General features: G+C 34.3%; 3 protein-coding genes across 15 annotated transcripts in view; 2 read left to right on the plus strand and 1 right to left on the minus strand.

Moving 5' to 3' along the window:
* Positions 1–29341: 29341 nt before the first annotated feature.
* LOC108485897 (fasciclin-like arabinogalactan protein 3) lies at positions 29342–30635 on the minus strand. Its single transcript, XM_017789742.2, has one exon. It carries the CDS (start codon positions 30429–30431, stop codon positions 29559–29561), a length of 873 nt encoding a protein of 290 aa, XP_017645231.1. The 5' UTR covers positions 30432–30635; the 3' UTR covers positions 29342–29558.
* Positions 30636–33260: 2625 nt separating this feature from the next.
* LOC108486000 (flowering-promoting factor 1-like protein 2) lies at positions 33261–33977 on the plus strand. The gene has a single exon (XM_017789831.2). It carries the CDS (start codon positions 33325–33327, stop codon positions 33622–33624), a length of 300 nt encoding a protein of 99 aa, XP_017645320.1. The 5' UTR covers positions 33261–33324; the 3' UTR covers positions 33625–33977.
* A 33910-nt stretch (positions 33978–67887) lies between these two features.
* The window catches only part of LOC108486543 (uncharacterized), a 5818-nt gene continuing 1616 nt past the window's right edge, over positions 67888–72089 (plus strand). The window contains exons 1-7 of one of the 13 annotated variants that reach the window (XM_017790656.2): positions 67890–67986; positions 68349–68383; positions 68701–68802; positions 69022–69177; positions 70270–70790; positions 70899–71009; positions 71091–71575. In XM_017790656.2, coding sequence (XP_017646145.2) covers positions 67919–67986; positions 68349–68383; positions 68701–68802; positions 69022–69177; positions 70270–70790; positions 70899–71009; positions 71091–71575 — 1478 coding nt within the window. In that variant the 5' untranslated portion in view covers positions 67890–67918. Of the gene's footprint in view, positions 67987–68348; positions 68550–68700; positions 68803–68945; positions 69178–70269; positions 70791–70898; positions 71010–71090; positions 71576–72089 lie in introns of those variants that run through there. The other 12 variants (XM_053029557.1, XM_053029558.1, XM_053029563.1 and 9 more) reach the window with 12 other exon arrangements.

Below are 72089 nucleotides of genomic sequence, written 5' to 3' on the forward strand. Positions count from 1 at the left end.
AATACATTATGTTTAAATTTGTGAAAGTTCGGAATTATGTTTTTGTACTGTAATGCCTCGTAACCCTAGTCCGGCGACGGATACGGGTTAGAGGTGTTACAATTGTGATCTCATCTAAGTTAGCTTAGAATTTTGTGAGAAAGGGGTGTGAAGTTTATCTTGCTTATGTACTTGATACGAAAGTGACAGAATCAAAGATTGAACTTGTACCAGTTGTGTGCGAGTATCTAGATGTATTTCTCAAAGAGTTATTGGGTTTACCACTTATCAGATAAGTTGAGTTTGGTATTGAATTAGTACCAGTAACAACGCCGATATCGATAACTCCGTACAGAATGGCTCTGGCAGAGTTAAAAGAATTGAAAGTTCAGTTTGCAAGAGTTGACAGATAGAGGTTTTACTAGACCGAGTTTCTCTCCCTGGGGTGCACGAGTGTCATTTGTGAAAAAAGAAAGATGGCACGATGAGAATGTGTATAGACTATCGACAGCTCAACAAAGTGACAATCAAGAATAAATACCCTTTGCCACTTATAGATGATTTGTTTTGTGACAGCCCTAAATTGACCCTAGTCGGAAAGTGGTTTCGGGACCACTAAACCGAGTCATAAAAATAATTAACCGTCATAGTTGATGCTTATTATATGTATATATGCATGTGTGAAAATTTCATGTTTGAATTTTGTTAATTGTAAGTGAATTTTATTAAATAGGACTTATGTGAGAAAATTTAGAAATGTGCTAGGCAAATGTAAAGTGGCCTATTAATGCATGTTATGAAAATGATGGGTTTGCATGTCAAATTACCCAAAATTTGAGCTAGTGGCCGGCCATGCTATGGGGTGAAACATGTTGTGTTAGTGTGTTATGTTAGAAAGAATAAAATAAAGGGGTTAGTAATTAAGTAATGAAAAGGGAGGGGTGATGAAACCAAAGTTGTCTCCCCCTTACCCCCCCCCATTGCTGTGACTTGGAGAAAAAAAAAGGAGAAAGAGTTCTCATGTTGTTCTTCTTGGCCGAAATGAAAAGAGGAAGAAGGGAATGAAGCATTCGGTTATCCTAGGTCAATATTAAGGTAAGAAAGTTTATACTAGTTCTTGAAATTTTAGTTGATATGGAGTGAGATATCAAGTTATTTTTGTAACCCATGTTGAAACTTTGAGTGTGGAATGAGTAAGGTTTTCGGCTATGGAGATTAATAAGGGTGATGGTTGTTGTTTCATGCTAAATCTAGATGAACAATGGTAGTTGCTTACATCTTGATATTTATTAGTTCCTTTCTTGGTTCTACCTTAGACCCACGATGTATATTTTTATTTAGTGTTGTTTGAGATTGATGATAGAAGATAATGAGTGAGGGTTGGATAGATATTATAAGGTTAAAATTCATGGGATTGTAAGCTTGCAAGTTGGATGATGAAATTCATGCTTTGTGAGGGTAAGTGGGTTAAAAGGAGCATTCGGCCATGATGTAAAAGCATGATGAAGTGATGTTAAATGCTTTGAATATTGAGTATATGTTGTTATAAGTTGAATTTAAGGTTTGTTAAATTGTCTTTGTCATTGCCGAATGTGTGTAGTTAAAGAAAAATTGTTAAAGTGCTTAGTTAATTGATATTAGGTTAATGTATGTGTTTTGAGTTGATGGAATGGAGAGAATGTTTTAATTGTGTTATGAACAATTATATGTTAAATTAAGGTTTGCTAAGCTAGCTATTAAGGTGAAGTACAAATGTTAGTATTTGATTGCTAGTGTATATATGGGTATTAGCCGAGTTTTGAACTTGAAACAAAATGGTATTTAGTCAATACAAGTAACCATATTTGTAGAATGTATTAAGTATAGAATTGGCCTCAACATAGACATGCATATTCGGCCACATGAGGTAGATTGGTGTTGCATGTATCCGGTTAGAGGCAAGCATATTGATGCTTTTATCTTGGCTTAGATAATCGGCTAAAAGAGAGTGTGGGCTAATATGATGAGTTGATTCATGATTTCATATATATGTGACTCTAATGTCTAATGTATATATGGGTTAAGTACCTTGAGTTTCTCTTTTTGATGTTCAAATGATTAAATCAATTTATTTGTTAAATTAAGCTCAAGAGCAAAGGGGAACTAAATCCGATAAAGGGAAGGAAAAAGTGATCGAATAGCCGTCAAAATCGTTCAACAACATCCGAGGTAAGTTTTCGAGTAATGAAACTTAGTTTACGATTTGATTAAGTCATGACGTATAATCATAACAAATATACGGTGATATAATGATTCTACTTGTATTATATGTTGAGTTAAGTAGTCTATACGTATGATGGGTAGCCGTATGTGCATAGAGATCATGTCATAAAGCAAACCAAATCATGCTGTTTGTGTGTGGCTATTGAGCCGAAATTAGTAAGTGTGTTAAGTGTCTTGTGTTTGAGCTTTGGGTAATGAAAATGAAATATGGTTGTGTCATGATTTATTGATATATGTGCATGGTTATTCGAATGATATCCGGGCTAAGTCCCGAAGGCTTTTATGCTAGTGACTATATCCTGACTAAGATCCGAAGGCATTTGTGCGAGTTGCTATATCCGGGCTAAGACCCGAAGGCATTTGCGCTAGCGACTATATCCGGGCTAAGTCCCGAAGGCATTTATGCTAGTGACCATATCCGGGCTAAGACCCGAAGGCCTTGTGCGAGTGGTTATATCCGGCTAAATCCCGAAGATACTTGGGTTTGGGAATGAGCGATCTTGCTGTAATAATTTCAATTAATACGCTCGTAAAATCCCAACGATGAGGTATGTTTCGTATGTGCATTGAGATAATTGATTCCTTCTAAATAGTATTTGCTAAATCGATTAACAAGCTTCCGGCTTTTAGTCAGGTTGATTCCTTATGTATGAATATAAGGGTTGGAAATGTGAAGTAGGTATGATTGTGAGAATATGTGTATATGAAATTATTCGTTTAGTTGTATGAATGCTATACTTCAGTTGTGCATGATTTCATTGCTCAAAACTTACTAAGCATTAAATGCTTACTCCGTTTCTTTGATTCTCTGTTTTATAGATTTTGGTTAAATCACTATCGGACTCGGGATTGTTGAATTGAAGTCGTCCACACTATCAAAGCCCTTTGGTACTCTTTTAGTTGAACTCGCTAATGGCATGTATAGGATCGCCCTTTTGTTATTAGTAAAGTACTTGGTGTTGTATATATTTGGATAGCCATGCGAAAATGGCTTATATATTTTGAACATAGTGATATAATCATTTTGTATGTATATGGTTATTGAGAGGTGTGGATATGCTTGGCAATGATTGGCCATTGGAATGGTTAATCATGATCATATTTTGTGCTATATATGCTAAAGGGCTAGTTGAATCATGGAAACTATGAAATAGGTAAAGTCTACCTTAAAGGCAGATGCTGACAGCAGCAGTGTCGTAAATTTGAAAAATCACTAAAAATAGTAGGAATGGAACTAAATAGTGAAAAAATTATGTAATTGAACCTTGATGAATCTACTTTCATATGGAAGAAACGAAACAAACATGTGAGTCGTATTTTAAGAGATATTTAAGTTATCTTGGAATAGGGCCAGAGCGATTTCTGGATCTCCTGATCTGACTTTTAAAATTCACTATAAATTAACTAGAGATAATTAAAAGTCATGCCATATATGTATAGATTCATTTTTGAGTCTAGTTTCACTAGAAACAAACGGCATAAGTATTGAAGCCCTGTACAGGGAGATTTATAAGTCGTAATGCATGAAGGTCAGAGTAGTCGAACCCTGTAACAGGGGAGACTTTAACTAATAAACTGTACTAATTGGCTAGACCAAAAATTCTAGAAAAAAATTTGTAGATGGACATATGAGTCTAGTTTCAGGAAAAATTTACAGAACTGGTTTTCGAGTTTTGGAACTCGAGATATGATTTTTAAGGTAACAGTAACGCAGTTAGCCAGCTTGTCTGGAAATTTTAAATGAACTGTGTTTTACAATGAAATAAGTCCGTAAATACCTCGCGTTCGACTCCGGCAACGGTCTCGGGTACGGGTGTTACATGTTTGATCAGTTAAAAGGGGCAACAATGTTTTCAAAAATTGATTTGAGATCGGGCTATTACCAATTGCGAGTTAAAGACTCAGATGTGCTGAAGATTGCATTTACAATAATGTACGAACACTACGACTTTCTTGTTATGCCTTTTGGACTAACAAATGCACCTATTGTTTTTATGGACTTGATAAATCAGATTTTCAGGCCGTATTTAGACCGATTCATAGTTGTGTTTATTGATGACATTTTAATTTACTCTCGAGATGAATCTGAGCATGCTAAGCATTTGAGAATCGTGTTACAAACTTTGAAAGATAAACAGTTGTTTGCAAAGTTTAGCAAATGTGAGTTTTGGCTAAAAGAGGTTGGTTTTCTAGGACATATAGTTTCAGCCACGGGTATCAAAGTTGACCCGAGCAAAATTTCTGGGATTATAGCTTGGAAGCCTTCGAGAAATGTATCTGAAGTCTGTAGTTTTCTGGGGCTACCCGGCTATTATAGATGATTTGTGAGAGGCTTTTCGATGATTGCGACTCTGATGACACGATTGCTTAAAAAAGATGTTAAATTTGAGTGGTCAGAAAAGTGTCAGCAGAGCTTTGAGCATTTGAAAGCATTATTGACAAAGGCACTAGTGTGAGTTCAGTCTGAGTCAGATAAAGAATTCATGGCTTTTAGTGATGCATAGTTAAATGTCCTGGGTTGTGTTTTGATGCGGGAAGGCAAAGTTGTAGCTTATGCCTCAAGACAATTAAAGCCAGATGAAAAGAACTATCCGACGCATGATCTAGAGTTAGCCGCGATTGTGTTCGCATTGAAAATTTGGTGTCATTACTTGTTTGGTGAGAAATTCCATATTTATACTAACCACAAAAGTTTGAAATATCTGATGACTCAAAAAGATTTGAATTTGAGATAGCGGAGATGGTTAGAATTGTTAAAAGACTATGAATTAGTGATTGACTATCATCCAGGGAAAGCGAACGTAGTTGCTGATGCTTTGAGTCAAAAGTCCTTATTTGCTTTACGTGCGTTGAACACATGATACGATCCGCCTCGGGTGAGTTGAGTCGTATTAGTGATTGCCCGATCGTCGACAAGAAGTTACGTTAAGTTTAGTTGAATTGAAGGAATGGTCGAAATGGTATGAACGAAATGGTATAAATGAAATGGTATGAACGAAGGGGTATGAATGAATTGGTCGGTTTAGGTACGAATTGGTAAAGAAGAAATGGGTTTGAACTAATAATGGTGCTTACAAGAACCAATACCGAACTGGTATCGACCCATTGTTTTTAAACCTTTTTAGTTCGATTTAAGAATTGGTAAAGGAAACCTCGACCCACTATCTAACAAGATAGGAACCTTAGTATGTTCGAATGCCATACTACGGGTAGTGATAAGTTCGAGTTCGACAAAGAAAACGGTTGACGCAACTAGATCGCTAGGAAAGCCAATCGAATCTTTGAACAAAATGGAGAAAAAGTTGCCTCACAATTTTGGCAGCATAACATTAACAAAGAGTCCAAAAGTTCCTTTTTACATGGAAAAATAACAAGTATTTATAGGCCTAAAGCCTAGATAGCCAAATAGCCTTTCATACTTACAAATTAAGTAAAAGAAATTCTAGAAGATTAATCCTTAATGTGCATGACCAAATTCGACTGATTGGATCTTCAACGGACAGCTTCTTGATGAAGGAAAAATCAATTGAATGAACTTGGATGCAAGAAGCTTAATGGCCTTGTCCAGATTCGGCTATGGCTTGAATGATTCTTCTAACAAGTGTTTCTTGGCCGAATAGTCACTTAGGGAAGCCAAAACAATCAACACAATTCATGTAACTAGTCATACATGCACTCTTCTGTTCGTTGTAACTAGCTGTTCATGCACCGTCCATTAGCCTTCCTTCATGTACTTGACTTGAGAATTAATTCATTAGCTACCCCTTGGCCGAATAAACACTTAGGAACACCAATGGTTCATCCACATACATTCGGCCATGCATGGAACTAGAAGGGGGACTTGAATCTGACCGTACATGAACATTCATTAAATGCTTTCCATTCATGCATGTGTGACGTCCAAAGTGAATGTATCTTCATGGATTCATTGTATCATCCAAGTGGAAATGTATGGCATTAATCCATATACAAGTATCCAAGCCGTCCATGAACATGAACTTAATTCCTCCAAACATTGAACTGAAACATGCATGAATTTCCCAATGCATTGAACTTGTTCGTACATGCACCTAGCTTTTGATGTACCTCCATAATTGGCTGAACCTACAAAGACATGAACAAATTTATTTATATCATTTAATCATAATTAAACAGAAACTAACAACTTAAATAACAACTTAACTAATTAGGACACATTAATTAACAGTCAACTAGCATATTAAATTCGGCTAGCTCAAATAATCAAAAACAACTAATGAACTAATTTGAGCTAGGGATTTCGTTAATGAGCTGTAGCAAACTAATTAGTAAAAAAATAAAACTTATTTTAATTTAGTGAAATGAAAAACAAGCTGAAAGTAAGCTCGGTTGAGCTCAAACGAGCTGAATTGACGGAGCTTGTGGAGCTGGAAACAAGCTAGGATCAGCTTGCCAACAATACAATGCTAGGCTCGGTAAGCATTCGCGGGGCAAGTTCGTATCAACACACAATTAGCTTTATCTGATTACGGTTCAATAGTAGCCGAGTTGAAAGCAAGACCATTATTTCTACAGTAGATTTGTGAGGATCAAAAATTTGATAATGAATTGTAAGCAAAACGAGCTTAGTGTGAGTCGACTTCAGATTTAGAGTTTCAAATAAGGTTTGCTGACTGTTTGATGTTTCGTGATAGAATATGTGTACCAAGAAATTCTGAGCTCATTCGGAAGATTCTAAATGAAGCACACAGTAGTTGTTTATCAGTACATCCGGAAAGCACGAAAATGTATAACGATTTGAAATAACTTTATTGGTGGTACGACATGAAACGATATATCTCAGAATTTGCTTCGAAATGTTTAATTTGTCAGCAAGTTAAAGCTAAGCATCAAGTTCCGTCAGGTTTATTACAGCCTCTTATGATTCCTGAGTGGAAGTGGGATAGAGTAACAATGGATTTCATATTGGGTTTGCCCTTATCTCCAAAAAAAAGATGCGATTTGGGTTGTTGTTGACAGATTGACGAAATCAACTCTTTTCATTCTGGTACGAATAGAATTCTCGCTTGATAAATTATATTAGCTGAGTTATATATTTCCAAAATTGTGAGATTACATGGTGTTCCCCTATCTATTGTTTCGGATAAAGATCCAATATTTACTTTGCAATTTTGGAAGAAATTGCAAGAAGTTTTGGGTTCAAAACTACATTTTAGCACTGCATGTCACCCGCAAACGGATGGTCAATCCGAACGAGTTATTCAGATACTTGAGGATATGTTGCGTTTTTGCATTTTTGAGTTTAAAGGCATCTGGGAGAAATATCTACCGCTGATTGAATTTGCTTACAGTAATAGCTTCCAATCGAGTATAAAAATGGCACCGTATAAAGCTCTATACGATCGTAAATGTCAAACATTGTTGTATTGGAATGAGCTCAACTAAAATAAGATTCATAGGGTTGATCTGATCGGAGAGACTGAAGAAAAAGTGAAAGTAATTCGCAACAGTTTGAAAGCAGCTTCAAATCGATAGAAATCGTACGCAGACTTGAAACGGAAAGATATTGAGTTCCAAATCGAGGATAAAGTGTTTTTAAAAGTGTCACCTTGGAAAAAGATATTGCGGTTTGGTCAGATAGGAAAATTGAGTCCACGATTCATTGAACCGTATGAGATTACTGAACGAGTTGGGCCAGTGGCATATCGACTATCTTTACCATCTGAGTTAAAGAAAATACATAATGTGTTTCATGTGTCGATGCTTCGACGATACCGATCCGACCCTTCACATGTCATTTCCCCGACCGAGGTTGTAATTCAGTCTGATCTGTCATATGTTGAAGAATCGATTCGAATTTTAGCTCGTGAGATTAAAAAGCTGAGAAATAAGAGAATTGCATTAGTAAAAGTATTATGGCATCGACACGGGGTTGAAGAAGCTACATGGGAACCCAAGGATGCTATGAGAAAACAATACCCGAATCTATTCACTGGTAAGATTTTCAGGGACGAAAATCCCTAAGGGGGGAGAGCTGTAATAGCCTGGTTTTAGCTAAATTAGAACAATAGTTTTGGAACCATAAATCCAATGTTGGAAAATTATTTTAATATTATTTTCGATATTTACAGCATGTTATTTGATATGTGTGAAAATTTCGTGAGTTAATTTTATCGATTGGTTGGTTAATTTGATAAAAAGGACTAAATCGCGTAAAATGCAAAAGTTGCATTCTATTTGTTAAACGTGTTTAATAGCTATGTTTTATTAAAGTGAAGGTCTTTATGTTGTAATTAGACCGTTGATAGTATGAGTGGACATATATGGACATTTAATGGATGTTTTAAATGGATTTTCATTAAGGTTAAAATGGTAACTAGCATAATTATTATATGTTAAATGAAACAAAATCAATTTTAAGCTTAATTGTCATCTTCATGGCCGAATATTAAGAGGAATTAAACCATTCTTAGGTTTTAAAGCATTCAGCACACTCTTAGCTTGATTGAGGTACGGTTTTAGCTCGGTTTTTGATGATTTCTATGTTTTTGTAATCGTTGCAGCTCAATCTAGCTAGCCCGTACCTTTAATTTCGAAATTGTTAAAGATTTTGAAGTTGAAATTGTTGAATCTATGTGTTCCTTTATGTTTAATGTTGAAATATGAAAGCTTGATGATGGATTTTCATGTTTTGTAAAGTGATTTTTGATGAAAATGCATAATAAGATTAAATTATGAAATGTGCAAATTGAGTGGTTAAAATATGAAATAAAAGAAAGTTTTGGACTACTAGGGACCTATGAATAATTCGGCCAAGCTTGGGTTTATGAAAATTATGTGAATTTTGTGTATTTGTGAATTAGGGACTAAATTGATTAAATGTGAAAGTTTAGGGGCTAATATGCAAATAGGCCTAAATTTAACTCTTGGACTAAATTGAATGAATGGTTGATTCAATAAGTTAACTTTGAATATATTTAGATCAAGAAAAGAGGAATCCAGAATTAGATCGGGGGACAAGCAAGGTTATCAAGTAGTCTATTCGATCTATCAATTCTGAATACGAGGCAAGTTCGTATGTGGTAATTTTATTATAAAAGTATGTTAAAAGCTTTGATATTGCATAAACTGTGATTATGAGATTATGGATAATGTTTGAATTATGAAAATGACTTTACGAATGCATTCGATGATAGAAACAGAAAGTGTGAAATCCCGGTTGAACTTAAGGAATAGATTTAGATACTAGTGTCATGTTATTAGATGATAAGTTGAGTTGGCTTCTGGCCATAATATTAGCACTTCGGGTGCTAGTTATACTGATTTGGCTTTGGGCCATGCATATCGAATGATTTGGCTTCGGGCCATGATAATTATTCTTTGGATAAGTTACCTTGATTTGGCTACTGTCCATGGTATAGGTACTTATCGTATGAGACTATTAAGTATCCAATTTTTATTCCGAAAGTTTCAACGGGTAAACGAATGATGTGGTTGAGAAAGAGGTTACTACAAGGTGATACAGGTATGTACAGAACCTGTTCGGGTATTAAATAGAGAAAGTTCAATGAGATGGTATTTAATCATGTTTTAAGACATGAGAAAGGTTTGTAGTTAATGTGAAATTGGTTTATTTACATTTATTCGATGAACTAAGTTATTTACATACAAGCTTACTAAGCTATGAAGCTTACTTCGTGTTATTTTTTCTATGTCTTATAGTGAATCAAGGCTAGCTCGGATCTGGAAGTCGTCGGGAACATCATCATCGCACTATCAGACATCTATTTGGTACTTTTGAGTTGTGTATATATGATATATGGCATGTATAGGCTAGATGTGGTATTTTGGTTGTGATTATAGCCATGAGAGTTGGCTTGTAAATGATGTTAATATTGATGTATGTTTGGCTAATAGAAATGGCTTATTTTGGCATGTTTGGTATGAATATGGTTAATTGTTTTGTGGAGTATAAATGCTTGAGAAATGCTTTGATGAAGTATGATTTTGAAGCTGAATTGATAAGTATTTGATTAGGTAAATGGCACTGAATTGAGTATTGAATTTGGTTGAAATGGATATTATATGAATTGTGCTTTTGGTTGATGATTTTGGTTGCCTAATTGAATGATGAAATGGTACCATTTTGATTGTTTAGGTGAGCATAAGTTGGGGTGACAAATTGGCCTTGCAAATGGCCTATTTTTTTCCACACAGGCAGAGACACGGGCGTTACAAGCACCAGCCATAATTACATAAAAAGATGTATTGTGTAGACGGAGACACCCTTGCTTATTTTTGGCCTCATGTCTCACCTATGTCATTACACAGACTTCTGCATGTCGCGACACAAAACCTCGAATGTGAATTCCTTAATCAGCTCAATTATGTTGCGACTTCGAAGGCTTGTGTCATGACTCGGCTTTCATTCGTTATGCTCTTGGGCCTAAAATTAGGTGTCCTTCACATTCAAGTAAATCATTAAAACCACCTAAAGGATGATATTGGCCCAATTAGGTCAATTAACTCGAAATAATGCATAAAAACACTTATTTTGCAATATTTTAATCCTAAATTGAGAAATGTGAAAATGTAATAAAACATATTAAAATTCCTAGAAAATAAGCTCATTAAGTGCAAAAAAATATCAAATCTGCCACTACAATTTTTAGCATATTAGATCGCTACTAAAAACATCATTATCAACATCATTTCTGGATTCACCAGACATTTTTAGCTATAAAACAGAGAAATTTATAATCAGTATACAATCCAAACTCAAACTTGACTCGACAATGGCATATACCTCTAGACTCAATTCTAAGCTTGATTTAGTTTGAGAATCAGCTAAACTTATAGCTCTCATACCACTAAATGTAACACCCTAACACTCATCCCGATTGTCAGATTTGGGTTACAATTTGTCACATTCATTGTCGGAACAACTACGATTAAAACACAAATGATTCATATCAGTTAATCATCAAAATTCAGTTGAAACATACAATCAATATGAAATAAAGTCAATTATGGGTCTTATACAAGCCTACATAAACATTAAAGCTAACCTGAGAAAGAGATAGGACTTAATTGTAAGAATTCAAAATGTCAGACCGATGTCGTGACGTCATTCAATCCATGTCGAGATGACAAAAAATAGTTTTTCTCATCACAATGTCAGGGCAATCAACGTCACAATATCACCCAATGTAATGGCCTTGTTGAGTGGATGGTTCCTCATCACACTATAACCCTACAGGTCATTTTGCGTCGCAATGATGTACAAGCAATGTCACGGCATCACATACTATTTTTGGCCAAAATGTACCAATTGGTACCTAAATCCAAGCTAACCTTTCATACCCAAAATTTACGCCTAAGTTTAGTATCTCCACATGTATTAAACATACCAAAACACACCCAACACATAAACAAATATCCATATTTAATCATAATACCAACTTCTTTACTTAATCATTTATGCAACCAATCAATTCTTTATCAAAACATATGTTAAACACAAATCAATTAATAGTTGATTCCATATCATTTTAAATCTGAAGTACCAATTCATAAACCTAATGCATCTTCTTTACCAAACTCAATATTTCACAAATCATTTAATTCAACATTTCTTAACATGATATCGCATGATAAACCTTAACCAATATCCAAATCATACCATCTTAAATATGCCTCAACATAGCATGCTCTCTTACTTCATTAATTCAAACATCATTAAGCATTCGATATCATATCAACTACATTCAAACCTATTTACCAAAATATTTTCATTTGGCCAAATACATGCATCATTAATATATCATATACAAGCATATACACATAGTTTAAAAAGAAATGACACAACCTATGTACATGCATTTTCAAAACACAAAGTAAAAATGTTACAAACTTTGTTGAGTTTGAGATTGTTGATAGGATGTTCAGTCGACATTCAAGATCATGAATAGAACCTAACCTACACATGAAAAACAAAGTTGTATGCAGAGTGATAAACTTAGTGGTATTTTTATAATCAAATATTATAACACTAAATAAGTTGCTTATATGCATGAATAAAAAACTTAAGGTTCAAATACAAAACAATATATATTGTAACATAATATTTCATCCTCTCAATTCATTACATGTACCATTATACTTTTTATATTTGAATTCCATATTAACCTGAATTGGACTTAAAATGATACACAAATCCAACCAATCACACTAGTTTGGCACCTGGTGCGTCTTCGGACAAATCCAAAGTAAATAAATTGCATCATGCGCTCATTGGTATAACCAAAGTAAAAATGTGCCCAATACTAATCGGCTTATAGTCAAAGTAACCTGTACTCAATCTATCCCATGGCATGTCAATCATATCTGGCCCTGCTTGAACAGTTAATAGGGTAACGATTTCTTAATTCTAAATATAACTCAATTTCACAATTCACATTTTCATATCATTAACGCATCATCAATTTATAATTATATAACAACATAATTCATCACAATTTGAAGCAGATTCTACACTTGCATCAAGATACAATATTTTTAAATCTATTCAATTTAGTCCATATATCAAATAAGCCATCAAATGATATCAATTCAACTCAATTAATCAGTTTCAAATTACCTTAATATCTTACCATTTAAAAAATATATATATGAAACAATTGTAGTGGTTCAAATTATAGAAATACAATTCGAAAGTTTCGAGCTATTCGTAGATGGCTTTATCTTTTCCTTTCCCACTCGAGGAATTAGGGTTGACGTTAGGTATGGATTAACATAAACATACCACATCATTAATATACAACCAAATTTAGAATCAATTGTCAATTTATATAACTTTTACATTTTATTCAATTTAGTCTCCAAAATCAGAACTAACATAACTTTCACTTTAAGAGCTCCAAATTGAAATTTGATTTCACTATAATCCATTAGAGACCTACTTTTCATTTCTACAATTAATTTTACAATTTATTCAGTTTAGCCCCTAATGTACGAAACGGTCAATTTAGTTCACAATTTAGTCTTTTTTCACATATGTACATAAAATCTATCAATTTGATTTATAAAATTTTCAATTCCTCAACTATTGAAACTTTCAAAACTTTAACAATTTAACGGATTGAGACATGGGTTAGCTAGATTAGGCCACCATGATCTCAAAAACATAAAAATTACAAGAAAATGACTAAATTGAACTAACCAATTTATGGTTGAAATTTGAAACCCCTAAAAGCCTAAAGCTTCTTCTTTGAAATTCTTGGTGGTAAAGTTTGAGAAAGGTAATGTTTTCTCTTTCTTTTCACCCAAATGTTTTATTATAAAAATATCTTCCTTTATAATTTTTTATTAAATTAGAATTTTTATAAAATATATATCTATATAGTTACCTCATCCACTATTATTTCTAAAGTGGTATAATTTCCACTTTAGTCCTTAATCCATTTCTAATTAATAAAAATTCATAGTAATTGAACTTTTATCACTTTTACAATTTAGTTTCTAAACCTTAATTAATCACTAATTCCACAAAATTATTATCAAAAACTCAATTCACCTATATAATAACTCCGTAAATATTTAATAATAATATTTATGGGTCTGTGTACAAAAATGGGGTCCTAGCACTGTATTTTTCAACACCATTGATATTCGGGTAGTTACAAGAGTTTTGCCACATTTTTAATTTATGTTAAGTGTTTACCATTTAACCATGTGGGTTTCATAAAAATATGATAATAAAAAAAAAGATGAAAATATTATCTTTCTTCCTCTTTACCAGCTAACCACTTAGGGAAGTAGAAGGCTTTCCACACTTCTCCATTTTTCTTCATTGTTCCATCATTTATACTCATTTCTTTCTCCTTGACCATTTTTCATCATTTCTTTGCAAAATCTACTCACAAAAACCATTATTTAGCTTCTTCATTCATCATCTCCATTGTCCAAAAAGCTAAGGTTTGAGCATTTATGTGAAGAAATGTGTTTGAGTGATGAAAGGATGTAATTAAGGTATGGGTTCTATAGTTTTCACCTCATTCATGCTTAATCTCATGTTTATTGCAATCTTTTGAGTTGTTGAATCATATTTATGGTCATTTAATGAATTATATAGTAATGAGTTTTTATTGTTCATGAAAGAAAATGAAGAAGGAAAAGGGAATGCTATCAAGTGAAAGGAAAAGCTAGTAGATTATGATGGATTTAGGCTTCTTCAATACTTTTGAATATTTTTGTATGGAAAGATATATGAAAAACCTATTAAAAATCTCATATAGAATTTATATTCTTTTAGTTGATTTATTATTTAATTAAATATATTATAGTAGATTAATGTTAAATAATCATAAAAGTGAGGATGATGGCAAGAAGATAACCTTGTGAATTATTTTTATGCTAAGCCTTCTTGTAGGGATACTAATGGAATCTTGAATCTTGACTCTTGATTTGGTGGATTTAATATTATGAATGAAATTATTGTTCGTCTTGTAATGATTAATGACTCGGATGTTGTTTTTGAATTTGTAAAATTAATTGAAGATGTAATGTTGTTATCTTGGAAATACTAAAACAAGGCCATAGTAATGTAGTTAAATAGTTAGGATACAATTGATATGCCAATAGGGGACTCATGTTACTTGCACTTCGGTGCTCTTATTCCTGGCACTACGGTGCGATTCTTTTTGGGTCTTCGGACCCTTGTGCTTCAATGCTCTTGTTATCATAATCCTGGATAATTCATCCCAAATATCATATCTTTATTTTCTAGGCATACTAATGACTGAAGTCAACTAACTTTGATTTTTGAGAATGACTTGATTACGGCATGATATAACTTATACGTAAATTGTTCGATGAAATTACTTATATGTGTTCTTATGGTACTAAACTGCTTATGGTTTTTCTAAATTGACATGTAGATGCCATTCACATTTCTTCTAATGTATTATATAATCTTGTATATGATGAGAATCTCAGTTTTGAATGTAATTATTTAAGGTTTTATCCATATTATCTTACTAAGCTTTTTGCTTAACATACCGTTGTGTTTGCGCATAGGTTTTCCGAATCCAGGCTCAGTGCTTCTCGAGAATGACAAGCATACACCATAGTCACCATTGAAGAGTATGAAACATTTGTATTTGCAATTGTTACCTAATGGCATGTACTAAAGGAGTTATCTAGGAGTGTATATATAATTGTTTTATATTACTCTAAAGTGATATCTATTTTACTTATTTTGCTCGACCTTGAGTCGCATGCTAAATTTATTTTCAATGAATGTATGCATGCTTTGGTTTTCCATGCTTTAATTTGGTTATTGAATGTTTTTATATAAGTTTAATATGCTAGCTTAACATCTTGAATGTTTTGACATGTTTTACCACATTTTGACTATGTTTTATGAATAGCCCCGGCCCTGAGGGTTGTTTGAGAGTGCAACCACTGAGGGCCCAAAATTGGAAGGGGCTTAAAAAAATATTTTTTTAGCTTTTAATGTGGAAAAAAATTTTCAGACCAAAATAAATTAATGAAATTCCTAGGGCTTTTAATTTTTCACCATAAATGCTCCATTTTTTAGGGCCCCAAAAATTTTTCAGCTTTTATTGTATTACATTTTATAATTTTTTTTAAGAGGGTCCCAATTTATTGTTTCATCTAGGGCCCCAAGAATGTCAAGAACAGGCCTATTCATGAATAAGAATGCTAGTCCTTTGATTTTTTTTTAACATGTTTTATGAAAGTCTAGCTTGAAGGTGTTTCGGTTGTTTGCGACCATTAAATATAATTTCTAAGTTACTAAATCTAGGATTTTGATATGGTAAAGTTTGGGGATGGGAAAGGGGTGGTTCAATTTTTGGCTTTAAGGGTCGAAGTATCAATAGAAGGACTCAAAGGTATCGACACAAGTGAGTTAGAATGCCTCAATGGGTTTCTGGAGCCCTTGTATTGATACATCTAGGCATATGTATCATAACATGATATGGCCATGCCTCGGGAATGCCCTTGGTCTAGCTCACCAAGCGACGCTAGCAATCTTTTGCAAGCTGGTCAGCTCGATCCTAGCCTATTAAACTTGATTCAGCACAAATTTTAGCTTAACCATCTTTTTAATTTATGCACTTTAGTTGCTGGAATAAGCTTCAAATAATATTAGTTAATTTAGTTTAAGTTATTTAGTTTAAGTAATTAATGTGTCTTAAGTTAATTAATATGTCTAAGTATTTTCGGCATTAAATATGTCTTAGTTAATTAATTTGTATCAATTAGCACATCCATTTAATTTGCCTGAAAACTATTTAATTTGTTTTAGCACAAAGAGCCATTTAAAGTGTTTTAAACTTAGGAAACTTAATTGAGCTAGTTAATGTGTCCTTACCGAATTTTAATTGATGTGTTTAGGTGATCATTCAGCTGAATTCAGCTGGTGCATGGACGGCATTAATAGGCATATGTGTTTGGAGCTGGAGCATTAAGCTAGTCTAACAACTGTTTCTCTTTTCCAAGGGGCTGTTCGTGAAGAGCAATGGACAAGGAGTTGTTCACACTAGACCATTCAGCTCACAAAACGTTTTCACACCATGGGAGCTATTCATTTTCGTCCATTCACACTTGGAGGCTGTTGGAGATCAATTGTTCACACCAATTTGGCTGTTCATGCATCATATTCCGATTAAAAATGGCTGTTGCATTTTCGGCTTCCCAAGAAAGGAATAAACATATCCACCTTGCTGGAAAATTCCTTTCACCTTAGATGACCATTCGGGTTTGTGCATTCACACTTGACGGGCTGCTCATATTTGGTTTCACACCTAATGTCCATTGGAGCACTCAAGACATCATTTAACACATTCAAAACCATTCAACTGATCAAAGCAGCTCATTAAAAGGCCGTTCACACCATTAGACATTTTTGGGAAGCTTCAAGGAAACGTCAGCTTAATTAAGCTGATTTGAGCTGTCCATTTAGTTTCATTAATGACCATTGGTGTCTCTCATACTAAGAAACTTCAAGGAACCTTTAAGGAAGCTTCAAGGGACGTTCTAGGAAGTTGCCAAGAAGTTTCAGCTTATTTAACTGAATATTTGTTGCCCATTCAGCCCCCTAAGTGCCTATTCGGCTAGCTAGGTGTTTAGCTATAAATACTTAGCCAATTTTATGTTGTTAAGACTTTTTCTCATTGTTGAATGTTTATAACATTTGTGAGTTTTTCAACTCTCTTAATTCGTTTTAGACTCAACTTGACTTATCTAGCTTGCTAGTGGTGTCATTCTATTTCTTTGAACTTATCACTCCTAAACCGAGTGTGGCGTTCACCCCATTGATATCTTTGGTTCCTATCTTCCTAGATAGTGGGTCAAGATCCTATCTTCTATCTGTAACAGTTCGATTTAGACCCTAGTTGAAATAGTAGTTTTGGGACAACAAATCTGAGTCAGAAAATAATTTTAATATTATTTTATGTTCTTAATATATGTGAATTAGTATGTTTGAAAATTTCATACGAAAATTTGATCATTTGTGAGCTTAATTTGATAAAAGGACCTAATTCCGTAAATGTAAAAGTTACATGTTGTTTGTTAAAGTGCTTAATTGATTTGTCTTATTAAAAGAGAGGTCCGTATGATGCAATTAGACCATTGAAAGCATGAGTAGACAATTATGGCCTTAATATAATGGTTTATTAAATGGTTTAATAAAAGGGCAAAATTGGTATTTAGTATTAATGTTCATTAACTAAAATAAACATGATATTTGTTTCATTCTTTTATCACACGGCCGATTATATCAAAGAAAATAGGAGAGAAAACACATGTTAGGGTTTCAGCACTTTGATTGGTGATTAAGGTATGGATTTTGTTCAATTTTTGATAATTTTTACGTTTTTGTAATCGTTACACAGTATCTTATCTAGCCGATGTCTGAATTTTCGAAATTTTGATGATTTTGAGTTGAGCCATTGATGAAATTATGAGTTTTATGAAGTTTGATGATAGTAAATGGAATATATGTGTTAGATTATTAAGTTTTGTCTTTGAAATTTAGATGAATTTGAGTAACTTGGGCTAAATTGTGAAATTTTGAGGGACTAAAATGTGAAATAAATGAAACGTATGGACTTATATAAATACTATGAGAATTCAGCCTAACATGGGTATATGGAAATTTTGTATATTTTGTGATTTTTGTGAATAGGGACTAAAGTGCAAAAATATGAAAATATGAGGGCTAATTTGTAAAATACCCTAAATATGTTTTTGTGGATTGATTTGAATGATTTGGTGAATAAAAGGGTTAAATTTGAATTTATATAGATCAAGAACTAAAGAAAATGAAATTAGATCGAGGAAAGTCAAAAGTCATCGAGTAGCTGATTCCATCTATCCAAATCCGTACGAAGTAAGTCTATATACAAATAAATGTGTTTTTAATTGAATTACTATTGATTATATGCTATTGAAATATGATGAATGAATATATGAGTTGAGAAAAATGAGACATCTAAGAAAGTATCGACAAAGTTCCGACGTCCAAAAGCCCCATACAAACCATTGGAATAGTTAGGATACATATGCATGACATAGGATCTTATATCTTTTATCATGTAAGACCACGTTTTTGGGACGTTGGCATCGACTTATGATTTACGTGTAAGACCACGTCTGAGACGTTGGCATCGTATTTGATTTCGTGTAAGACCCTGTCTGGGACAGTGGCGTCGATATTTAATTACATGTAAGACCACGTCTGGGACGTTGGCATTGTACGAGCTTTCTGAGTTATCCGCATATCCTTATGATTCCAAATGGTTCAATGGGCATTTCGAGAAATGAATGAATATATAAATTGAGTACCCGATTTAGGTACATTTGAAATGTATACTATGTTTGAGAATAAAAGGTAACTATATGTACAAATGATAATATGTGATATAAGTATGAGAAAGTATGCTATATGTGCAAATGAATTGAGTATATGGGAAATGTATATGAATTATGTAGTTTGTAATAGTATTTGACAATGGAGTATATGTAATTTGATGATGCTTTCATGTTTTGAATGTTAAGTTTATTTGTATATGGCTTACTAAGCTTTTGAAAGCTTATTTTGTATGTGTTTGCATTGTTTTATAGATATCATAGCTATCGGCAGCTCAGAGATCATCGAGGATCATCACCACACCATCGAACTTCTTTTTGGTACCTTTTGAAAATGTGAATATTTAAGTATGGCATGTATAGGCTAGAAGTACTTTGATTATGTTTTGTAATGTATATATCTAGCCATGTGATTTGGCTTGATTATGGATGTGTATATGAATGAGTTCTTGGTATGATCAATATGATGTGCTTTGAATGGCTATAGAAATTGGTCATTTTGGTAAGTATTGGTATATATTTATTTGAGAAAGTCGTAAGTTTTGGTCATGAGATTGAATGATGTAAATTTGAAGTATTGAAACATATGCTTTGGTATGATTTTGGTTTCGATTTGGTATGATTTGGTTGGTGAATTGAGAATGGAATTTGTTGATAATGTAATGGCATGAATAGTGTATGATTTGGTTGTGGAGTGGTTGAGAATTTGGTATAAAATGTTATGGTTTTGATGCTTGTAGGGAGGACCCTTAATTGGTGGAAAATTGGTCTTATAAATGGCATTTTTTTTCCACACGGGCAGAGACATGGGCGTGTGTTTTAGCTGTGTTGTTTGAAGGCCATTTCAAAATGAGCGTGTGCTAGGCCGTGTGGCCATACTGCCGCACACATCGGCGTGTGCTAGGCCGTGTGGCCAAGTCAGTTTCGAGCACGGGCTAGACACACGGGCATGTGGCTGGCCGTGTAACCCAAGTCAGTAGCCTCCCTAATTTTCACACGGCCTGGCACACAGGCGTGTCTTGTGGCCATGTGGACAAGTCAGTATGTATGCCCTATTTTGACACGGGCGTGTCTAAAGGCGTGTGAGGCACATGGCTTGTTCACTCGGGCATGTGACCTGTACAACATTGAAAAATGTTTAACTTTTGAAAAACTTTGTATGAGCTCGATTTAGTCCCGACCCCTTTCTAATGCATGTTTAAGGTCTTAATGACCTATATAGGGACATATATAAGGGACACAATTGAGAAGTATGACTATGATTTTTGAATGAAGTTTATGAATTATTCGTAAAATGTTCTGATTTGTCCAGTAACGCCTTTAACCCTAGTCCGGCGATAGACACGGGATAGGGGTATTACACCATCCATCTTAAGCGTCGTATAGGGTTCGAGTCAATACTTTCTATAGTATTGGTTCTTCCTTGGCATTAATCCCATTTTCCATCCATACTATCCTTCTTAAATTTACCTTAATTTCTTTGTTTAGCCAATATACCATTAACTTATCTTAAACACTCTTTGAAACCCTTTGTTTAAACCATCACTTAGCCAAATTTCATATAAACTCAAACTAGAACAGAACTACTCATTTTAACGATCGGACATCCAAATCGGGCATCCAAACGACTCAAATCATTTCACTAAGGCGAGATCGTATCATTCGGTATCAGATGTAACACCCCAAACCCGTGACCGTCACCGGATTTGACCACAAGGTGTTACCGGGCTTACTTCCCTTATTTCTCTCTTGGAAATAATTAATTTCTGTTCCGGGCAGGCTGGCTAACTGCGTCACTGTTACCTTAAAAATCATATCTCGAGTTCCAGAACTCAAAAATCAGTTCCGTAAATTTTTCCTGAAACTAGACTCATAATTCCATCTACAAATTTTTTTATAGAATTTTTGGTCGAGCAAATTAGTACAGTTTATTAGTTAAAGTCTCCCCTGTTTCAGGGTTCGAATACACTGACCTTTGCGCACTACGACTTGGATATCTTCCTGTACAGGGCTCCAAAACTTATGCTGTTTGTTTCTAAAGAAACTAGACTCACAAAGAAATCTGTACATATAGAGTATGACTTCTAATTCTCTCTGGTTAATTTATAGTGAATTTTCAAAGTCTGAACAGGGGATCCAGAAACCGTTCTGGCCCTGTTTCACGAAAACCTGATTATCTCTTAAAATCCGACTCATATGACCGTTTCGTTTCTTCCATATGAAAGTAGATTCATCAGGGTTCAATTTCATAATTTATTCACTATTTAATTCTACTTCTATTATTTTTAGTGATTTTTCAATCTCACATCACTGCTGCTGTCAGCATCTGTTACTAAGGCAAACAATGCCTATTTCATAATTCCTCCATGACCCAACTAATCATCCATCATTCATATCACAAATTATGACCACCTTATCAAAATTGAGATTTTAAGACTCATGAATAAGTGTTTTGGAACCAAATCCATCCAACCATATGGGCCATTTTCGCATGGCTAAAGTTTACAACCCAAATTTCAACAAAACAAAATAGCCTATACATGCCAAATGTTCTCCTAGATCGACTAAGAAGACAATACCAAAGATTGCTTGCGGTGTGATGACTTCATTGACGGTTCCGAGCACACAAAAGAGACGAGTCCACGAGACCTAAAATGGGTGACAAGAAAACACCGAGTGAGTTTATAACACGATGAAGTCATAAGCACTTTACAATTATCCATTAGCTAAATTCATCACAAAGTGAAACAATGAAACAAGGCTAATTGTTCCATCCATATCGAACTATACCATAGTTCCTTAGACCTTCGGTTCAATCTCGTACCAAGTCATACATTCACATTTCATATTCTATTCAATAAGATATTTGAGTCATTTTATACACCAACTCATTTTCACCACAATCATACAATTGTAATCATCACATAGATTTAAAGCTTACCAAGCTCAACCCGAAACATGACCATAGTGCCTATTCGCCATGAGCTCAAGGTACTTACCCGATCCGCTGTCCGAGATTAACTCGATAATGTCGCACACTCAGTGCCAATTGTAACGCAAGAGCATATAGTGAATCCGCACACTTAGTGCTATATATTTTCAGCTCGCACACTTAGTGCTATATAATTTTCAGCTCGCACACTTAGTGCTATATATTTTCAGCTCGCACACTTAGTGCTATATATTTTCAGTTCGCACACTTAGTGCTGTACAATTTTTAAACCCGCACACTTAGTGCCAATCTTGTCACCGTGTCCATTTATACCCGCACACTTAGTGCCGAGACCAATACCTTATGCATGTTGCTGCCTTTATACATTCAACAATGGCATCATTCCATACACATACATTTTCATTTACACATCAACTCATTTAAACACAATTGCGTATATATTATGGTCATTAACATCAACACCAAATATATGCTTAATGACTTACCTTGTGTTGGGCAAATAATCCCAAGTCGGCTACTCGATGACCTTCGATTTCCCTTGTTGGACGCCTCTCCTTTAGGATCTTGAGCTTAAACAATTAAATCAACCCATTCAACCACTTTGTAAAATATTTGTATCACACATTAAAATTTCATTTCATAGGATACACATGACAAATTCTTATCCTTCTACCCCATGCTTTTGAACTATTTGGTTCACAACCTTAGGCTATCACCCTATTGCCAACTATCCTAATCAAGGATAGTATCACAAGTGTGTGCACCCATATGGCCGAATGTGCAAGATTAAATTCAACACCACCTATGTGCTTAATTAGGTGGCGAATATACATAAGCACATTTAGCATTTGATACATTCGCCTTAGCATAGATTTCATTAAAAGTCCCTATTAGCCACTTCACCATCAATTATCTCATCTACTTAATATTTCATACTTATCATGCTAGCGAATATTACTTATTTAAGTTCAACACCCTTATATACCACACTAGCACCAAATATGATATCTAATTCTTCTCTTTCTCTTTTCATCAAGACAACCTATATGAACATTTAACTAATTCAAACTTCACCCTCTTAATGCCCATTATAGCCGAATGTACCAAGCATTTATCATTTTGCAACATGAATTCTATAGCATGGCGAATACTCATGCACATACACACACAACAACAAGAACTCAAGACCTAAAAATCTCCTTTTATTAAACATTTGAACTCACTCCTCTTCATGCTTCATTACAACAACATCAAAACACCAACCAAGAAAGACAACATCCATGGCGAATTTCATCTCCATCAAATAGCAAAAGAAATCTAAACCATGGGCTAGGTAGAACTTAAACTAACAACTAAAGCATGCATGCATCTCATGGAATATCATCAAACATACCTTAGTCTAGCAACCACCATAGCCGATTTTTCTCAAGCTCTTCCCCCTTCTTCCCTTGCTTCTATTCGGCCAAGACTACCAAAGGATGAACAACTATTTTCTTTTCTTTCTTTCTTTGTTTTTGTCACGGCAAAGGGGGCATCTACACATTTTTTTTTTGTTATCATCATTTTCTTTTTCCATTTCTTTAATACTAACTTTCTTATTTTATTGTTTCCTACATGCATCACTAGTCTAACATGTTGGAGACATGTTTCCACCCATAGCATGGCCGGCCATCATGCTCCAATTTGGCTAATTTGACATGCAAGGACAAACACTTTTCCATATGTATTAATAGGCCATTTAAAATTAGCCTATCATATTTCACCACGTCTCGCATTGATCCCTATTTTATAATTTCTCATACAATTGGTAAAATTAGAGAATGAAACTTCCACATGTGCATGTACACCCACAATAAGCATAGAATATAGCAATTAATTATTTTTATGACTCGGTTTTGTGGTCCCGAAACCACTTTCCGACTAGGGTCAATTTGGGGCTGTCACATCAGAGCTAGTTAAAATCGAGGAGTACAGACGTTCGTGAAGTTTTGGAATGATTTTTGAAAAAAATTCAAAAAAAATTCATGTATAAATTTTTTTTACAAGAATAGTGTAATGCAAGTTGTACTGAAATTCGAAAAAAAATCGTGTAAAAAAAAAGAAAGAAAAAAAAAAGGAAAAGATTTGAAATTTAAAAAAAAAGGAAAAAAAAAGAAAGAAGTTGTTTTGAAAGTGTTCAATTTGTTCCCGATCTTCCAAATCCATTTCTGCCCACAATCAACCCTTGCACCACACTTTCAGCGTTTCTTTTTTTTTCTTTTTTTTTCTTTTTTTTTCTTTTTTCAGCCTTCCCAATACCCAAACATCATCTACCTTTGTTAACCCTTTGAAACCGACCCCTAAGCTTGCTTTTAAGTCTAAACAAGTCTTCCACGAACTTCGAGAGGAGAGTTGAGTGGTAAACGGCACGAGAGTTGTAAGCTTATTAGAATGTAGAAAAAGCCAATATATCGAGTGCAAACATGAGTGCAGTGCCATCTTATTTTCCTTTGTAAGTGACTAGTGAGGCTTTGTGGTGAGGTTCAAACAATATGTCTTTAGGTTTCGAAAGAAAAGTTGCTACTGATGGTGGTTGGTCCGATCTATTATACCAAGCATCCAACCAAAGCGGAAGGCGACGCATTCATAGAAACCGAGGCTTTAGAGAGTATGAACATGTTGATGGCGATTTAAAGAGTAACAAGATAGCCATTCCACCATTTCAAGGTCGATCTGACCCGGGGCCATACCTTGAGTAGGAAAAGAAAGTAGAATTGATTTTCGAGTGCCACGACTACTCGGAGGGCAAGAAAGTGAAGCTTGTGGCAAACGAGTTCTTCGATTATGCCATGATTTGGTGGGATCAATTCACCACGACTCAGAGACGAAACGAAGAGCGGACGATATCAACTTGGTCCAAAATGAAAGCCGTGATGTGCAAGCGATTCTTCCCAACTTCCTACCATCGAGAGTGAATTTCTTCAAGCTAAAGGACAAAAATGAGATTGTCAAGGAGTTTAGCATCCAACGATTGTTTACGAAGAGATCCCTATCAAGATTCCTACTCAACAAGAACTTCGAGTAGAAATAACTCAAACTTCAAGTTTGAAGCCTATTACAGTAACGAACGAGAAGGTCCAAGTAATTCTTCATATGCGCAAAGGTATTCCTCCACAGAGATTCAATCTCGAAAAGATGATCGTATTTCATATGTGCATCCTTCATATCTTTCCCAACGAAAGGTTTTTCATTTTCATTCTTTTATGTTATCTCCCTCTTGTAATGAAATCAAAAAAGCATGTAAGAAAGAATTTAAAAAAGAAAAAAAAGAGTGAGAAAAAGCAAAACAAGATTGAAAAAGAAAAATAGTGCAAGCAAGAAAAACAAATTGAAAAAGAGAGTGAGAATGTGAAAGAGACAAGTGACATTGAGTTTTCAAAAATAAAAGAGATTGTGGTAAAAGAAAGAGAGTTTGAAAATGAGTTAGAAAAGGAAACGAATGAAAAATATGAGTGAGCAAGAAAATGTGAGTAATGTTTCTACTAACCAACATGCGAGTTGTTCTCGTATCGTTTTTTCTTTTCGGGCTTCTAAAGGTTCATATGACCGGTTCCAACTTCATTACCTTTCTAACGAGAGACAGTTTTAATTAATCGAGAAAGGTAAGATCGAAGTTGACGTTAATCCACAAATGCTTAAAGATAAGCAAGGTAAAGAATCTTTGGCAATCGAGTCATGACAATCTGATTTAAAAGTTGTTAATAAAATTTTCGATGACTTAATCTTTGAAAGATCTCATTTTGATTTGATTAATTGTCATTTTATAACTAATGTTGATGATTTCGTTCCAACTAGTGCCATGAAAAGTTTTTCTTATGATAAGTCTTACATTGGCAATTCTGTTGGTGACGTTGGATTGATTCAACATATGCAAACTTTGGATGAATGTGATAAAGATTATTCACATAAAAAGTTTGATCTGTTTGATTGTGATGGATACATGAAATCTTTGAATTTGTGTGCTAAATCCTCTTGTATAAACATGCCTTTTCGGATGAAATGTGAAAGGATTAACTGTTTGAATGTATGTATGCTTACATCTTCTTTGTTTAGCATATGTGGTAAAGAGTTTTCGCATAGGACGTCTAAGTTCATGAAAAATCTCTAAACCCTTGTGTGAAATACTCATGCATTTACATGTCAATTCGAAAGAGATTTAAGAGGTTTGATTGTTTGAATTTGTTTTTGCTTACATCTTCTTTATTTGGTATGTGTAACTTCTTGGTGGAAACAAAACTTTTGTTGCGTTATGGAACGGGTGATCAAAATCATGTATTCAAACCCGGAGCATGTTTTCTTGAGTCATTGTAAAGTAAAGGTCAAAATCAAATTTTTGATTCTAGAGGTTGTTCGATGCTATGCCATAAGGGATTTGCACATAATTTGCATGCTTATAACTTTAGTTTGCTTTGTTTTCCTACCATGTTACTAGTCAAGAAATATTTAAGTCAACAAGAAATGGTAAGAGAAAACCTTGTTTTTGATCCCAGTGAATATTATTCCATATCATTGTACAAAGGATTTGAGTCCTACAATGTTGTTTTCCAAGGTTATAATTTTCAAATGACTTGTGATTCTGGTTGGTTGTCATCAATGGATTTCTTGTTTCATTATGATAAGGTGAGACCAACTTCTAATTTTGATCCCAGGATTGGATTATGTGATTAATTGTTGATTCATTGCAGAAGGGTAAAATCAACTTCTGTGTTTGATCTCGACATTGGTTTATTTTCTCAATTTTTGAATAAGACGCTGAAAAGTTCTCTTGAGATTATAATTTCAAGTGTTACTAAACTATTTCATTCTTGTGTAGGTGACACTTCAAAATAGCTTCCTCCTAAAGAGGGAGGGCATGCACCTAACCTTTTTTCTTTTCGAGTTATGTGCAATTTTCAGATTCTTGGGAGCAATTTTATCAAGTTCACAAACCAAGGGGTTCGTGATGAAAAAAGATTTTTCGCGAGCAAGTGGCCCGATTTGAAGACAAATCGCTTTAAAGAGGGAGGGGATGATACGGCCACGCCCCAAGAACGCCCTTGGTCCAGCTCACCAAGCAAGGCTAGCAATCTTTTACAAGCTGATCAGCTCGATCCTAGCCTATTGAGCTTGATTCAGCTCAAATTTTAGCTCAACTTTAGCTTATTGAGCTCATTCTATCATTTTAATTTATGCACTTTAGTTGCTGGAATAAGCTTCAAATAATATTAGTTAATTTAGTTTAAGTTATTTAGTTTAAGTAATTAATGTGTCTTAAGTTAATTAATATGTCTAAGTATTTTTGGCATTAAATATGTCTTAGTTAATTAATTTGTATCAATTTGCACAGCCATTTAATTTGCCTAAAAACTATTTAATTTGTCTTAACTCAAACAACCATTTAAAGTGTCTTAAACTTAGGCAACTTAATTGAGCTAGTTAATGTGTCCTTACCGAATTTTAATTGATGTGTTTAGGTGATCATTCAGCTGAATTCAGCTGGTGCATGGACGGAATTAATAGGCACATGTGTTTGGAGCTGGAGCATTAAGCTAGTCTAGCAGCTGTTTCTCTTCTCCAAGGGGTTGTTCGTGAAGAGCAATGGACAATAAGCTGTTCACACAAGACCATTCAGCTCACAAAACGTTTTCATGCCATGGGAGCTATTCATTTTCATCCATTCACACTTGGAGGCTGTTGGAGATCAAGTGTTCACACCAATTTGGTTGTTCATGCATCACATTCCCATTAAAATTGGCTGCTACATTTCCGGCTTCCCAAGAAAGGAATAAACACATTCACCTTGCTGGAAAATTCCTTTCACCTTAGATGACCATTCGGATTTGTGCATTCACACTTGAAGGGCTGCTCATATTCGGTTTCACACCTAATGTCCATTGGAGCACTCAAGACATCATTTAACACCTTGAAAACCATTCAACTGATCAAAGCAGCTCATTAAAAGGCTTTTCACACCATTGGACGTTTTTGGAAGCTTCAAGGAAACTTCAACTTCATTAAGTTGATTTGATCTGTCCATTTAGTTTCTTTAATGACCATTGGTGTCTCCCATGCTAGGAAACTTCAAAAAACCTTCAAAGAAGCTTCAAGGGACGTTCTAGGAAGTTGCGAAGAAGTTTCAGCTCATTTAAGCTGAATATTTGCTACCCATTCAGCTCTCTAAGTGCTATTCGGCTAGCTAGGTGTTTAGCTATAAATACTTAGCCAATTTTATGTTGTTAAGACTTTTGCTCATTGTTGAATGTTTATAACATTTGTATGTTTTTCAACTCTCTTAATTTGTTTTAGACTCAGCTTGACTTATCTAGCTTGCTAATGGCGTCATTATGTTTCTTTGAACTTATCACTCCTAAACTGAGTGTGGCGTTCACCCTATTGATATCTTTGGTTCCTATCTTCCTAGATAGAGGGTTAAGATCCTATCTTCCATCTTCCATCCATATTAAGCATCGTAATACTTTCTATGGTATTGGTTCTTCCTTGGCATTAACCCCATTTTCCACCCATACTATCCTTCTTAACTTTACCTTAATTTCTTTGTTTAGCCAATATACCATTAACCTTTCTTAAACACTCTTTGAAACCCCTTTGTTTAAACCATCACTTAGCCAAATTTCATATAAACTCCAAATAGAATGGAACTTCTCATTTTAACGATCGGGCATCCAAACAACTAAAATCATTTCACCGAGGCGAGATCGTATCATAACAAGTGCCCTAGACTTAAGAAACCACATTGTTTTGAGTTGTTTTGATTTTCTGGGGTCCACTTTGGGTCTCAAGCACCTCCGACCACCCCTAACATCTTCAAAAGGGTTTTAAATTGTCTCTAAAGTCTTTTAATTAATCAAAACTTGGATCAATGATTTTATGAAAATGTTTTTAAATTTTCAAGTTTTGCAAAACTCTTATTTCTTTTAACCCGAATGACTCCACTTTAAGCCGATAAGCCTTAAACTTTTGGTTTATAAACTAAATGAGTTTTAACATGTTTTTAAAGACCCAAAATGATTTCAAAATTGTATATTACTCTTTCTTGAACATTGAGAATTGTTTTAAATAAATTTTATAAGGTTGTGAAATGATGTAGTTTCCCCAAATTTTTAATATATATATTTATTACATTTTTCTTTTTTCTTTTTTCACCTAAATACCCTATTTGTGGTTATATAGCTGTAGCGTAGAGCTGATAGCAGCAAGTATTGTTGTTACGAGACATGAAGGACGTGATAGTTTATTGATCAAGAAAAGTACTAGGAATTTTATTAAGATATCTGACATTAATATAAAACTAAGTAAATGGGAATCCTTAATTATACCTTGTCTATCAGTTATTGTCATAACGGGGATTAGGCTATTCTCAAGCCCGGCTTTCGTTATACTATATAATTAAGAATATAAAGCTAAAATATGTTATCGCTCTCCACTTCATCAATTTACCGTAACTTCCTCATAATGCTACTAAACTTGCGATCAATCCTATAACCGCTGCAACGCCTACCCTTAACCACACTACTCTAGAAGAAGCTGAAGGCGTAGGCTCTTCAGCGTTATCGTCGTTGTCGGAATCGGGCTCAGGAGGCGATTTCGACCTGGACTTCGCCTTCGCCTTCCCGGCCTTAGGAGATTCAGCCGGCGATTCTGATGGTGAAGGGGACTCCGCTTCATCTTCATCCTCCTCTTCCTCGGATGGACCAGGGGAACTGGGGGACTTCTTGGGAGCAGCGGCCGGGGGCTTGGAAGAACCCGGGGGTGGAGGAGGAGCAAGGATGGCATCGCCGAAGCCAGGAGCTACAATGGGTGTGCTAATGTGAAGCACAGATAAGTTGAAAGGCTGGGCGATGACAGACCCCAAAAGCTTACCAACTAGGGGTGCACCCTTCACGGCGGAGCCAAATACAACCTCACCCCGTGCTATCCTGGTAATGTTGACGAAACCTTGTTGATTTATAGCGGAACCAGTGGTTTGATACAAGGTGGTGAGGAGGGCGCTCTTCTTCCCCAGCTTTTGGATCTTTTGCCTATCGTAATAGTCGAGGATAATGTGATTCATGAGAATCTTCCTCAGTTCATCGCTGGACCTGTCTGTGATGGATTGGATGGAATTATTGTCCAGGGCTAGTATGGTAATGGTCTGGCGACGGTTTATAGCATCGGTCAGCTTGGTCTTACTGAAAAGATCGCTGAGAGTGCTGTAATCAGAGTACGGCGCAAGCGACTTAGTGATGTTTAAAGCTGTACAGGTAGTGGACAAGGCCAGCAAGATTGCAGCGATGAAGAAGACGAGGAAGGCTCCAGTATTGGCATTCGCACTCACACCCATTTCTGTGTGGAAAGCTGATTAAAACAAAGCCTGTTTAATCCTGCCTTACCACTTGGCCATTATGCCTTTACTTATACACGAACCTGGAGGCTGGACCGCTCTGAATCTGCCTACATTTCTGGGTTCCTTCACTCCGACCTGGTCCTTCCAACCATGTCTTAACTTCTGCTTTCCACATGTCAATTCTATATCATACAATTGGAACGTTTCCAATCCATGTTATTACTATTTTGGAGTTCCTCTTTTAATTTCATTTCATCCTAACCTTATTATTATCATTCATTCACAACTGAAAACAGAAAGTGTGTTTAGCTGTTGCGCCTAACATTTATGTCCGTGGTCAGCCCACCCCACTAAAAATATAGCCATTCAACTTTTTCAAATCTTTTATCCTTATCTAAAACACTTAAAAGCCATGTAGTTAGTGTAGGATGGAATAGAAGTTAAGGTCTACTAGTTGGAAATCTTTATCTATAACCAAAACCAAGACGGGGGGGAATGATAAGCCAAAGATATCTTATATATATATATAGTGTGTAGATTGGCCGATAGACGATTTAGCAAAAGATATATATATATATAATGGGTAATGAAGGGTCTGTGTCATTTAGGAATGGTGGCATGCTTAAAGAGGAGCACAAATAAAGAAGAAGAAAAACTAAAGGCAAGGCAGCCCCTTGTGTCTGAATGGTTGATAAAGGCATGCACAATCACTTGCACAAGCCATTATCCCTTCTCCTTGCCAGTTAAGACTTGGGAGGACCACCATTGACTCAAAAACTCGAAAAGGAGGTTCTGGAACATCATTAATTCTAATTGTATATGTGTGACCAAAAATGATTCACTGATTAAAGAAAAATAAATTTAATTCTTAAACAATTTTTGAAAAAGAGCTCATGATTTTCAATAAAAATAGTAAATATTATTATATTAATAAAATTTTTAATTTTATTTTTAAAAATATCAAGATTATAATTTCCAATAGTATATAATAAATTATTACTATAATTTAATTACTTAATATTACAATTTTATTTTAATAATAAATTTTAATATTAATTATACTTTTATTATTAATATTTTATTAATAATAATTTCTATTAATATTTTAATAATAAATATATATATTACAATTTATAAGTATTTAATAATAAATATTTTATGATAATATTTTGATTGTATAAATATTTCTATTTGTTTAAATCCAATTGAGATTCCTATATTCCTCCACTCTCGTACATTTAATTTTAATTAGGCATTTGTTATCATTAACTTTTATAAGATAATATAGTTATTTTTAGATAAATTTTGGTTGTCAAAAGACAATTTTTCAATAATATCTTATAACAAATACAATTTATATTGTATTTATTTTACTTAAAGACTTTCAAAAATAATTTAAGAAAATTTTCCAAAATGTGTGTTAATGTAATTCTATTCATGGCGCTCTGAATTAACAGTCTTGTGTAAAAAATATTTTATAAAAATTGGACTTGGTCTTAATTCTTGAAAAAATCTAAATAAGCATTATTGAATGTAATAATAAGGAACTTTGCATCTTCACCAAAAAAATTTTTAAGAATAACAGTCACATTTTATATATCCTACACAGAATAAAAAAAAATTATCCAAACAACTGTAAATGAGGAAAAATACAAGAAAGGAAAAGAAAAGTAGAGTTCATAATGTAGCATAGGACGGATATCGAAGACAAAGTTCATGGTAATAATAGATTTGACTAGACAGGCATGAAGGACCATCCGGCTAGCTACCCCATGTGATGCCATGTGGGTTATGTTGCATTTTTTACCAACTAAAAACATTGAGGATAAATTTCTAGTCTCTCATATAAAGATGACTAAAACCTAATGTTGTGGTCCTGTTTTCACTTTGCTGCTTTAGGCTCCAATGATTTTCGAATTGACTTTGATTTCTATATCAACATTAGTTTTTAATTAAATAGATTTCCTTTTCCGGTGTTCACACAAGTTTTCATTCATTATACAAGTACGGTAATTAGAGCGGATAGATATCTAGTAGTGTGACGGGCAAGGGTGCTACCCCTCTTAAAAATAGAAAATTGTCTCTTTACAAATTATAAAATTTTCTTAAATTCTAAAATTCACTTATAACTTCTTCAAACTAAAATTAGTAAAAGTTTATGTTAATACAATATCAACTTTTCCATACTATTGCCATTTTTCAGTCATCAAAACTCAAAACCCTATTTGTAGCAATATAATTAGTTGATGTTTAATGAAATATAAGGAAGGGGGGGTGGGTATCTTCTGCCTTTCACCAAAATCAGTCCAAGGACAAAAATTGTGCGGCGTGCGGCTTTCTTTCACGTGGACATCTCGTGATGTTAATAATAAGTGAGCTGGCTTCAACCAGCGATAGAATATGCAGACATACCTTCCACTGCTATACTTTTCAAAACGATTCCAATGAGTCACCCTATTATATAACATAAAACAAGATTCCATGCTCTAAAAGCAATGAAAACTTACATAACATACATATATATTTTTTTATATAAATAAGAAAAATTAGATTCTTTGTCAATCTAAAAACCACACCCCCACGGATGGTATGTGTACCCTAAATTACATCCTAAAGGCATCCATGTACCCTGTTATTTAAACCCATGGTGTCCCACAATATCTGGATTCTCTACCAAAACCAAACATGTCCATCATCAACTCTTCTTTCTTTACCTTTCCATATCATTATTTCATGCTCCTCTTGTTTTAATGTGTCCCCCTCGACACACACATGTATTTATGTATATATATAGACCCCCTCGCCTCCCCTTCTTCCCTCACCACCAACAATCTACAGTAGTTTTCTTTCTTCTTAATTCCCCTTTATAGAAAAGAAAAACAAAACAAAAATGTCAGGAGTGTGGGTGTTTAACAATGGTGTATACCGGTTGGAAAGCAGTCCGAAGAGAAGGGTGTTGGTACACTTACCATCAGGTGAGGCAGTATCATCCTACTCATCTCTTGAGAATATATTGAGAGGATTGGGGTGGGAAAGGTACTACGGGGGTGACCCTGACTTCTATCAATACCACAAGCACTCTTCCATTGACCTCATTTCACTTCCTAAGGACTTTTCCAAGTTCGGCTCCGTTCACATGTATGACATTGTCGTTAAGAATCCCAATGTCTTCCACGTACGGGATATGTAAGCTATGTACCTTAGTATATGCACTGCAGCCTTCAGCTCGATCTCTGTTTTCTCCCCCGTTTCTGAGGCTGCTTTTATTTCATATGTTAGGCCAATATATATATACCATAGTGTGTGTTTGTGTGTGTGTGTGTGTGTGTGTGTGTGTATGTGTGTTTAAAATCGGTTCCACTAGGATTTTAGCAGGTCTCTCTTCTTTACGACCTGCTATAGCTAGTTGGTATAATAAAGTGGACTAGTTTGTGTCTGTGTTGTGTATGTATTTATGGCTTGCTTTGTTTGACGTCCGTATGTACATATTTGCGATCTTTAATAATAAAGAAGTCATGGAGTTGACAGCAGTTTGAGATTGCATCACAACTTTATGCCATGTCAGCCCGCTGCAGTTGTTTTGTCGAGAGACATGACGGCTAAAAAAGTGTGAGCCCCGCAAAATCATTTTATCATTTCTTCTTACCGTTTGCTGCTAAATTGCATCAAACGTATACTCTTTTAATCATCACACAAAACTTTGGTTTCGAAAGGGTTAATTTTAAGAAATATAAATATGGAAAATAAATTCAACCGTAAAAATTAACAAAATATTATCTCTTAGTATATAATCTATTCTATTCAGAAATAATGGCTACATGGGTTTTGATAAACTAACAAATTTAATTGAGAGAAAGAACTATTTTGTTAATCCTTGCATTCTAAAACTAATATTAAATACACTGGAAAATTACACAACTATTTTCTTTTCAAACTAATAACAATTTCTAGTGCATGATCGCATACACAAAGTCTGATAAAATTAAGGAGAAGAGAGTGTGGGGAAGTTGAGAATAAATAGAAAAGGAATTAGCCCAAGGGATTAAACTTGAAAATATTCCTCATTAAATTCATCTTAAAGGGAGAACAATCAGTTGACAAATAGACAAACTAAGAATACTGATTATACATGAGATATTTGGAGAGCTAATTGATGCTCGAAATTTCTTTTAATTGATTCACTTACTCATCTCTATCTAATTAACTCAAATAAATTTGGAACATGCTTTCTCACCCTAAGTATTGGTCACATTTTGCTGTTTGTCCCTATACTATGCATTTATTATTGATGGAGTCTCTCTATTATAACTTGATCATTTTTAATTTGAAATTTCAATCTCAACTTAAACAATACATGTTAATTGATTAGCTAAAAATATCATAGTTTTCCTAAGAGAATTATATGAAAATAGCAAGTTGACATGACATAATACATATAATAATATATTTGACGAACAAAATTTTGAAAATAATATAATTTAATGACAATCATTTAGATAGAATTGAAATTTTAAAATTTTAAAAATCAAATTAAAATACAAAGGTTAAATTCACAACTTTTACATTATACAAGGACTGATATAAGAAATGGACCAAAGTGTTGATGTAATGAGGATAAAATCATAAACTAGAATCAGAGGTGTCCTGATCCAAGATTAGGGTGATCCCACAATGGCAAAGAGGTCCCGAATCGAGCAGATGGGGCATCATGTGAAGTGGATCGCAACAGTTTATTCAAAGCCAAGAAATTGATTTTCATGTGTTTCAAATGACATGTCACTCCACCAAAGGTGATTGCAGGCTAAGATGTGAGTGCATGTGGACAGTGGACCTTCTCTCTTTATTTCAATATATAAAAATTGGAATCCCAAACAAAGTGACCACACTCACATTGCTTGATGTTACACTTCCAATGTGTAGGTTTTTTATACATAAATCATGTTTTAATGGTCAATATTTCTTTTCAACTTTAATTCTAGTTTACACAAATTAATAAATAACATATAAAAATATAATAAAAATATTTTCAAAAATAAATATAATAATTAATAACAAAATTAAATATCAATTAATAATAAAATTAAAGTAATTATATTTTACTAAAATTATATGGAGAAAACATAACTGATGAGGACTTGTTAGAGAAAATATTTTCAACCTTTTATGATACTAATGTGCTCCTACAGCAGCAATACCATGAAAAAGGTTTTAAAAGGTATCCTGAATTGATTTTATGCCTTTTGCTGGCTGAACAAAATAATGAGCTGTTGATGAAAAATCATGGAATTCGTCCGGCTGGTTCTGTACCATTCCTTGAAGTGAATGTAGCAGTACACAATAATTATGAAAATAGAAAATATAGAGGTCACGGCTGTGGTCGTGGACGTGGTGGAGGACGTGGTCGAGGACGTAATAGTAATCGTTATTATGGTGGCATAACAATGATATACTTCTAACCACCAAAAAAAGAATAAGAATGAATGACAAGAAAGAAGTGGCCAAAATAATCCTTCAAAGATTGTTGAAAATAAATGCTACCGATGAGGTATGAAGAGACATTGGTCACATACTTGTCATACATCTGAGCATTTAGTGAAACTTTATCAAGCATCTAATAAAAAGAAGGGAAAGCATATGGAGACAAATTTTATATCCCAAAATGATGAAATGGAGGCAAAAGATGAAGATATTTACTATAATACTAAAACTGACCATGCCTACGAGGGTGATAAATTTAATGATCTTAATAATATAACTCACCTAGATGTGATAGATTTTTTTGAGAATCATTAGAAAAATTGATGTTATTTTGACATTTTTATGTTGTTTTAAGTATGTTTTATTTTCTTGCATAAAGAATAATATATATATTTAATAAATATTTACAATATTTCTCATATTATATTTTGTTTGTTTTTTATGAAGAATATGAATATTCAACAAAACTTAGATGGACCCTGTAACACCCATAACCTTTATCCGTCTCCGAAAAAGGTTACGGAGTATTACCGTACTTTACAGACTAATTATGAATATTTCATTATATTTATTTTACAAATCAAGAATCAATTATGTAACACTCATAAAGTCCTTTTGATGGGCTCTCAAGGCCCAAAATACACCTTAGAAGTGAATCGGGACTAAATCGGACACTCAGAGAATTTTTCCTAAAATTTTAAAATTTTTCTTAGGAGCAAGGGACACACGCTGGTGTGGCCGGCCGTGTGGGCATTCGATGTGAGGCATACGGCCGTGTCCTAGCCCGTGTCCTTACTCGTGTAACTCTCTAACTTGGATCATGCGGCTAATCACACGCTCGTGTGCTAGGTCGTGTGCTAAAACCTGAGCATTCTGTTTCAAAATTTTAAGGTGCAGGGGACACATGACCAGACTACACACCCATGTGCATGGTCGTGTGTCACACACGGCTGAGACACACCCCCGTGTCTTTGCCTGTGCGGATGAAAATAAACTATTTTAAGGTCACTTTCATCATCATTTTTGACATCAACCTACACACAACATTTAAATACACTAATATTTCCTAACGAAGCAATCAAAACCAACCAATACATGTTCTAAACATAGTATAACATTACATATACATCAATTACTTATACTTACCCATTTAACTCATTTCATTGATTTAACAAATTCTACTACTAATTACACACATACAAACATTTAAGATTCACAACCACAATTCAAACTATTTCATTGCCAAACCAGCACTATACATGCCATATAAACCAAAATTTACATTTCAAAAACTACCGAATTAAACTGGATAGTGTGGCTTGATATGTTGATCCAATCTCCCGATTACACGTTAAACTACAATAACATAAAACAATACAATTAAGCTTAATGAAGCATAGTAAGTTCAATAGATTAAACATTGATCTTACCGAACTTAATATAATAAACTAACTTATAAATAAATCATACATTCTCCCTGTCAAATACAACAATAGTCAATGAACACACTTCCTTCAGATTAATATCATTAATAATCAATATATCTTTCAATTTATTCACATAGGTCTTTGACCAATTTTTACTAAATCGAGGAATGACTTACGGATATGAGTACATCATTTTCTTTGTGCCATAGTCCAACTATGGTCTTACACATGCATTGTCATAGCTCAGCCATGGTCTTACATTCGTAATGTTATAACCCAGTTATGGTCTTATCATCAGAGTGTCATAGCCCAACTATGGTCTTACATATAAACACTGCCATAGTCCAACCATGGACTTATATTCATAGTGCCATAACCCAGTTATGGTATTACCTGTCAATTCATCTTTTATATTAATGTCATAGCTCAGCTATGGTCTTACATATAAACATTACCATGGTCCAACCATAATATTATCTGACAATTCATCCTTTACTATAAAACGATTGTACTCTATCCTGCATTCTACTTATTTTTAACATTCATTTCAATTTCATATTTTAACAATAAATTTTAATTTCGATAATAAAAATATGAATAAATACATTATATCATTCATAAATTAATAAATAATCATGAAAGTTTAACCATACGAACTTACCTGGGCTGAATTGTAAGTTTGTAGTACTTAGAGACTATTCTGCTAATTTTCTTTTTTCTCGTTGATCTACAGACTCTTGATATGAAGTAAAATAAATAAAATCAGCTTAAAACCTTCTCCTATGGCGTTTTTGGCTGATAAATTGAAGAAGAATAACCTAGAAAAGTTTAGAATTCAATTTATTTAAGTTAATTTCACAAAATTTACAATTTTGCCCTTTAATCACATGATTTTTGTTTTCTTTTCTACTTATGCATCCTCATGCCTTTATTTTAGGCATAATTGCTCTTTAAGTCCTTCCTCATCTAACATTTAGGCTATTTTATCACTCTGGCAAGATTTGCACCTTTTTCAATTTAGTCATTTTTAATTAATTAACTATCAAAACGTTAAAATTTTCTAACGAAATTTTAATACTAATTTAATGACACTTCGTAAATATTTATAAAAATATTTACAGCTCGGTTTATGAAATTGAGGTCTTGATACCTCGTTTTCAAAATCACTTAACCTAATAATTCCTTTTAAAACACAAATCATTAATTCAAAAGTTTTCCTAAAATCACATTTAACTCATAAATAATAAATAATAAAATTTTCAAACTCATTTATCGGATTTAGTGGTCTCGAACCACTATTTCTGACTCCACTGAAAATTGGACTGTTACATACCCAAAATCACTTGAGACATGTATCTTGTAGATAGTGCTACAACACATATGATAGTCAAAGATAAAAAAATATTTTTCTCATTTGACAATGAGTAATACCCATGTTAATACAATATCGGATAGTTCAAAACTTATTGAAGGCTCTAGAAGAGCTATTATATTATTACTTAAAGGTATAAAATTTGTCATTGATGATGCTTTATATTTCACTAAGTCTCAAAGAAGTTTATTGAGTTTTAAAGATATTCGTCTTAATGGATATCATATTGATACTATGACTGAGAAAAATATTGAATTATATATTACAAATGTTGAATATGGAAAGAAATATGTTTTGGAAAGGCTGCCTACTTTTTCATCAGGTTTATACTATACACATATTAGTGCAATTGAGTCACATGCTACTACAAACCAAAAATTTGTAGAACCACATACTTTTACTATTTGACATGACCGATTAGGCCATCCCAAATCTATTATGATACAAAGAATCATCGAGAATTCAATTGGACACCCATTAAAGAACCAAGAGATTATTGAATTCAAGGATTTATCTTGTATTGCTTGTTCTCAAGGAAAATTGATTATATGTAGGCTCATTCATCCAACATGTGGACCATTCAGATATTTTATGGTATTAATAGATGCATCTAGTAGGTGGTCACGTGTGTGTTTATTATCGACTCGTAACATGGCATTTGCGAGACTACTTGCTCAAATAATTCAATTAAGAGCACAATTTCTAAATTATGCAATCAAAACTATTCGTCTTGATAATGCTGGTGAATTTACATCCCAAGTTTTTAATGATTATTGTATGTCAATTCGGATAAAAGTTGAAAATCTTGTGGCTCATGTTCACACACAAAACGATTTAGCTAAATCGTTTATCAAATGCCTCTAACTAATAGCTCGGCCATTGCTTATGAGAACAAAACTCCCTCTTACAGCTTGGAGATATGCTATTTTGCATATAGCAGCACTTGTGCGCTTAAGGCCAACAAGTTATAATAAGTACTCTCCATTACAATTGGCTTTTGGTCTGGAGCCAATATTTCCCATCTTAGAATTTTTGGATATGCAATATATGTTCCAATTGCTCCACCACAACGCACAAAGATGGGTTCTCAAAGGAGGTTGAAAATATATATTGGTTATCAATCTCCTTCTATAATTAAATATGTTAAACCATTAACTAGATATTTATTTATTGTACGGTTTATTGATTGTCATTTTGATGAAACAATATTCCCAACATTAGGGGAAGAGAAAATACAACTGGTAAAAGAAATTACATGGAATGGATCATTATTATCTCTATTAAATCCACGCACAAGTCGATGTGAACAAGAAGTTCAAAGGATCATACATTTGTAAAACATCGCCAATCAACTACTAGATTCATTTATTGACCTAAAGAGAAATACAAAATCTTACATACCAGCTGAAAATGCTCCAATACGAATCGATATCCCAATAGGGAAAATTGCTAGTGCAAAAGAAAGTACTCCATACCTGAAGTGTGGAAGGCCAATTGGTTCCAAAGATAAAAATCCTCGTAAAAGGAAATAAACAATTATTCAAGATGGTAATATTGTAGAGGCAAGTGCCCAAGAAAAGGCCAAAGATATAACTAATCAAAAAAAAAAACCCCAAAAGAGGTTTAGGTACTTGAAAATGGTGATAATGAAGAAATCTCAATAAGTTATGTTACTTCAGGAAAAAGATTGAACTGAAAAAATATAGTTCTCGACAATAATTTTACCTATAATGTTGTTATTGAAATAGCAAAAGAAAATGAGGATCCTGAGCTTAAATCTATTAAGGAATGTAGAAATAGAAAAGATTGGCCAAAATGGAAAGACGCAATACAAGCAGAATTAAATTCACTTTCTAAACGTGAGGTTTTTGAACCTATAGTCCAAACACCTAAATATGTAAAGCTGGTAGGATATAAATGGATATTTGTGTGAAAACAAAATGAGAAAAATGAAGTCGTAACATATAAAGCACGACTTGTAGCACCCCGATGGTTGTACGATCGTTAAATGTGAATAAAGATCAATTTCATCTTTGCGAGAATGATGAAGAGTTTCTTGGTCCTGAAGTACCATATCTAAGTGCCATAAGGCATTGATATATCTTGCAAACAATACAAGACCTGATATAGCTTTTTTTGTAAACTTGTTAGCAAGATTTAGTTTTTCTCTAAGATGTAAACATTAGAATGGAATTAAACATGTATTTCGATATCTTAGAGGGACCACTGATATGGGGTTATTTTATTAAAATGATCCAAAATCCCTGTTAGTTGGTTATGCTAATGCTGGATATTTATCGGATCCACATAAAGGTCGATCTCAAATGGGATATTTATTTACATGTGGAGGTACTGTCATATCATGGCGTCGACAAAGCAGACATTAGCTGCTACCTCTTCAAATTATACTGAAATAATTGCAATGCATGAGGTAAGCCGAGAGTGTGTTTGAATAAGGTTATTAACCCAACATATCCAGAAGATATGTAATTTGTTTTTACAGGAAAATATGTCAACTATCTTATATGAAGATAATGCAGCATGTATAGCTCAATTAAAGGGTGGTTATATCAAAGGTGATAGAACGAAACATATTTCACCAAAATTATTCTTCACTCATGATCTTGAGAAAAAAGGTGTGACACCCCTAATTTGACCCTAGTCAAAAAGTGGTTTCGGGACCACAAAAAAAAAATCGAGTCATAAAAATAATTAACCGTCATATTTTATGACTATTATATGTGAATACGAATGTGTGAAAGTTTTAAGCTTTGATTTAGTAAATTGCATGTGAATTTAGTCAATAGGACTTATGTGTGACACTTTTGAAATGTGATAGGTCAAAACATAAGGATCTATTAGTGCATGACATAAAAAGGGTGGACTTGCATGTCAATTTCCCCCCTAATTAGTAGTGGCCGGCCATGAGCATGAGAATGGACAAAATGTTATGGGGTGAAACATGTTGGAAACATGTTGTGTTAGTGTGTTATAGGAGAAAGAATAAAATAAAGGGTTAGTAATAAAGAAATGAAAAGGGAGGGGTGATGAGAACAAAGTTGTCTCATCCATGTTCCCCCCCCCCCCAATTGCCGTGACTTGAGAAAGAAAGAAAAGAAGAAATTGGTTCTTCTTGGCCGTGAATTGAAGGAGGAAGAAGAGGGGAAGTTCGGCCAAGGTGGTTCTTAAGATTAAGGTACGTTCAATGTTGCTTTTGGAGGTTTACACATCCTTTGGAGGGTTAGCCTACTTCTATTTATCTCATGGATGAAATTGGAGTTGTTGGAGAGTTAGGATTCGGCTAAGAGGCTTCAAAATTTTAGTTGATGTCTTGATACTACTAGCATGTTAGCTATGTGGATGTGTTAAGTTACTTGAAATGTTAGATAAATTTGAACTCCCTACCAAATTCGTTAGGCAACCCATGTTAGAAATTTCGGTATTGAGATGTCTAGATCTTTTGGCCATTGTGGCTATGGAGGAATTAAGTTTTGTTTCTTGTTAAATTGGATGAATTTTGTTGTATGAGTGCTTGAACAAACTATGATTAAATGGATGTATAGATGCAAAGTGGGAAGAAATGGGCTATTATATTTGATGCTAATGCCGAATATGAAGATGATGAACTTGAATAAATAATATTCAGCTAGCATGATAAGTTATGAAATATTAAGTAGATGATATAAATGAGCTATTTAGATGTTAAAGAATGTTGTCTAAATGGATGAAGACTATGATGTCTAAAAGCGCTATTTAATTGCTTTACAAGTTGAAATTTAAGGGATTGAATGCAAATTAATTGTACATGAAGGTTAAAGTTTTGTATCCGATGCTTCAATCCAAGCTGAGTGATGGTGTTCGAAAGTGCTCTGCGGCTTTAGCTTAAGAGCAAAGAGGATCAAAGTCGGATAAGGGAAAAAGAGAATATAAGCGAATAGCCGTGGATACATAATCGCCGGCCACTTCCGAGGTAAGTTTTAAGTGATCAAACGTTGAGTAAATTCAATCAAAATAGGACATAATGAGTTGATTTAATAAGATATGATGTGGTCATAATATGTTTAAAACTCAAATGGTAAGTTCATAAGTGTTTGGACTTGGAAATTTAAGAGCAAATTGTAATAATTTGCTTAGGATAGCAGCAGTAACGTGATTATAGAAAATCACCATAAATTGTTGGTGTGGAATTATAGGCTGAATAAAATATGTAATCAAAGCTCAATTAGTCTAGTTCCTTATAAAAGAGGCCGTGTGAGCAAAGAAATTTCCTATAAAGAGATATTTAAAGTTGTGTGAGACGGTGTCAGAATGACTCCGAAATCCCCTGTTCTGTTTTTAGAAAATCGTTATAATTTGCACAAAAATGGTTGTAAGGTAAAATGTATATGCTTAGACTCCTTAATGAGTCTAGTTTCAAAACAAATTGAATATAACACATTTTAAATTCTGTACAATGAGAAATTTGATTCGTAGTGAGGAGTGGTCAGATTAGTCGAACAGTGAAACAGGGGAAAAATTTAAGAAAAATCTGGTATTGATTGGCCACACCTAAAATTCTGAAAATTTTATGGATGAAAGATACATGAGTCTACATTCGGGGAAAATTAACGGCAATTGATTTTGAGTTTTGTAGCTCCAGTTATAAACAATTTAGTGACTGTTGTTCAGGAAAACTGCTTGTAGTGAATATGTGATTTTGTTGTAAACTTTGATGAAACTATTTGAGTTGCTTATAAGCTATTGCTGAAATTGATGTACAAGAAAAATATGAAATATGTATGATATACATATATGTGTGATAAGGCCGAATGGCCAATGTGATGAATGTGAAAGTGTATATATGTGATAAGGCCTAATGGCCGATGTGATGAATGTGAAAGTGCATATGTGTGATAAGGCCGAATGGCCAATGTGATGAATGTGAAAGTGTATATATGTGATAAGGCCTAATGGCCGATGTGATGAATGTGAAAGTGCATATGTGTGATAAAGCCGAGTGGCCAATGTGATGAATGTGAAAGTGTATATATGTGATAAGGCCTAATGGCCGATGTGATGAATGTGAAAGTGCATATGTGTGATAAGGCCGAGTGGCCAATGTGATGAATGTGAAAGTGTATATATGTGATAAGGCCTAATGGCCGATGTGATGAATGTGAAAGTGCATATGTGTTATAAGGCCGAGTGGCCAATGTGATGAATGTGAAAGTGTATATATGTGATAAGGCCGAGTGGCCAATGTGATGGATGTGAAAGTGTATAAATGTGATAAGTTCCGAAGGGCATTTGTGTCAGTACTATATACGGGTTAAAAGCCCACAGGCTTTATGCGAGAATATTATCCTGATTAATGTCCGTAGGCTCCGTGCTCGTACTATATCCGAGCTCTAAAGACCCGATGACTACGGGTGGAGATTTTGTCCGGGTAAGCCCCGAACTAAAGGTTTCGCTGAAGATTCGAGTAAAGCGTAAGATTATACGACTTCACAATAACAATTGGTAATAAATACATTCAATGCGATAAGTTGGTCAGGTATGTATTTTGAGATTATATTTAAGCTTGATTTGGACTAAATCGCAAGGTCGTTATATGATGCATATGTGAGTAAAGTAATAAGACTGCTCTATGATTATTGTGCATTTGGTCGATGTGGAAAGTTAGGTGAAAATATGAAATGTACCTATGTTTACAAGAGATCACTATCAAGTGAGAATTTATCTGCCTATTATACATGATGAGATGTGCATATTTGGTAAAGGGATAGTATGCCCGAAGGAAGAGTGAAATAAAAATACGAACAACTATGTTATAATTTGGTTGTTATCTGTTGACACTGCTTAAAACTTACTAAGCATTGTAATGCTTACTCCGTTCTTTGAATCTCTGTTTTATAGATTTTGGTTCATCAGCTATCGGACTCGGGATCATTGAAGTCGAAGTCGTCCACACTATCAAAGCCCTTTTGGTACACTTTTGGTTGAACTCTGAAAATGGCATGTATAGGACTACTCTTTCGTTTGTTGGTCATAGACCCTTTGATTTTGTATAAATTTGGATAGCCATGCGAAAATGGCTTATATACACTTTGGCATGGTATCATAATCATTTTGTATGTTGTTCATTAAGAGATGTGGAAATGTTTGGAATCGATTAGCCCTTGGAATGGTTAACCGTGATCATCTTTTGTGCCATTTATGCTAAAAGGGCTAGTTGAATCAAGGAAATTATGAAGTAGGTAAAATCTACCTTAAAGACAGAGGTTGACGGTTGCAGTGATGTGGATGTGAAAAATCGCTAAAAATAGTAGGAATGGAATTAAATAGCGAATAAATTGTGTAAATGAACCTTGATGAATCTATTTTCATAGGAAAGTAACGAAACGATCATATGAACAGTATGTTAAGAGATATTGAAGTTTTCGCGAGACAGGGCCAGAACAGTTTCTGGATTTCCTGTTCTGAATTTGGAAATTCATTGTAAATTAACCAGAGATAATTAGGAGTCATGCCATATATGTATAGATTCCTCTTTGAGTCTGGTTTCTATAGAAACAAACGGCATCAGTATTGAAGCCCTGTACAGGGAGATATCCAAGTTGTAATGCGCGAAGGTCAGTGTAGTCTATCCCTGTAACATGGGAGACTTTAACTAATAAACTGTACTAATTGGCCCGACCAAAAATTCTAGAAAAAATTTGTAGATGCATATATGAGTCTAGTTTCAGGGAAAAATCACGAAACTGATTTTTGAGTTGTGGAACTCAAGATATGATTTTTAAGGTGATAGTGACACAGTTAGCCAGCTGGCTGGAAATTTTTAAATGGACTATGAACATAAATATATTTATGTCTGTTAGCACTTCGTGTTCGACTCCGGTGACGGACTCGGGTACGGGGTGTTACAAAAGGTGACATAGAAGTTCAAAAAATTCATTCTAGTGATAATTTAGCATATCTTTTTACCAAGGCATTGCTAACTTCAACATTTGAAAGACTACGAAACAAGAGTGGAATGTGTCGAGTCAAAGATATAATGTGATGTTGCCATTAGGGGGAGTCTAAAACACGTTGTACACTTTTCTTTTAACCAAGGTTTCGTCCTACTGGGTTTTCTTGGTAAAGGTTTTTAACGAGGCAACTTGTAATAGGAAATTGTGTACTCTTTTTCCTTCATTAGGTTTTTATCCCATAGGGTTTTTCCTAACCAAAGGTTTTAATGAAGCACATTTTTATTTAAAAGACATCCAAGGGAGAGTGTTGTAAATACATTAAATTGATGTCTATAACCTCTTTAAACATATTAAAGTAATAAGATAAAACTCTTTACTTCATTTATAATCAGGAAATGATTAAATGCAGTAATTAGGAAAACTTAATTCACATTTATTGATTGAATATAATACATTTATTAATTGAATGTGCAAGTGAAAATTAAACAATGAAAATTCTCTTATATTTTTCATCCACTTTTTACTTATTATTATTGTTTTATTAATTTTTCTATAACAATATATATATATATATATATATATATATATATATATATATATATTTGAAAGGAAACTTCATTACTATAGTCAAATAAAAGTGAGAACTACCAACCAATAAAACAGAGGATTTCCTAACCCAAGCTAACAAACTTTACTCATAACACCCATTTGTTTAACCTGGAAACATTTTCCAGATATATTGTTAGTAATCTCATATAATTTTATTTTTATAAATTATTATTAAAATAAAAATACATAAATTTTGATATTTTATAAAATTTAATGTTTGGACAAACATTTTTTTATATTTTACAAAATTTTTTGAAATAATATATTTTATAAATTTCATCATAATAATATAAAAATTTTAATATTTTATAAAAAAAAATATGTAAGACTACTTAAAAACATGCCTGGAATGAATTTGAATAAATAGTTGTTTAGGTTCAAATGTATTTAGACAACTAGTTGTCCAAGGTCATTTCCTATGTGAAAAAAATTATAATTTTTTAATAATTTTATTTTTAAATTTTTTTTCACGTGTCAAAATGTGAGGCTGACATGTCACCATGCTATTGGTCGTCAATACCACATCATGTATTGACACCGGTGTTATTGCGAAGGTACTAAATGACTTGTTTGAACATTACAGAGTAATTGAATGAAAATATAGTAAACTACCAAAATAGTCACTTTTGTTTACCTCAGGTTACATTTTAGTCACTTATGTTTGAAATGTTATGATTTAGTCACTTACATTAACGCATTGTAACATTTTAATCACTGAGCCGTTAATTGTCGTTAATAGTGTAACAATAAGCTAACATGGCACGTTAAATCTGTAACAGCCCGATTTAGACCCTAAACAGAACGGTGGTTTCGGGACCATGAATCTGAGTCAGAAAAATATTTTTAAATTATTTTCTATGTTTATTTTGTGTGAATTTATATTTGTGAAAATTTCGTAATTTAATTTTGTCGTTTGGGTGTCCGATTAAATAATAGGACTTAATTGCGTAAATTGAAAATTTGATAGTTTAAAGTAAGAGGGCCAAATAGTTGGTGATTTTCTAAGTTGGAGTATTTATAATGTAACTATTCCATTAACATGTGGCTTGTACGGTAATGGACATAGGTTATATAATTTTATTACTATTTCATTAAGGTTAGTTAGGTAAATTAATAATAAAATAATATATGTTATTATATCATAAAATAATAAGCCACATTCATGTTATTTCCTTCATCTTTGCACCGAAACTAAAACAAAGAAAAAGAAAGAAAACAAAGTAGGGTTCGGCCTTGTTCAAGCTAGATTAAGGTAAGTGTTCAGCTTGGTTTTTGATAATTTTTACGTTTTTGAAATCGTTGCTTCAAGTACTACAAAACCCATGCTTGAAATTTTGATTTTGATGAATATTTTGAGTTGTGCCATTGTTAATAGCTTGTGATTTTTTTTGTTTGATGATGAAAAATAAAAGATATGTTTTAGATTCGCATATTTTGTATTGGAGTTTTTGATGATTTTGAGTAATAAGGACTTAATTGCATAAATAATAATTTAAGGGACTAAAATATGAAATAAATGGGCTTGTATGAACACTTGGAATATTCGGCCAAACATGGGTACCTTGAAATTTTGCATATTTGTATTTTGTGCAATAGGGATTAAATTGTAAAAATTGTAAATGTCAGGGGTAAAATGGTAATTTGACCATTTATGTGTTTTTGGACTAAATTGAATGAAAATATGTTTGAATAAGCTTAATTTGAATATTTTTAGATCAAGAACCAAAGAAATCGGATTTGGACTAGGAAAAAACGAAAGTTGTCGACTAGCGACTCATCCCGCTTTCTGACGTCGAGGTAAGTTTATAAGCAAATACACATGCCTAAATGTAGTTAAATGTTAAGTATATATGCTGGTATATAATATATGAATTTATACTTGTAAATGCCGAATGTGTATGAGTTTGAAAACTATGTTCGAGCTGTCGATTCAATAGAAGTTACGACATTCGAAAGCCTGTATGAACCTTAGGAATAGTTAGGATACATATGTCATGACACAGGATTTCGACATTTGTGTTCCTTGTGTATGATTATTGAACCGAAAGTTAAAGGGTAGGTGTACATTTTGTGCTTATATTCGAATGAAGCAATTGAATTGCTAATGTGATATGTTATGTGAAATGTGTTAACGTGTGAATAAATAAGCAAGACACTGGAAATGTATCCGGGCTAAAGACCCGCAGGCTTCGTGCTGGAAATGTATCCGAGCTAAAGTCCCACAGGCTTTGTGCTGGTAATATAATTTCGGGTTTTATACCTAGCAGGCCAAGTGCCGATGAATTTGATAAAAGTATACAATTACAATATCCTACACTAAGTTGACAAATTGAAAGTCCATTACATATTAAATTGGCCAGGTACGTATCATGTACTCGTATGTGATTTGATTTGAATTAAATTATAAATATATAAAGTGATACATCTGTGAATAAGTGTTATGACTATATATGTGATCGTGATATATTCGGTAAATGTGTGAAGTTATGTGAAGTGATTTTATGTTTATATTCAAATATAAACACTTGGTCCTTGTGTAAAGGTTTGTGGAAGTATATGATTTATTTTTAGGTGATTACGATCATGGAAAATTAAATGTGAATATGATATTGTATTTTAATCGTTTCAATTGAACTAAAGCTGTTAGTGAAGCATTTTAATGCCTATGTTATATGAGTTCGATCTTGAATGACATGATATACATGTTTAGATAATTTGAATGCAAGGAATGTGTGAAAGAGCAAATTGTAATAAATCTGCTTGGGACAGCAACAGTAGCGTGATTTTAGAAAATCACCATAAATTGTGGAAATTGAATTAGAAGCTGAATAAATTATGTAATTAAAGCTTAATGAGTCTAGTTTCTTATAAAATAAACCTTGTAAGCAAAAGAATTGTAGATAATGAGATATTTGAAGTGGCGTAAGATAGAGTCAAAATGACTTTGAAATCCCCTGTTCTGTTTTTAGAAAATCATTGTAAATTGTACAATGATGATTATAAGATAAAATTTATATACTTAGACTCCTTAATGAGTCTATTTTCAAATGAAATAAATGATAACATAATTCTAATTCTGTATAATGAGAAAATTGATTCGTAGTGAAGAGTGGTCAGAATAGTCAAACAGTGAAACAGGGGAAACTTCAATAAAAATCTGGTATTTATTGGTCAAACCAAAAATTCTGAAAATTTGATGGATGGAATATATATAAGTCTATTTTCAGGGAAAATTAACGGCACTTGATTTGGAGTTTCTTAGCTCCATTTATAAACAATTTAGTGACTGATGCTCAGGAAGACAGCTTATAGTGAATTTGTGATTTTGTTGTAAACATGGTTAAAACTAGTTAATGAGATGCTTTTCGAGTTCTTATGATCTTATTTGTGATTTGAATATTTGGTTTTAATTGAGTTCAGATTCAAGTGAGATGAATTTGCTAAATATGCATTATGTTCATGGATACTTGGCCAAAATGGCAATTACCTAGGAATGATTTCTTGAAAATTTGAAATAATCGATCTATAAGTAAATTAATTGTTTGCATTGCTTAAAATTTACTAAGCATTGAAGCTTACTCCGTGTTCTCTTTTCCATTTCTTATAGGTTTATCCTTTAATTCGAGTTGGAAGAGCCGGAGATATCATCACACTATCGAGTCATTATGTGAGTTGAGAAGATTGTATATCATCATGGTTTAAGGCATGTATAGGATAGACTATAGGTAGAATGATATTTCGACTTTGTATACATTATAGCCATGCGAAGATGGCTTGCTCACTTTGTTTAGAGAAGCCTTATAATTGAACTAATGTGTTGAAATGTTTTAGTAACTTGATAGTAGTTATTTTGTTATTAGATATTCAGTTATGTTTTGATAGTTAGTCATTTTGGAAATTTATAAGAGCTCTTATGGAAAATCAATGAGACAGGTTTGCATTGTTGATAATTTATGTCTGGTAAGTATCTTTGACCTTATAGAAGTTTTGTTTAGTCAAGTAATACCTCATAACCTTATTCCGGCAACGGATACGGGTTAGGAGTGTTACAAAATCATCATTTCAAACAAAAATTTTAGGTTAAATTATATAATTGGTCCTCATATTTTTTCGTTTTGAGTAATTTAATTTTTTTCCTCTATGTTCTTTTAATTTTTTTTCTTCTTTCTTTATTTTTCATTATATTTTGCTTCTCCCTTTATTTTCCTCTCTTCTCCATCTCTTTTAATGTAGTTTTTCTATGTTTTTCATTTATTAAAAAATTGCTTCAATGTTAGTTCTCATGCCCTCTTTCATTTAACTGCAACTTTAATAAAAAAAATTGATTACTAACTTAGACTGTGTTTAGTAGTGCTTTTTAGAAGAATTTTTACATGAAATGTACTTTTGAAGTAAAATGAATGCTAAGCAAGCAACTTTTAAAGGAAATTTTTGTCTTTTTAAAAGCACTTTTTCCCAAATGTAGAAGTTAAACTTTTTCGCTTTTCTCTCCCAAAAGCATTTTTAACACTTAAATATATTTTTACCCCTCTAACAAATGGTACTTTCCTTCTCTAGTTAATTTCTTAAAAATATTTAAAATTTATTTTCATATATTAAAATATTAACAACAAATTATAATAAATGATTTTCTATATTTTATTAAAATATCATAATATTAACTAATTTAAACATTATTTAAATGCTTATTTGTTACTTTATAACACCATTCCTAAAATAGATATTTTATTTTTCAAAAGCATTTTTTGACAGCAATACTGAATACTTAAATCTTAAACTAAACTTTTCAAAAGTACTTCTCAAAAGTAGTGCTAAACTAGCCCTTAAGCTCATATAAAGGAAAGTTTCAACATGCCAACCTAGAAATTAGCTTATGATTAATTCTTCAAGTAATTGGCGCTTATTTTCTTTTTTGAAAAAAGGGTTTTCTTGCTTTTACCTACCAAAAACCAAGTTAATCTGTAACAACCCGTTTTTCAATGGTGACAGAACAGTAGTTTCGAGAACATAAATTTATGTCGTGTTGATCCATAAATGTTATTTATAGAATATTTATGAAGTCATTAAAGTCATATTAAAATTTGGTTAAGAAATTTTAACGTTTAGATAGCTAATTAAAGAAAAATGACTTAATTGAAAAAGGTGCAAAACTTAGTAATTATTGTTTTTAGATGATCAAATAGCTTAATTACTAAAAGAGGGAGGATCTATGTAGCAATTAAACCCTATTTATTATTTTTGGACGGCTTAAGGATAGAATTTGGTTAAAATGTATGTTTATATTAAGGGTAAATTTGTAATTTAATAATTGAACTTAAGTAAAACAATGGTAAAAAAATGATCATCTTCTTTAGTGGGATTTACCACCGGAAAATCAAGTTGGGAAACCTCCATTGAAGGCTTTGAAGCTTCAGAAATGTTAATGCTTGCATGTAAGTGAGGTTTTCACTCGTTTTTCATAAATTTTATGTTTTTGAGATCGTTGCAACTAGATCCAGCTAGCCCGTACCTTTACTTTTGAATCTGTTAAAAAATTTAGAAGTTGCCATTGGTGAATCTTGAATGTTTTTTATGATAACTGTGTGTTTGAAGCTTTGATTGTGATTTTTGGTTGTTATGTAAAATTATTTTAATTGGTTTTTAATTAAAGGATTACATTGTTAAAATGTTAAAACCACATAATTAATTGGTGAATAAAAGGTGTTTTATGGACTTTTTAGAAGCCTTGAACATTTGGCTGTTATGATGAGTCTTTAGAAATGATTAATTTTATGGTTTTCGGGTTAAGGGACTAAATTGCATAAATTGTAAAAGTTAGGGACAATTACGTAAATTTCAAAAATAAAAGGGTATAAATTATAGAATAAATTAGAATAATTTAACGTAAGCTAATAATTGGAAAATTTTATATTTTAGATCAAGACCCTATTGATTTACGTGAAAAAGAAAAAATTACAGAATAGTCCTTAAACTTCTGCAACTATTACAATTCAATCAAGGTAAGTTCGTTCGGTTTGTAATTTAACATTTATTTGAATTGTATAATGATATAATATGAAATAGTTGATATTAATTGTTTAATTGATGATATAAAGTTGTTTGGGAAAATGTTATTCAATTTCGGTACTTGGGCTGGATGAATGCGAGATAAAGTACAACTGAATGACACCATATTATGTGGGGTTGGAGTGGAGTTATGTATATTTTCCCGAGTATACCAAGGTTCAGCATTTGTTACAAACTCTTATGTTATACTATCATGTTCTGGTATGTTATGGGGGCGGATGTATAACTTACGGGCTAGGCACTTAGTGTCGAGGCATGTTATCTGTAACACCCCAAACCCGAGACCATCGCCGGTGTCGGACCCGAGGGTTAACAAACCAAGTTCACATGTTTTTGCCCACCAATTTGACATTTCCAGTCAGGCTGGAAAACTGCGTCACTGTCGCCTTAAAAATCATATCTCGAGTTTCAAAACTCGGAAACTGGTTTCGTAAATTTTCCCTGAATTTAGACTCATATATCCATCCATGGATTTATTTCTAGGATTTTGGTCGGGCCAATTGGTACAGTTTATTAGTTAAAGTTACCCCTGTTACAGGGATCGACTGCTCTGACCTTCGCGCGGTATAACTTGAATATCTCTCTGTACAGGGCTTTAATGCTGGTGTCGTTTGTTTCTAATGAAACTAGACTCAAAATGGAATCTGTACATATAAGTTATATCTCCTAATTCTTTTTGGATAATTTATAGTGAATTTTTAAAGTTTCAACAGGGAACCCAGAAACCATTCTGGCCCTGTCTCACAATAGCTTTAATATCTCTTAACCTGTAACTCCTATGACCGTTTCGTTTCTTCCATATGAAAATAGACTCATCAAGGTTAATTTACATAGCTTATTCACTATCTAATTCCATTCCTATGAATTTTGGTGATTTTTCACATTCATGCCACTGCAGCTGGCAGCATCTGTTTTAAGATAGGACTTACCTATTTGGGGGTCTCCATGATTCAACTAGCCTCACCATACATAGGTTCATATATGATCATTTTAACCATGCCAATGGCTGATCATATGACCAACATTCCCATTTCAAGCCATAGCCACATCATGACACAAAATATATACATACAACCCACAATTAGTCTAAGTTCATGCTTCCTTTTCGAGCCATTTTCGCACGGCCGTACATACTTACATTACAACATATTTAACAAACAAGGGTAGTCCTATACATGCCATCTCAAGTTCAACCAAAAATTTATACCAAAATGGAGGCTTGATAGTGTGGATGACTTCGACTTCAACGATCCCAAATCCGATTGCCTCGAGCGAAATCTAGAAAACTAAGAGCCAAAGCAACGGGTAAGCATTTTTATGCTTAGTAAGTCTCAAGGAATATAATGAACTATAATTTACAGCAATACATTCACATAGCCAAATGCATCATTTCATTAATACACATTCTTACTTCATACTTCATCATTATATAAGTTCGCAAAGCATCAATCAATTCAATAACTGAAATTCATTAGTCGATTGAGCGAATGTTGCTCAAACACGCCGACTTTCCAATGCACATATAACGTACCTTATCCTTTGGGCTTTCCGAGTGTACTAATTAAATTCATTTCAGCAACCAACACTCACCTCCAGCCCAAGATTCTTCGAATATAACCGGATTTAATCACGTGCACAAATGCCTTGGTCTTAGCCGGATAGAATAACTCATACGAATGCCTTCTGCCTTAGCCCGGATATAGCCACTAGCACAATTGCCTTGGTCTTAACCCGGATATAATTTCAGCATAGTTGTCTTCGGCTTAGCCCGATATCATTCAATTTCTCATGCACACATACATCAATAATCATTGGACATACATATTTCATTTTCGTTACTAAGGCTCAAACACAATTATAATCATTAGCATATTCGCCTTGGGACTTAGCCCGTGGAATTCAAATACTCATACACACATAATCAATAATCATACACATCCATATTTCATCTCACATAATTCAAGTAAGGTCACTTCTTGAGGACTTACCTCGGATGTTGTCGAACGGCTTTTTCGGCTATTCGATCACCTTTTCCTTCCCTTGTCCAATTGTGGCCCTCTTAGCTCTTGAGCTAATTCAAACAAATTCAATTTATTAAAACCTCATTGTGCTTGCTTATGGCCGAATATGACAAGGATTTTAAATGGTCATATGGCCACTCTTTAGCTTGAATACACAATGGTCATGCACATTTTATACTACATCAAGCAATTCAATACAATTTATTTGAGCATCAAGGAAATGCTAAGGCCTTCAATAGGCTACCCAAGGCGAATATTCATGTACATGTTGAGGTCAATTTTGCACTTAATACCTCACAAAAACAGCATGCAATCTACTAATTAATGCTTTGCACATTGTGGCCCAAAACTTATAATATAGCATCAAGCACTTATATGTGTGCTAGGCCGAATTGTGCTTGCAATTTCACAAGCATTCTTCCACATTTTCTTCTTTAAATCAATATATTCATCACTTAGTTCATAACCAAACATAATGTGCAATCATATATATGCATATATGAGCATGGCCGAATTTTCAAGGTGTCCATAGCCATCCAAAACACAAATTTTAACTAACATGCAAGAAGCATGAATCATGCTCAAGAATGCATCATGGCCAAATATGACAATCATGCTCCTTTTCAACTTTAATCATGATAAAACAAAGAGAAAACTCAAAATCTTACTCATGAGTAGAAAATCCATCATTGCATGCATCATCATCAAGCTTCACACTTAGCATGCAATGGCTTTATCACCATAACAACTTTGCCCAAATACCATTTCCATGGCATAACAAAGATTTGAGCCATGGCTAACATGCACATCAAGTTAGTGACCAAGTCATGCATGAAACTTCAAACACAACCTCATACATACCTTAATCTTGGTACAAGTATGGCCAAATCTCCTTCTAGTTCTCTTCTAAACCAAAAATGGAGCAAAATCCTTTCTTCCTCCTTATGATTTTCGCCAAAAGATGAGAAAGGATGAACAAAAATTTTTTTGTTTTCTCTTCTTGGTTGCACGGCAATGGGGGGGAATGCTACTCTCTCACACACATTTTTTTTCATTCTTTTCTTACCCATGCTTATTTGTTTATGATTTCTCCCTAATGCCCAACAAAACATGTTTCATGACATGTTTAGCCCATATCTCTTTGTCATGGCCGGCCATCACTTGTAAAAAAGGGAAATTTGACATGCAAGTCCATTATTTTGCATGCATGCTTTAATTAGTCATCACATATTTCCTATCGTACTTTCAAAGTTCACTACTAAGTCCTTTCTTATAAATTAGCACCTAATTAATAAAAATCGAGACACGAAATATTTACGCATACCAATTCCACATACAATAAGCACGGAATATAACACTTAATTATTCTAGTGACTCGGTTTCGTGGTCCCGAAACCACTCTCCGACTAGGGTCACATTCGGGTGTCACAACTCTCCCCACTCAAGAGATTTTCGTCCCGAAAAGCTTACCGGTAAATAGGTTCGGATATCGCTCTCTCATAGAGTTCTCGGTCTCCCAAGTAGCTTCTTCTATCCCGTGCTTGAGCCATAACACTTTCACTAGCGGAACCCGCTTGTTTCGCAACTCTTTCACTTCTCGTGATAGGATACGAATTGGTTCTTCCTCATAACTCATATTAGCTTGAATTTCAATTTCGATGGACTAATCACGTGCGTTGGATCGGATCTATAACGTCAAGCATCGACACGTGGAAGACATCGTGAACCTTTTGAGTTCAGGGGCAAAATCAAACGATATGCCACTGGACCGACTCGCTCGATATCTCATATGGCCCAATGAACCTCGGGCTCAACTTGCCCTTACTACCAACTCGAGTATCTTTTTCCAAGGCGATACCTTGAGAAACACTTTATCACCCACGATACTCGATATCCTTACGCTTCATATCCGCGTCACGACTTCGACGATCGAAGGCTATCTTCAAACTTTCACGGATTACTTTCACTTTCGCTCAAAGATCCCTAATCAAATCCACCCGAAAATCTTGCTTTCACCAAGCTCGGTCAAAACAATGGTGTACGGCATTTACGCCTCGCATAAAGCCTCGTAAGGTGCCATCTTAATGCTCGATTGAAAGTCGTTGTTGTAAGCGAATTCAATCAACGGCAAATACCGCTCCCATGAACCACTAAACTCGAGGACGCAACATCTTAACATATCCTCAAGTATCTGAATTACCCGCCGGATTGACCATCGGTTTGGGGTGAAAGGCGGTCTGAAATGCAACTTGGTACCCAAAGCTTCTTGCAACTTTTTCCAAAACCGCGAGGTAAATCTCGGATCTCTATCCGACACGATAGAAATAGGCACCCGTGTAATTTCACAACTGAGAAACGTACAATTCCGCTTAATTTGTCCATTGAAAAATCCGTGCGTCACGGGGACAAAGTGGGCCGACTTAGTCAATCGATCTACCACGACCCAAACCGCATCCTTCTTACTTGCGACAATGGCGGTTCGGATACAAAGTCCATTGTGACTCGATCCCATTTCCACTCGGGTATCGTGATTGGCTGAAGTAATCCTGAAGGCACCTGATGTTCCGCTTTCACTTGTTGACATATTAAACATCTTGAAACAAAGTCGGAGATGTCTCACTTCATACCATGCCACCAAAATCGACGTTTCAAATCATTGTACATCTTCGTACTCCCCGGGTGGATTGCCATTTGGCTACAATGGGCTTCATCCAGAATTATTGAAATGAGTTCCGAATTCCTTGGGACACACAGACGACTTTTGAACCTCAAACAATCGTCATCATCGATTTGAAACTCCGAGTCCTTGTTCGGAACACACGCAGCCCGTTTTGCAACCAACTCGTCGTCGACTTTCTGAGCTTCTCGAATTTGGTGTGTCAATAGTGGTTTGGCTTTCAATTCACCACTAACACACTGTCGGATCGGACGGACAAGTGCACATTCATCGTCGTAAAGTGAATAACGATTTACGACTCAAGGCATCCGCAACCACATTCGCCTTTCCCGTGATAATCAATGATCGTTCATAATCCTTTAACAGCTCAAGCCAACGTCTTTGTCGCATATTTAAGTCTCTTTGGGTCATCAAATATTTGAGACTTTTGTGATCCGAGTATACATGGCACCTTTCACCAAATAAGTAATGTCGCCAAATCTTTAAGGCGAATACGATGGCGGCCAATTCGAGATCATGAGTCGGATAATTTTTCTCATGTGGCTTTAATTGCCTCGACGATAGGCCACAACTCGACCTTCTTGCATTAATACGCAACCTAACCCAAGTAGAGAGGCGTCGCTATAGATAACAAACTCCTTCCGGACTCGGGTTGCACTAGAATTGGGGCTTCATCAAATAAGTTTTCAGTTGATCGAAGCTTTTTGGCATTCTCCGTCCATTCAACTTAACATCCTTTTGGAGTAAGCCGTCATCGGCGTGGCTATCGTTGAGAACCCTTTACAAAACGTCGGTAATAACCTAAGCAAGCCCCAAAAAGCTTGAACCTCAAGAATATTTCTGAGGCTTTCAATTTAGTATAGCTGAAATTTTATTCGTCGACTCGAATACCCGATCAGAGATACCACATGACCCAAGAAGCTAACCTCTCTTAACCGAACTCACACTTGTCAACTTAGCATATAATTGCTTGTCCGTAAAATTTGCAGCACTAACCGCAGTGTTCAAAGATGTTCGGTCTCATTTCTTGAATAGACCAAGATGTCATCAATGAACACGACTACGAATCGATCCAAATATGGTCTAAAGATTCGATTCATTAAATCCATAAATACCGCAGGGCATTAGTGAGCCCAAACGGCATCACCAGAACTCATAGTGACCATATCTCGCTCAAGGCGTCTTGGGCACGTCTGAATCTCGGATTCGCAATTGATAGTAGCCCGATCTCAAATCTATTTTCGAGAACACCGAGGCTCCTTCAGTTGATCGAACAAGTCATCAATACGTGGCAACGGATACTTGTTCTTTATCGTCGCTTTGTTAAGTCGACGATAGTCGATGCACAATCGCATGATTCCATCCTTCTTCTTCACGAACAAAGACCGCGCACCCTAAGGCGAAAAACTCGGGCGAGCAAAACCTCTATCCACCAATTCTTGCAACCGAACTTTCAACTCCTTTAATTCGTTGGTGCCATACGATACGGAGCTATCGAAATTGAGTGGTACCGGTACCAATTCGATGCCAAATTCTAATTCCCGAACAGTGGTAAACCCGCAATTCTTCGGAAAACATCCGGTATTCACAAACCACGCACAGATTCGGTTTCTTCTCGATTCCTTGTCATCGAAATACGTCGCAAGGTACGCCGCACCCTTTTCTTACATATTTCCGGGCCAACATCGCCGATATTACAAACCGGCAACCCTTTAAGTCCGTGGACTCAACCCGAATTATTTCATTATTCGCGCACCTCAAATCGATAGTCTTGCTCTTGCAATTTACAACCGCATCGTGCATGGTCAACCAATCCAAACCAAGAATAACATCGAACTCATCGAATGGCAAAAGCATTAAGTCCGCCGGAAAACAAGAACCTCGGAACACTAGGGGACTTTTCTTGCACACTTTGTTAACAAGCACGTAATGACCCAAGGGTTTGACACCGAATTACAAACTCGATGAGACTCAATGGGCAAAGTCTTCTGGATGCTAAGGTTTCACATATATATGAATGAGTAGAACCGGGTCAATCAAAGCAATTACATTTGTATTGAAAAGAGTGAAAGTACCGGTAATAACATCCGGAGAGGCAAGATCCTCGCGTGCGCGTATGGCATAAGTCCTAGCAGAGCACGAGCCTCGATCGATGGTAGCATCTCTAGATCCTCTCGACCGCCAACGACATTGCCCATATTTCTAGGTGGTCTACCTCGGCGATGGTAGCACCGGGTTTGCACTCGACTTGCATTCTGCTCATGCATCCTCGGGCAATCCTTCATAAAGTGGTCGGCCGATCCACACTTATAGCAGAGCGATCACGAAACCAACAGCTCCCGAATGCCATTTGTCGCAATGTGGACACTCCGCCTCTCTCGGCGATCATTTCCGCCACCGGCGATCGAGGTGACTCGTGTGGTCACGGGGTCGATCGCGTCCTCGTCTAGAAAAGCCCGAACGCCTCTAGACCGGCTCGCATCATCTCGAAATCTCTTCGATGCTTGTTGAAGAGACTTTCCGAGGACCTCTTTCGAATTCTCCAATCCCCACATCAGCTTTTTGTTTCTCCTTTCTAAGCTCTTCGGCTTTACAAGCTCGCTCAACAAGTACTACGAACTCTCGTATCTCGAGAATGCCAACAAACATCCTTATATCGTCATTCAGCCCATCCTCGGCGTTTACACATAATAGCTTCGGACGAAATGCATTCTCGCAGCGTCGGCTAAGCCTCACAAACTTTCGTTCGTAGTCGATAGCGGACATAGAACCTTGCTTAAGATCAAGGAATTCCTCCGCTTTTGGTCGATGAATCTCGACTAATATACTTTTTTCGGAACTCGGTTAGAAAGAATTCCCAAGTCACTTGTTCTCTAGGCACCACAGAAGTCAGAGTACTCCACCAATAGTAGGCGGACTCGCGTAGCAAGGAGATGGTACACTTTAAGCACTCATCGGGTGTACAGGATAGCTCATCAAGCACCGGATAGTGTTATCTAACCATAATTCATTTCGCTTCGGCATCATCATCATCCGTAGCCTTAAATTCAGTGGCCCCATGTTTTCGAATCCTATCGATTGGGGCTTACCCGACCTTATTTGGTCGATTCTGGGAGGTATTGTAGGTGCGGGGTTGCATTCGTCGGGAATGGAGGTGGTGGAACAATAGTGTTGGTTCGAATGTATTGATTAAATCATTCGCTCATCACACTATAAAAGGCTTGCCTAGCCTCGTCATTAGGATTATCGCCATAGGTTGAGAGTCCGCCGCCATTGTCCCTTGCGCGGAGCAGCGCCACACTCTCCACATCATCAGCTATCGCCGGTTGGGATCGGGATCCATTGCTATAAACAAACATGAAGTCAAATTGTCGAATTCATCACACTATCGATTCATCATTTAATGGCATGTATAGCTAGACCCCAAACACATCACGGTAGTCCTAGAATCGACTAAACCGTGGCTCGATACCAATAAAATTGTAACACCCCAAACCCGAGACCATCGCCGGTGTCGGACCCGAGGGTTAACAAACCAAGTTCACATGTTTTTGCCCACCAATTTGACATTTCCAGTCAGCTGGAAAACTGCGTCACTGTCGCCTTAAAAATCATATCTCGAGTTTCAAAACTCGGAAACTGGTTTCGTAAATTTTCCCTAAATTTAGACTCATATATCCATCCATGGATTTATTTCTAGGATTTTGGTCGGGCCAATTGGTACATTTTATTAGTTAAAGTTACCCTGTTACAGGGATCGACTGCTCTGACCTTCGCGCGGTATAACTTGAATATCTCTCTGTACAGGGCTTTAATGCTGGTGTCGTTTGTTTCTAATGAAACTAGACTCAAAATGGAATCTGTACATATAAGGTATATCTCCTAATTCTTTTGGATAATTTATAGTGAATTTTAAAGCTGCAACAGGGAACCCAGAAACCATTCTGGCCCTGTCTCACAATAGCTTTAATATCTCTTAACCTGTAACTCCTATGACCGTTTCGTTTCTTCCATATGAAAATAGACTCATCAAGGTTAATTTACATAGCTTATTCACTATCTAATTCCATTCCTATGAATTTTGGTGATTTTTCACATTCATGCCACTGCAGCTGGCAGCATCTGTTTTAAGATAGGACTTACCTATTTGGGGGTCTCCATGATTCAACTAGCCTCACCATACATAGGTTCATATATGATCATTTTAACCATGCCAATGGCTGATCATATGACCAACATTCCCATTTCAAGCCATAGCCACATCATGACACAAAATATATACATACAACCCACAATTAGTCTAAGTTCATGCTTCCCTTTTCGAGCCATTTTCGCACGGCCGTACATACTTACATTACAACATATTTAACAAACAAGGGTAGTCCTATACATGCCATCTCAAGTTCAACCAAAATTTATACCAAAATGGAGGCTTGATAGTGTGGATGACTTGACTTCAACGATCCCAAATCCGATTGCCTCGAGCGAAATCTAGAAAACTAAGAGCCAAAGCAACGGGTAAGCATTTTTATGCTTAGTAAGTCTCAAGGAATATAATGAACTATAATTTACAGCAATACATTCACATAGCCAAATGCATCATTTCATTAATACACATTCTTACTTCATACTTCATCATTATATAAGTTCGCAAAGCATCAATCAATTCAATAACTGAAATTCATTAGTCGATTGAGCGAATGTTGCTCAAACACGCCGACTTTCCAATGCACATATAACGTACCTTATCCTTTGGGCTTTCCGAGTGTACTAATTAAATTCATTTCAGCAACCAACACTCACCTCCAGCCCAAGATTCTTGAATATAACCGGATTTAATCACGTGCACAAATGCCTTGGTCTTAGCCCGGATAGAATAACTTCAGACGAATGCCTTCTGCCTTAGCCCTGATATAGCCACTAGCACAATTGCCTTCGGTCTTAACCCGGATATAATTTCCAGCATAGTTGTCTTGGGCTTAGCCCGATATCATTCAATTTCTCATGCACACATACATCAATAATCATTGGACATACATATTTCATTTTCGTTACTAAGGCTCAAACACAATTATAATCATTAGCATATTCGCTTCGGGACTTAGCCCGTGGAATTCAAATACTCATACACACATAATCAATAATCATACACATCCATATTTCATCTCACATAATTCAAGTAAGGTCACTTCTTGAGGACTTACCTCGGATGTTGTCGAACGGCTTTTTTCGGCTATTCGATCACCTTTTCCTTCCCCTTGTCCAATTGTGGCCCTCTTAGCTCTTGAGCTAATTCAAACAAATTCAATTTATTAAAACCTCATTGTGCTTGCTTATGGCGAATATGACAAGGATTTTAAATGGTCATATGGCCACTCTTTAGCTTGAATACACAATGGTCATGCACATTTTATACTACATCAAGCAATTCAATACAATTTATTTGAGCATCAAGGAAATGCTAAGGCCTTCAATAGGCTACCCAAGGCCGAATATTCATGTACATGTTGAGGTCAATTTTGCACTTAATACCTCACAAAAACAGCATGCAATCTACTAATTAATGCTTTGCACATTGTGGCCCAAAACTTATAATATAGCATCAAGCACTTATATGTGTGCTAGGCAATTGTGCTTGCAATTTCACAAGCATTCTTCCACATTTTCTTCTTTAAATCAATATATTCATCACTTAGTTCATAACCAAACATAATGTGCAATCATATATATGCATATATGAGCATGGCCGAATTTTCAAGGTGTCCATAGCCATCCAAAACACAAATTTTTAACTAACATGCAAGAAGCATGAATCATGCTCAAGAATGCATCATGGCCAAATATGACAATCATGCTCCTTTTCAACTTTAATCATGATAAAACAAAGAGAAAACTCAAAATCTTACTCATGAGTAGAAAATCCATCATTGCATGCATCATCATCAAGCTTCACACTTAGCATGCAATGGCTTTATCACCATAACAACTTTGCCCAAATACCATTTCCATGGCATAACAAAGATTTGAGCCATGGCTAACATGCACATCAAGTTAGTGACCAAGTCATGCATGAAACTTCAAACACAACCTCATACATACCTTAATCTTGGTACAAGTATGGCCAAATCTCCTTCTAGTTCTCTTCTAAACCAAAAAATGGAGCAAAAATCCCTTTCTTCCTCCTTATGATTTTCGCCAAAAGATGAGAAAGGATGAACAAAAATTTTTTTGTTTCTCTTCTTGGTTGCACGGCAATGGGGGAATGCTACTCTCTCACACACATTTTTTTTCATTCTTTTCTTACCCATGCTTATTTGTTTATGATTTCTCCCTAATGCCCAACAAAACATGTTTCATGACATGTTTAGCCCATATCTCTTTGTCATGGCCGGCCATCACTTGTAAAAAAGGGAAATTTGACATGCAAGTCCATTATTTTGCATGCATGCTTTAATTAGTCATCACATATTTCCCTATCGTACTTTCAAAGTTCACTACTAAGTCCTTTCTTATAAATTAGCACCTAATTAATAAAAATCGAGACACGAAATATTTACGCATACCAATTCCACATACAATAAGCACGGAATATAACACTTAATTATTCTTGTGACTCGGTTTCGTGGTCCCGAAACCACTCTCCGACTAGGGTCACATTCGGGGTGTCACATTATCGGTTGGATTAGCTCTCATGAGCATTTGGCATTTTTCAATTGGATTACTTGTGTACTTGTATCTATAAGTTATTCATCATGTCGTAAATTATGATATTATAAATTGTTTAATGACTTTGAAAGGCATGGCATGAACTTGACATCTTGAATTGACTCCATTGTGGACATGTAAGTTTTCTTGGAGATTATCTCTAAGCTTTGAATAGAAACATGCAATCCACTGGTTTGAAATTGTGAATGAAAGGAAACATGTGTTGTTGAATCATTTTTTATTTGATTGTTATATTTACTTTGATAAGACTTATTGTTTCTGTCCGTCTAACTTACTAAGCTTCAATAAGCTTACTTGTGTTAATTTTTGTTTCTTGTATATACTTTTGAATGTTAGACGATCGGATCAGCACTAAAGTTGCACTATCCATCCATTTTCGATAGTTTTTTAACGTTTATTTTGGATTATATGGCATATAATAGGCTTGTTTTGTCTTTATTTTTGTTTTGGTATGTAAATATATATATATATATATATATATATATATATATATATAAAGAGTGATCCTAAGTGCAAGTAGATAACTTATTATGATATATTTGAATGATGGAAAATGTCTTTGGTACAAACTTTTAGGAAATGTATGCTTAATAGATTATATTGAATTATTGTGAATTGAGGTGCCTATGATAGGCATATTGGTTAGAAGTTTAAGTTGTGTGAATTGACATGTTTGAGTGATGATTTATATTGTGGTATAAGTGTATACTTGTGGTACCATTGAGGGTACATTGGTTAGGCACTTAGAATGGTTGAATTACCATAATTTGAGCTTGTTTAATGGCATTTTGAATAAGGTCTAATGGATGGTAAATGGATTACTTACTATCCAAGAAATCTTGAAATGGTAAACTTGATGTTTAAGGTTCATTTAGGTGCATACGGCTTGAGACGCGGGCTGCTACACAGCTGTGTGCCACACACGGTCTCAGACATAGTTGTATGTATTAAGTTAATGTGTTACACAGCTTAGCACACGGCTTGCGACACGGCCGTGTGTCACAAGTCAGAGAGTTACATGATCTGGCACACGGTCTGTGACACGGCCATGTGACCTAACTCAGTGAGTTACACAACTAGAGACACGAGCTGAGACACGACTGTGTGCCCCAACTTGGAATGTCACACGGCCTGGGGCATACCACACAGTCGTGTGTCCCCTATTTTTGAAATTTTTCATATTTTTCTAAAATATCCTGATTTGTTTCAAATTAGTCCCTGAAGGTTTTAAGATTAATTCTTTAGTCCCTAAAGCTCCATTTAAGCCTCGTAAATGTAAATTATTATTGTAATCAATTACTTTATGGTATTAGAGAAAGTATATTGAAATGTTTTACTTGTTTATTTCTGTTAACTTGCTGTAGCAATCTTGTAACCCTATTCTAGTGATAGACACGGGTTAAGGGTGTTACACAATACTTTTACATCATCTAAAATATGAGAAACAAAATCAAAATCTTAGTTCAAATGTTATATGTTTTTTACCAGTAAATAGGTTTTGAACTACATATTGCCCCTACATGCCAACATGATTTAAGAAACGAGAAGCAACTAGGGTTTCAAAGACCACCAACTCAACTAATTCCAACAATCCAACATAAAAGCAATTAAAAATTAGCCATTTTTCCTCATTTTCTTTTCCATATTTTTGAAACAGAATAGTATAAAGGAACCCTAAGCACATGAAAACCCAACTTCAAGTCAGCATTCTTAGAAGCTAAAAGGGAAATTGGGGTTTATCTAGGGTTTTAAAAATCCTGAAAAATATGAAATTATACAATGAATAAAATGAAGAAAGCAAAAAAAAATCATTTTCAAAAAAGAAAATAGGGGCCAATTACTTGAAGAATTAATTGTGGATGGAAAGATTGCTTACAGATTGGCATGTTGAAACTTTCCTTTATATGAGCTTAAGTTAGTAATCGATTTTTTTATTGGAGTTACAGTTACATGAAAGAGGGCATGAGAACTTGCATTGAAGCAGTTTTTTAACAAATGGAAAACATAAAAAAAAAAACTACATTAAAAGAGATAGAGAAGGGAGGAAAATAGAGGGGGAAGTAGAAGAGAATGAAAAAAAAAGAAAAAAAAAAGGAAAGTCAAAAGAATATAAAAGAAAAAAAATAAATTGCTCAAAATGAAAAAAAATATGGGGACCAATTGTATAATTTAACCTAAAATTTTTGTTTGAAATGATGATTTAACGTGCCACATCAACTTACCGTTATGCCGTTAATGGCGATTAATGGCTCAATGACTAAAATGTTACAATACGTTAACATAAGTGACTAAAACGTAACATTTTAAATATAAGTGACTAAAATGTAATGTAACCTAAGGTAAACAAAAGTGACCATTTTGGTAGTTTACCCAAAATGTAATTGCTAGGGTAGTAATTCCCTTGATATGCTTGGTTGACATAATGTAATCATATTATAATTCCTGTGTCATGTTTGGTAGTACAAACTATAATTACAAATTGTAATTACATAGTTACATAATTTTTAGAAAATGCTAATTACCATAAAAATATTAGTATGATAAAAAAACCAAAATGTGTAACAAAATTAAAACCAAATCATTATATGCAATATATTAGTCCAATAAAGAAGTCAATAATACGATTACTAATAAAAATAATAAGAAAAATAAATATCATATGCAATTTATGTAATTGCTTTAGCATTTCATATTTGTTGGGTTATTCCCTCTTTAACATTTAACATATAGTCCTTGTCATCATATGTTGGTTCTTGATCGAGTTCTTCATTATCTGAATCTGAATATGTATCATTAATATTATCAATATCTCCTTCTTCCATGTACTCTTCAAAGTATGGATTATCCCAACTTTGTCTACGAATAAAGTTATGAAGTTTGCAACATGCTAGTACGATATGACGTTATTTTTTATGCTATAATAAGGTGATGTTAATATGGAAAATATTTTTTTAGAACAAAAATTATTATTTCAACCACATTTCAAAGCTTTGAATATCTAAAATTAAAGAGTTTGTGAGACGTCTAGTACTTGCCTCCAACTTCATTTTCTCAAATGGAACTGTACCTCATGATATGGTGCAAGAAAACTTTTTGTATTTGAACAATTATCATATACCGCATAATATTTAGATTTATAGTATAAACAAGTTATAGCTTTGATTATAAATACTCAAGTAAATTTTTAGAGAAAAATTTATGCTAGGCTATAACTTTTTATAATAAAATAGGTTTAAAATAATATAAAATTTATGATATATAACATTTAAAAAAAAATTGTAAAGTGTCTAATAGCTTATAAACAATATAACTTTTACTGTAACTTTATAACGTTATTTTTATAAATAAGTTATTGCAAAAATTATAATATCTTTTATAAATAAATATATTACTTTTTATAATATATAGCATGAAAATGTAACTCTATACTTTTTTCCTGTAACTTTTATAAAAATTATATTATAACACATTTATAATACATGTTTTTAATAGTATACCTTTTACCATAACTTCATCATTTTTATAGAATTTGATTAATATAAATTTTTTATAAATTTATAAAATGCATGATTAATTTTTATAATATGGCATTTTAAGATTTATAATATAAATTTAGAAAATTTTGGACGTAATCATTCCAAATGTTCATACATGTTTATTCTTATAATATAATTTTCATAATTTAAACTTGTATAAAAATATTTTTAAAGCTAAATCATGTATCAATGTTTGGAAAGTCATAGAGTAATTGAGTTTGGGTGTAATTATCTGTGTAATTACTCAAATTCTCACTCTTCCTTTAAAAATTGAAAAGTGTAATTAAGATACTTCAATAGCACCCAATTTAGTGAGACTCACCAATTACCCAAACATATCATCAGTGTAATTATAAATAATCATACTCAAATTCTAGATGATTTTTCAAATACTATCAAAATGTTTGACAAAATTAAAATTTAAATAGTAAAAAAAGTTATGTACAAATTACAAACAAGTGGTGAAGTTCAAAAAATTTATATATATTAACACAAAAGATTACTATAAAAGAGAGAGACATGTTGCCGGCCTGGCCCATTTTGGAGTAGGCTCTTCCTTTATACTTGGCAAAGAAACGTTTTGGGCTGGAAAAATGATTTAGCCCAACAAGTAAGAATAAAAATGAGAAGAGAAAGGAACAAAAAGAGGCATTCTCCATCTTCATCATCCTCACCCTCGGCCTCACTCAGGTACTTTCTTTGCTTCTTTTTTCTTCTTCTATTTTTCTTTTCCTACAAAAGAGTTAAGCTAAGTTAAATGAAAACAATAGTACCAGACTATTACAATATTGGAGTTAAATTCCAAGTAAATTGTAATCGATTGCGATTCTTCCAAAAACATCATTAATGCTTGCAGATTGATTTTTCATAACTCATTCTCAACCTTGTTTGATTGCTCAGAAAACCTACACTAAAAAAAAAACCTGTTTAGTTATTTATTTATTTAAGTTTAACTTTAAAAATGTTAACCTCACTCCTCACCTATGTCAGATAGTTTGAATCTGTAGTGTTCTTTTCTTTTTTTAAAATTTTTATTTTACTTCTAATTGAAGGAAGCTTTTCAAATCTGAAGTAGTTGGGGCAAAACGTAAGTGCAAGAGTTTATATGCTTTTTTAACTGAAGGGTTTTTGGGTTGCTGTTTCATTGATGTGGGAGAGAAACTAAACTTCGTATCGGAATCAAGCTCTTTCTAGTATGGCTATTTGCAGTTATCGACGTTTTCATTTTTAGGTTAAGGTCACTACCTGGGCTTGTAAGTCTTTAACCTTATTATCAATTAAAGTTTGATTTGAGTTCCTCGTGAATTCCTGCAATTATTAAAGCATACGTGACTCTTTTCTTGGCTTAAACTTCTGTTTCTCAACTTGTTCCATCTTTGATTTAAACATCTGATTGTTTTTTAGGTGCTAGAACTATGCCTCGAAAAGTTAACTATGGACTTGATTATGATGATGATTATGATGATAACTACGACGAATATTACAGATATGAAGTAGATGAAAATGGTGAGTGGATTTTTTTTTTTCCTTTTTTTCTTGCCGTATCTTAACTTTGTGATCAGATGCCAATCAGGTCATCTTGTTTTTTCTTGTTGGTTTGCTCTACATTTCACTAAAGGCTCTGAAAGATGATTAGCTCAATTTGATAGGGAGCAAACTGGTTGACAGCTCTTATGCATGTATCTTTCTGCTTACCAACTGAATGCTATCTATTTCATAAAACAGCAGAAACACCTTCCCAAAAAGAAACAATCAAACACAGTGTGTGGCGTTGCTCCATTTGTACATATGATAATGATGAAACCATGTCATCATGTGATATTTGTGGGGTTCTTCATGGTCCTTTACTCAATAACTCCATCTATGATAAGAAGAGAACAGGTTTGTTATAATTGCCCTTAACCTATTGGTGATTCTATTAATATCATTTAATATTGGAGAATGAGCTACTATTCTTCTTATTCAATATGAGAAGATTGTTCTTTATCTCTTTTGTTTTTCTTTATCTACAGGGTTCTGTTTTCTTTAGAATGTTATCAAGCAGATAGCTTGCGAGTGGGTGGTTGTCCCATGTAAAATTAACCATCTATATTCTATAGGTTTCTTTTTTACATTAATGGTACCTTTTATAGATTAGATCTTCTTCCTGTAATTAATGGCATAAGCAAATATTCTGGTGTGCCTACTATGGCCAAGTCTCTTTTTGTATCACTGCTGCATCGGATGTTTAATACACTTGGGAACAGAATGATGATTTTGTGGTGAAATAGGGCAATAAATTCCACCCATTTGGAAATACCTAGAACCATTTCTTGAAATCCCATAAAGCTTATAGGTTTCCTACAGTCCTATCCATTTGTATCAATATAGGTCTTGACATATGTTGAAACAGGGCGTACATCTATTGCTAGTGTTGCTTTAATTTGAGAATACTTCTTTCGAAAACAATAGAAACATTTTTTGGTTAAAATCCCTGGATTATTCTGTTGGATGCTGCCTCCAGTGCTCAATATATTATTCTGTTATTTGTACTCTAATTTTACATGAATTAACAATTTCTTCTCCTGATGAAATTATTCCCTAATTGTTGCATATATAGGTGTTAAAGGAACTAGAGGATTGTTTTATCATTGTTCTGAACCATTTCTTTTGCGCTTTACGCAGTTATAGTGTTAGAATGAGTTCTTGTAGTAAGGTACAGCACATCACATGATATCTTCATGTTGCACTTGGGTTATATCTCTCTGCATCTTGGAATACATATGCAAATTCAACTGTACATTTTAAATAGTTGCTCATTTTATTTTATGTAGTACATTTTTGTTTCTGAGGGTTCTAAGAGCATACGTCTATGCATTACAGTTCTGAACCTTTAAAATAGATCTAGAGCGAATGAGACTTGTGGATAAACTTTTAGTTGTACGAAGTGGAAGTTTTGTTGCATCTTATTTCCATGCTTTCATTCACTTGCAGCCAATATTTTTGACTTAAAATCTTCCAGAGTTTCCTCGACTGTGGTTGGGAGGGATGAAGCTGTTAAAGTAAGTTCTATGAGATCAGATAGTTCAAATCTGTCAACAGAAAAAGGCAAGCACAATAGATTAGATGAGATTAATATTTTGAAGAATATAGAAGTTGGTCCACCAGCAGGTTCCAGAACTTCAGATAACTGTTCTGCTTCAGTGCCAGAGGGTTGGCTTGATCATATGGATGAAAGCAGTGTTGCAGTTAATCTGCGATCTAGTGTGAAAAGGTCATTGTCATTGATGCCAAAAGAAAGAAATGTTATGGTGGATGATAGCAGCTCTTCAAGGAATGGAGGTGAGGCAAATAGTCTCACCAGTAATCTGGAAAATATTTCTTTTGCTGCTAAATCCGGGCACTCCAATGATGCAAACCCTGGAAGAGCAAATTCACGTGCACAGTATAAACCTGAAAAGTGGATGCTCCCTGAAAAAGCAGAACATTCACTGACTCAACTAAATCTTGCAATTGTAAGTTACATATTAAGTTTGGGTCCTAAAATTTTAGGTTTTATTTTCTTCTATTTTAAAAAATATATATTTAACACAATTTAATTACTTAACTCTTCCATCTCTTAGGTTGGGCATGTTGATTCTGGAAAATCGACGCTCTCTGGAAGACTGCTTCACCTTTTGGGAAGAATATCCCAAAAAGAAATGCACAAATATGAAAAGGAGGCCAAATTACAGGTAATCTCAGGACTATATTCTGTTTGTGTTATGTGAACACATGTCCATAATCTGATTATTTTTGCACTTATATTCATTCAGGGAAAAGGATCCTTTGCTTATGCTTGGGCATTGGATGAAAGTGCTGAAGAAAGAGAAAGGGGAATTACTATGACTGTGGCTGTGGCTTATTTTGATTCAAAAAGATATCATGTTGTTGTCCTTGACTCCCCAGGGCACAAAGATTTTGTTCCAAACATGATAACTGGGGCAACACAAGCTGATGCTTCAATTCTTGTAATAGATGCTTCTATTGGTTCATTTGAAGCTGGTATGGATGGCACCAAGGGACAGACTAGGGAGCATGCACAACTCATCCGAAGTTTTGGCGTTGATCAACTTATAGTTGCTGTTAACAAAATGGATGCTGTAGATTATTCTAAGGAAAGGTTTGATTTGATAATATCACAGCTTGGGACATTTCTCCGTTCTTGTGGCTTTAAGGATTCCTCTGTCTCTTGGATTCCATTGAGTGCTGTTGAAAACCAGAACTTAGTGTCTGCACCTTCGAACTTTCGACTATCCTGGTTAGTTTCTCTTTCATGTATTTGAAGTTACTATACTTTTGGAGATTATATTAGTTGGCTGCTCAATTGTAGCGTTGCATTTGTCAAATTCTGAATTACAATTAATAGCTAAGCACAACCTTCTGTCATTTGATGTATCTGTCTTGATAAATATAGCTATTGCCTCTGAGTATATAGTTGAATTTGTCTGCATCAATTCCTGTTATCCTCAATTTGTGATGGCCTACTATCTTATTTTTAATCTCCCAATGTAGAAGATATGGGCTGCCCTTTGTGCATTAATCAAGTAATCAAGTGACTACTGTCAAAACTCAGATACGCGCTTGACACTGGAGCTAATTGGTCTAGCACTGGCCTCTAAAATTTTAAATATTTTTAATTGACTATGAAGAGAGTCAGCTTGTCAAGTATTGTTGCTTTGGAAATACAATTTGATCTTTTGTTTCTGTTGCCCTGATCTTATTGAAAGGCAACTTTGGTTCAGTGATTAACACTCTCATTTGGGTAAAAACAA

The sequence above is a fragment of the Gossypium arboreum genome, chromosome 6, assembly GCF_025698485.1.
Source record: "Gossypium arboreum isolate Shixiya-1 chromosome 6, ASM2569848v2, whole genome shotgun sequence".
Lineage (NCBI taxonomy): Eukaryota > Viridiplantae > Streptophyta > Magnoliopsida > Malvales > Malvaceae > Gossypium > Gossypium arboreum.

Coding starts and splice junctions, on each gene's coding strand:
- LOC108485897 (XM_017789742.2), bottom strand. CDS start 30,431: ATGGGTGTGAGTGCGAATGCCAATACTGGAGCCTTCCTCGTCTTCTTC.
- LOC108486000 (XM_017789831.2), top strand. CDS start 33,325: ATGTCAGGAGTGTGGGTGTTTAACAATGGTGTATACCGGTTGGAAAGC.